Source organism: Benincasa hispida, chromosome 7, assembly GCF_027475165.1.
Source record: "Benincasa hispida cultivar pf3 chromosome 7, pf3_genome.v1.1, whole genome shotgun sequence".
NCBI lineage: Eukaryota > Viridiplantae > Streptophyta > Magnoliopsida > Cucurbitales > Cucurbitaceae > Benincasa > Benincasa hispida.
The window spans coordinates 61,200,253-61,271,763 of NC_143484.1; the positions used below are offsets into that span (position 1 = coordinate 61,200,253).

Below are 71,511 nucleotides of genomic sequence, written 5' to 3' on the forward strand. Positions count from 1 at the left end.
GGTCTTACCTTTAATAGGAAAAACGATTCATGATAATAACTTGTTGTGAATTTGAGGAGCAAAAGAGGAAAACAAATACCAATAAAATATAATATTAAAATAAATATAATAGGATATAATAATAAAATAAATATTAAAATAAATTAAACAGAATATATAAATTAATTAATTAAATTAAATTAGTAAAATATAAAATAAGGAATTTCTATAAAATCTTCAATTTTCATGGATTTTGTCCATCTTTCAAAATCAACAATTCGAGGACATTTATTATCATAATATTTATAATAAATATTTTTTTCTCTCTTTACGAATTTGTCATAAGTATAAAACAAACTAACATGAACAAAATAGTAATTTAAGAGATGATTTGGGTGATAAAAGGAATTTTAATGAGATTTTAAAAACTTTTATAGGGCCGGGCAAAGGCCCACTTATAGTGCACCGTATAAAGAAACGAGCGAACTTGGGCAGCCCACTCGCGCTCATTCACGCTACGAAACGGCGTTCGTGCCCCCTTTTACCCGACGAGCATCGCCGTTCCCAACTGAAGAAAAGATCCACGCAGCTATTCCGAGTCCAAGAACAAGATCTCTCCGTCATCGTCTTTCTCATAAGTCGCAACATGTCTCAGGTCCGTTCCCTCACTTAATTGTTTTGTTAATTGTTTATTGCTTTGTTTTCTGTAAGATTCGAGGTCTTGCTTCCTTAAACCCTAAAAAATCCCTGGTTAATTATTTGTTGTCGTTGAATGGATGCATAATTGCACCCTGTTATTCCTCAAGGTATTGAATTAGAATGATATTGGCCAGTTATTCTTAGTCTGGATGATACTTAGACTCAGTTCGATCTACTTGCGCATCTTTGTTTGTATTTGTTCTCTCTCTATCTCCCCGTACGATTTCTATGTTTCGCATTCAGGCTGAAATTGCTAGATACTTCCGGAGAATTTTGAGTTAGAGTTCTACGGGTTTTGAATTAATGGATCCATTAGTTATGAAAAATAATTTCTTAATCTTCTCCTTCTTTTATTTTCTGTGTCTTTTACAGGTTGATAGCAGGAATTCCTCTGCAGCCAAACGTGCTAGAACTGATGGTATGTATAGGCGCCACCGTTTCCTTTGTAATTCAGTTATACCTTCATATTTAATCAAACATTCTTTCACATCTACGTTACATTTATAAATTTATTATCAATTATTATTAGCTTTTTTTGAGTGAATGCACCAATAACGAAATCGAATCTATTGATATTTGAGTCTTCCAGTATTCGATGTTGTTTGTCTTTAGTTAGGCGCTTCTTTTTCTCCTTACGAGTCTCTATCTGTCTCTGTCTCTGTGTAGGTTTGTTTATTTGTTTATTTGTTTGTAGGTAGCCGAAGGGAAGATGATTGGACTTGTCCTAGTTGTGGAAACGTCAATTTTTCATTTAGAACAACTTGCAATATGCGCAATTGCACTCAGCCACGTCCTGCTGATCATAATTCTGTAAGACATGACTGATGCCCCTAAGGAGACTTGAATTATTTCTTGTATCGATTTGCAGAACCTGATTATGTTGGGTGTTAATAATCTAGATAAGACTTTAGTATGTAGCGCAGTGTTTTATATTTATATCTAACTGCATACACAGCAGAAGAGTTGTTGTTGTTGTTGCTTTTTTCTTTTTTTCTTTTCTTTTTTTTTTTTAAAAAAAAATTTAAATCTGTAACTAAAAAGTGCACACAACTTTTTCATTTTAGTCGTCTTTGGAGAAGGAACATTTTATTTCAAGTGTTCTTGTCATCTCTCATATACTTTTCATTTTTCGTAGCTTATTCTGGAGTTTGATTGTTTGTGTTTTTTCATTCTTAGGTGGTAATTATGTTTTGCATTTTAGATTTTTTTTGTAATTACGGTATAAGATGTGCATTTTCTCACAACTGACAACTGATTAGGTTTAGGTTCTTATGGTAGTCTCACCAAGAACTCTAGTAGTTATGATTTTTGGTTCACTTTTTTTTAGTTACTTGTAACATTCCTTGGCCAGTCTCTCTACACCTCTTATGCTTTTCTTTCATAAAAGAAAAGTTGGTTTTTAACCCTCCACATCATCACCAAACACACGGTTGAACTCCATATTTTCTTGATAAACAAATAATCTTACTTGAGCTTTCTCTCTCTCTCCAGAAATCTGCTGCCAAGCCCATTCAAGCACCGCAGGGTTACTCCTATTCTGCTCCTTACATGGGTTCAGGTGCACCCTCTTCAATGTATCCTGGTGTACCACCATATGGTTCTTCCATATTCAACGGTTCATCTATACCTCCCTATGATGTGCCATTTTCTGGGGGATCAGCATATCATTACAACTACAGCAGCCGGTTTTCTGCAGGCAGCCCCTACAGGCCCTTGCACTTATCTGGGCCTGCACCTTATTCAAGTGGATCTATGATGGGAAACAGTATGTTTCATTTCTTTTGTGCTTACATTTCTCTGTGATTTTTTTTAAAATAAGAAACTGATTTTTTATTGAGAAACATGAAAATATACAAGGGCATACAAAAAGATTCTCCCAAACCTACAAATATGGTCTTTAATCCAAAAGAATAAGTACCCATTAGATATCATACATGATTCTTATTTATTACATCATATTGTTCTGTCTATCAAAATTATGACTTGAACTTCATTGATCTGTTTTCCACAAACATTTTATGGGAAGTGGGTGCTGTGTTGATCGATCTTCTATTTATCTATTTATTTTGTTTCCTTACTGTTTTCGTAGGTGCAGTGTATGGTATGCCACCCATAATGGATCGCTATGGCATGGCTTTGCCAATGGGCCCTGGCGCCATGGTAGGTCTTTTGATACTAATTTTTTACCTGGCGGTTCATCAAATATATATATTTTGTTTTTGTCCTTGAAGTTTCAAATTTGGTGTATTTTTAGCCCTAATCTTCCCCTCAAGTGATGATATTTGATATCTATAGACAGATTAACGATGATAGGTTTCTACGCAAATCTTGAGAAAGTGAACATCAAATCTTTTGGTTTTCTGAGGATAAGAAATTTAAAAAAGAAACGCATCATTTCACGTTACAATATTTACGTTAGTTTTGAAAATATGTTCTAATAATACACTAACAAACGAACTACAGAGAATTGTATTGATTTTTTAAAAGAAAGAATTTCAATGCTTGAATATTGAAGGGAAATGTCTTTCCTATTGGAATGGATGTTCAAATGGGATTAACAAAACGTTTTTGTGGATAAAAACTTACCCCTGCAATTCTTTATCGCAGGTGTCAACTATGTAGTAGGTTTTTGATAAATCTATCTGAAGGCATTTCTATTGCATTTTTTATGTAGTGGTGTTTCTTGATTGAGTTCCAAATTTCTGCCCTGTCTATCTCACCGTTTATGTAAAATTTATGAGCAATCATATTTTCCAGGGTCCGAGGCCAGGTTTTTTTCCAGATGATATATCTCAGAAGAAGGGTGCAGGTTGTCATTCTTTACTTGCTTGTTGTCTGCTACCTTTGACTAATGGTGATGGAAACTTCTAACATCTAATTTATTACTTATGCTCACCCAGACACTACTCGCGACAATGATTGGGCATGCCCAAAATGTGGAAATATCAACTTCTCCTTTAGAACTGTTTGTAACATGAGGAAATGCAATACACCAAAGCCCGGGTCACAGGTCTGTCAAACTATTTTCTTAGGAGTACGCTTGGCATATTTCTGTTATGCATAACTCATGAAATTTGAGTTCACTTAACTTTATTTGCAAGTCTAACCTTTTCATTTTATTTTGTTCATGTATCTCTGAAATGCAGGGTATCAAAAATGACAAAAGTTCTAGTAAGTTGAACATATTGGCCTGTTCCATCAGAAGCCATTTCCTTCCCGAATTTCTTGAAACTTTCATGATTTGTTGATTTCTAATGTACTTGTTGATGCCTTCCAGAACAAAAGACGCCAGAGGGTAGCTGGAAGTGTGAGAAATGTAACAACATAAATTATCCATTCCGAACCAAGTGCAATAGACAAAATTGTGGAGCAGACAAGCCAGCGGATTCAGAGAAATCCCCATCACCAGCACAGGAAGAAAATGATCAGGTCTGTTGTTTGAGTTTCTGTATCTCTGTGTGTTGTTTGCAATTGCTTGTGCTTTTGTTCAGATATGTATGCATTATGAAGTGGATTCCATTCAATTTAATTAACAAGATAATTTATGAACCACATGAAAAGGGGAACCCTTTCAGTATATTTTCGGTGGTAGTGCTAGTACTTTCGTTGTGTATACCCAATTTTTTTTTCTTAATTTTGTTTTCCCATTCATGCATTAATTTGTCATTGTGTACTGTTCCAGTGAGTTCTAGAACATGTTTGAGGGTTGAGAAGGTCCAGATTTATCTTCCAGCGTTGCTCAATATGGGTGTCTGAAAGTCAGTCTTGTCGTCCTCTCATGTTGCAGCAGTTGTCAAGTCAGTCTACCTCTCTTGATCCGTGTCAAGTTGTATTAACTCAATTTTAGTGATGGTCTTTTCACTCATTTAATTCACTATATCATATGATCTGGCAAAAGATTTAATGGTTGGTTTCTGTTATTAGGGACATTTACATTTGGAATCCACTTTTTTAGTCTAGTGGGCCTGTTAATTTGTGCACTAAAATATGTTGCGAGTAGACTAGACTCTACCCTTTTGGGTTTTCGGTTTTGAAATCTTCATTGTCTTTGTGCTGTTGGGTGTGCTGAACTGATATTTTTCTAGGACAGGGTCCCAAAGTTCAGAGGATGCATTGGATTAGATAGGATTTACTTTCTTTACTTATTACCCTTATTTGGTGGGGTCACGTCATCATTCATTATGGTCAATAAATTATGTTAGCATGGTGCATGGTCGTCAAAAGTAATGGTTGCTTCCCAAATGGAGTTTGAAATTCAGGCAATGACTTAGGTTATATTTACTAGATTGAATTTTTAGGTAGATTGCTATCTGTTTTTGGCTCGCCAAGGGCCGTTTTCGTCATCATTATTCTTATATCTCATTTATTATTTGTCATTCCCATGTGGCCATGTTCACTCACTGTCATGAGATGTTCCTGTAGTCATTACAGGAATATTTCATTACCCAACTATTTGGAGTAAGTTTATCTTTTACACTTGGTAGTTTCCTATGAGTTTGATGAAGTATTTAAATCAGCCAGAAAAAAAGTGGTGTTTGTGGTCTCGTGGCAATCGAAAGCAAGATAGACATGTACTTACCATTTTCTGTAAGTGGGCTAAAATTACCATTCTATTTTAGGGCTGTTTTCAAATATAGAAAAATGATCAAATTTATTTACAAATATAACAAAATGTAACTGTATGTCAGTGATTGATGTCAATAGATGTCTATCAATGTTTCACTAATAGATTGACATTTTGTTACATTTGAAAATATTTTTAGCAGTTTTGTCATTTAAAACAATTATCTTTTATTTATTTTTTCATAACCATTAATTTCAGAACAAATGTGGTCTGAATTTTTTATTTTTTGGAAAAAGAATTAAGGTTTGAAATTTTGGTAGCATTATTTTTTAGACAATTTTTTTAGAAATAAATAGTTCCTAAAATAAAGCCCTGAGGATGCAATGTAGATGAAGGTAAGCTTCAGAAACGCATTGAATGGGTATTATGAGATTACATACGGGTAACATTAGATGAAGTAGGTGTCCTGGTAATTTATATCTTATTGTTTTACTTATTATGTTTTCGGAAGGATTTCAATTCTCTTTTGTCGCTTCAATCTTGTTTCAATTATTTTATTTTTATTTTTGTACTTTTTGGTGTAGCTTTGTTGTCTTTCTTATTTAAACTACATAATATTCATTCCATTAACTTTAAAGGTATAACCTACTTTTGCTTTTGGGTTTAAATATGTACAAGGTTTTATTTTGGTATTTGTCATTTTGTTGACAATTTAAAAATATTACATCATTTAAAGTCTTTCATACATTTTGATTTTGTGAAGCCGTGTACATATTTCGAACATTTTGTTATCTAAAATAATTTTTTGAAAGCAAATTTAAGATTAGTGTACAGATAGTAAGATCACATTATTTTCCAACTATTTTATTAAATCGTTGAACAAAGTCTCCCTACTTTGGAGAAAAATGATTTTTAAAAGGCAAAATAAAGAATAAATAATCTTTTTATATGTTGACGATGGACGGTTTAGATTAGATCAAATTTATTTTACAAGTCAAAGTTTATGCATTATTACTGTATGTGAAAAAGGAGAAAGGCCGCCTTCATTAGTGAAACACGAAGTCTCCTCCGCTCCAAGTTCCAATTTCAACGTTGGACGCTCTTTTGGAGTTTAGGAAACAATCCTTGAGTTATGGGTGGGGGCCATCGGTGGCTCTTTTCGAAGCTGGACAGGTCAGCAACATCCGTAGTCGAGGCCTTCTTTAATTTGACAAACGTAGTCCGCTTTTTCCTTGCTTGTGTTATGTTATTAGTTTGGTGTTCTGTTTAAATTTTATTAACTAAAATTTTTCATTAAATTGTACCCTCAACTCTTTTTTCATTTTTCACTACCAAACTCTTAGAGTATGTCATTGGTAGGAGTCTATCTATGCAGCCTAATAGATTTTGCTATATTTTCAATTCTTTAGAAATATTATACATTTAATTATTATTCCTAAAAGTGTTACAATATGCTTGATGCAAAATCTACATCGAGCTAGAATATTGAAGATAACTCCCAAATGTTTTTTTTTTAATAAAAAAAATTGCTTATCTATTTGATCTCAACTTTTAATTTTGTGTTTAATAAGTTACAAGTAAAAAAAGGATAAATTATCTTTAATCTGTAACTTATAATCACATATGTTTTTAATGTTTCCATAAATACTATGAAAAAAAAAAAAGAAGCTATTTGTTCATGTGTGATGTAAGTATTTGAAATCAAATCTCTTTTAAATATCAGTTCAGGTTAAATCAAAGGCGTACTTATAGTTTTAAAAATCAATGGACAATCTTAAAACTATATTTGGGAAAAAGAAAACAAACTAGATGATATTGACTACAAACACACATTTACAAAAATAGAAGTTGAAATAAAATCATTGTGCCCATTTGCATCTTTTCGAAAGTAGGCCTTTTGTTTATCAAAGCCTCTCGTTATTATCCCTATTATTGAAGATCAACTTGGAAATCTTGTGCCCATTTGCAACAAGATAAGTTTCGAGGCTAACTAGAGAACCATGTGGAGTTTCACTAGCCATTGCCAATAGGAGATACAATCAAAATATTGATATGACAGGAGTTTACTCAAAGATCTCTCAGGCTAATACTGTGCTTAATCAGACAGATCTAAGAGGCAGATTCAGCTCGAATCTTTTCGATCATCTTCTCTTTGACCAACCTTCTCATAACTTTCCCAGAAGGCGACTTCGGGATAGCATCCACAAAATGAACTAGCCTGACTTTCTTGTAATTGGCGACATTTGAGGCAACATGTTTAATTATTTCCTCTTCAGTTTCTTTCGAATTCGGAGCCATCACGACGCTTGCTGCTGGAATCTCACCTGCTTCTTCGTCTGGCAGTCTGAAATACAGACGCAGCATAACATTGTTTTTACCTAATTTATCTTTAAATTGAACAACATGAAGTGAAATGAATGTGAGACGAGGAATCTTACGGCACCACAGCTGCATCTTCAATGGAGGGATGAGTGAGGAGGATCGCCTCTAACTCAGCTGGAGCAACCTGCAGAGAAATCAATGACATCCATCACCTTATTTAATGTCACATGCAAAAAACACCAAAAAAAAAAAAAAAAAAAAAAAAGAAAGTTTGATCTGCAAACTTCCATTTTTCACATCTTCAGCTTCCCTTTTATCAACCAATGGATCAACTTGAAATAGGTTATGTTACGTTATGTCTTTACTTGAAAGCCTTTGTACTTGATCAATTCCTTGATACGATCCACAATAAACACGTCACCATCGTCATCAATGTATCCAATATCCCCAGTGTGCATCCAGCCTTTGTTATCGATAGTCCTTGAAGTCTCCTCTTCATTTTTGTAGTAACCTGAAACAAGGGAAGTTTCAACTCACATTTAGTGTATGTTTGAGAGTGATCTTGAAACTGTTAAAATCATTTTTATCGTATTTAGAATCACTCCGAAATAAACTTTTAATGATTCAATATCAGTTCAATGTTTAAATTTATCTTTTTAAATGTAATTCTCATGCTATTAAATTGATTTGGCATGATTAAAAGTATTTTTTAAGTAATATTAATAATCTTAGAATCACTCTCAAACGTGCCATTAATTTGAGATCCTGAGGCAGATTTTCTGCATCAAATGTTCTGTACCTTGCATCACACACTGGCTTCTTACACAGATTTCACCTGGGGTGTTCTTCGGCAGAGACCTTCCACTGTCCGGGTCGATGAATTTGACTTCTAGATTAGGGAGAATGCGGCCAACTGTGTTTTTCTTTGCAGCGAGATTCTCTTTGCCTATACTTCCATAGTTGAGAGTGATGCAGCTGTGCTCAGTTAGTCCATATGCCTGTCCGTGATCAACAACAATTAGTTAGCCTATTTTACAAGTCAGGAGTCAGGACCCCATGGATTAACTCTGCAATGCGACGGTGGAGCTCGGTTCACTTCTGATATGCCGAAAACAGGAAGTTTGAAGACAAGTCATAGCTAAAAAATTGAAGGAATCAACAAAAGATGAGCGCTGTCAAAATCTATATAACTAAATTACCTCTTGAACATCCACGCCCGGGAACTTTCTCTCGAAGGCAGATTGGAGTTCAGGTGCGAGCGGAGCAGCTGCAGTCATGATAGCCTGAAGTTTGAGACCGCTAAGATCGAATTCTTCGACAATAGGATTCTTAACCAAAGCCAGGATGATAGGAGGAACAATTGGAGCAAATGTGACTTCCTGTGTTATGAGGGCATTAATGAAGGTCCGGAGATCAAATCTTCCCATCACCACAACTTTTCCCTTGTTTCTAAGTGTGGCACAGCATATTCCAGTGATCCCATAAATATGGAAGAATGGAATGAGACCTAACGTGGTGACCTTGCCCTCCATTTCTTGCGGGACACCCGAGAGAGTCGAACACAAATTAGCTATGAGATTTCGGTGAGTTAACATAACACCTTTGGAAACCCCTGTGGTTCCTGATGAGAAAGGAAGAGCACATAAATCATTCTGTTTAATATCTTCTTTAACACAATTGTTGCCTGCACGGTCTGCAGCTTCAAGCAGTTTGTGCCAATTCATGGAACCTTCAATTAGTTCCTCCCCCAACAAGATAACAGGTAGCTTTAATTCCTTCACCTGTTCTCAACAACATAGATAGTAAGTGAGACAAGTTGAATTTGAAAGAAATACGATCAATATCAACAACAGTTTCTATCTTACCTTTTCAAAGTTTGCGCTGTTTGTGATGACGAGTTTGGCTTCTGCTACCTCCACCTGCTTTTTGATTTCTGATATGTGAGCTGCTGGATTTACACCAGAAAACACACCTCCAGCAGCCATTATCCCTAAAGCAACAATGGCATATTCTGCAACATTGGGTAGAACAACAATAACCACCTGCCCTTTCTTCAACCTCAGAGACCACAAGGCCTTGGAAAATCTATTTGTGTCCCTCACGACTTCGCGGTAAGTGTATGCCTTTCCGCTCACAGCTTCCACAAATGCTACATTTTCAGCATATGATTCGGCATTCTGAAGTACAAACTCTGGCAGTGTGATATCATCAGGCACTTGGACCTCAGGAAGTTGGCTGCGGAAAATGTGTTCCTCGTCTTCTACCAAATCTCGATTGCAAGTAGCCATGGCGGAGTTGTAGTTTTCTGCAGGTGTCGATAAGGGTCGACTTCCCTCTTCTTGAATGAAGAGTTTTGAAAGGTTGTATCATGCTTTGTGAATGAGAAATTTGTAGAGTTCTTAAGGGTGAGATTGGCATGAGCCTTTTTTTGGTGGGATGTTGTTGATTCATGCCATTCATTCAGGCAGGCTTATTAGCTCTCTTTCTAAACAGAAGCTAGCTTGCTCTAAAATTAATTGAACCAAATAAAATTTCATTGGACAGGAATTCCATTAAATATAACATTTTTTTAAAATCTATTTTATTGATTATATTTAGAAGCAGCACCATGTCATTTTTTTAATGAGAACAACTCTAATTGAGTAATTACAAAAAAAAAAAAAAAAAAAAAAAAAAAAAAAAAAAAAACCTTGAAATTGAAGCTCACGGAAAACATGAAAAACAGACGAGGACCATAATTCCCAAGGATCCCCTCAATCCCCTAAACACCCTACTATTCCATGCACTTCACAAAACCCAGACTTGAACATACTAGCAAGCCAAAGAAAATGGTCTTTCTCCCCAAATGGCAAATTGTGGAGGAACTCTTCGATCATAGGCTTGACATCTTTAGACCGAGCACATATCAAACCAAAAGTATGGAGTGAATATTACTCACATGCTTCAAGTTAAACACACTTGATTTTGAAGTATCTATAATTGAGCTACAAAAAAGGAATGTGCATTTTTATGGTATAGGTAGTAGTAGCTTCAATTTTTTGAAGCCTCTTTTAATCATACTTCCACATCTTCAGAATCTATCTCATTCGAATGTGATATTGGTTTATTCATATACCTTTTCTGAATCAAGCATTGCACAATGGAGTAACTCTTGTTTTCCTGGGAAACTTCCACGTATACTTCCCAATTCCTTTCTTTCCTTTTCTTTCCCTAACCTGTGATTGTTCATTCATGGAAGCTTGACGTAATATTTTAACATCATGTCAAAATGGGTAGTATAATTTAACGTAAAAGGAAAATCGTTAGAAATTGACTCTCTTTCTAGAAAAAGAAAATTGAATTTAAATTTAAATTTCCACCGAATGAACCCATCTTCGTCACAAATTGCGGCGAAGCTGGTCAAAGCTTCGTTCTTCTGCTATACCTTCTTCGTATGGCTTTAACCTGAAAAAGTCCACTTGCTAAGGAAATTACCGGTGAAAATGAAACAACCCATCTTTCTTTAAATATTTATTAATAATGCACAGATCATCCAGGCAGAAGCAAAGAACGGTGGTTTATTTATCCTCGAGAGTCAACGGTTCTGCAACTCCCATATTTTGCTCTGTTTTCGCAACGTATTTTCCATGGCGGAGATGCTGAGTTTCTTCAACCTCCACCGTGCGGCGGATTCTGAAAATGGGAATGTCTTAGTCTTTACATCAGAGGACTTGAAATCAATTACCAACAATTTCAACGGCAACAATCTGATCGGAATAACTCAATCCAGCAGATTTTACAGAGGGCAGCTCCGACCACCGTGGTCCGCTGCAACTACAACAGAAACTCGAAACGTGACAGTAAAAATATGGGATCAAAAGCCAGAATTCGACAAACCAACAGCCAACCAATGCTTGGTTCAAGTGAGTAGTCAAATTTTAAGTTTATAATTACCTCCATTTTCAAAACTTCAAATTCTGTCTTTTCAGGAAGAAGTAACGTTGTCAACACATCAATCTCTAAAAAACCATCCCAGTTTGGCAAAACTGATTGGTTATTGCTGTGAAGATGGAGTCAAGGGTTTTGTTTATGATCTCAATCCATTGGGTTCCTTGCAAAATCTTATGGCAAGAGGTAATTTTTACTCTTTGATTGCCATAGAACCAATGTCTTTGATGTAATCTGAGATATTAATATTCTATTTGTAGACGATCTTCTTAATTGGCTCCAGAGAGTTGATGTAATTCTCGAACTTGCTCGGCTGTTGGACTTCATTCACAGTCAAGAAAAGCAAAGTCTTGCCTTCCATTTTAGAGCATCAAATATACTGCTTGATTGGGTCAGAATAGTTTCCATGTTATCTTTGAACTATGAAGAGTTCAAAGCTACTGCTATCTCATGAATCTTCAAGATTGCTAATCTGTTTATTTCAACAGAAATGCAAGCCGAAGCTATGCGGATTCAAGCTGATTAACAACAACAGGACGAACCTTGACCACGATAAACTTTACAAGTTTGTACAAATTCCTTCTGGCTATTTTCATCCATCTATAGGAGGTATGGAGTTTGGTGTGAATACAAGAGTCAATGGGCTCGTTACATAGGCTCAAAACTTCATTTTGGTCCTTGAGGTTTGAAGTTTTATTCCTTGAGGCATTGCAGGTGGGAGTGAAGGGGAAATGAGCTCTGATGTATATTCCTTGGGGGAAATTCTGCTGGGACTTATAGCCAAAAGAGATGTTGAACCTCAGAATCTAGAAAAACAAAATCATCACAAGGTTGTAAACAGCTCAGTGAGCATTTGGGCAAAGAATGAATACAGACCAAATGTCTCACTTGTCCATGAAACCTTGCAGAAAGACTGGGGTTACAGCGCAGAAGAGGGGATCAAACTCACTGAGCTGGCAATGCACAGTATAGAATTCTTTCCAAGAAATCGTCCGAGCATAAAGCAAATACTCCAGCATCTCGAAGGTCTGCAAGTTACTCAACGTCTTTCTGATGTCAGACCCAGAAAAAAAGGAAAGAAAACTCCCTAACAGTGCCATGGGGATGTGAAATCATCATCTTAACTAGTCAGGTTCCACAGATAGTTATGTAGTTAAATAGCAGTTAGCATTCTCTAGTTCTCAGCTTTCTGTTATGAATCATGAGAGTTGCAAATACAGATCCCTCATGATTCATGACCAATATTATAGTTGTACCTGTTTCAATATAGCTTAAGGGCGAGAAATAGAAAATCAGTTGCAGTTTGTCTTCAATCTTGAGCTAAAGACAGAGCTTTCCACACTAGCTAGACCATCAACCAACCCGAGTGAAAATAACCATTCTTCGCTGTAAGGATTTGTTTCATTTTCATCAGCTGCACATCCCTTCCCACCTTTTCGCCAAAATGTCAAATACCTCTTATCGATATTCAAGCATAATTTAATTGATAATGGACCAATTACCATCTCAAAGGCTGATGGTTCGGTCCCAACTCACAGTTGTTGAATAAAAAAACGACAATATATATTCATTGAAACATACAGATGAGGCATAACTACAGAAGCCAAAGCAGAGGGTATCTATAAAGCTTCTATGTTAGATTTGCTGAGTCTATCAATGGAGCTCAAGATTATTGATGGTTTTATGGTACACATTTGTGCAGAAGATCTCACACCAATTTCCAGAGAGTTATGAACTGCAATGATAGCTCTAGAACTTGAAGCAACATTTCATGACTCTTATACAAGTTCAAATCCTTGATTCATTTCCTTCGTTTTCTAGTTAAGATGGAAAAGGAGTTGTATATGGGGCTATTTTGAAAGCATATTGAAAGAGAAAATTTGACTCGAATAATTTTTCTGAACATTCTTCAAGGCAAAGACAATCGTGATAAATTATATTAAAATCCTATTGTAGCTAACCTTCTAAGTTCTAATCTTCGTTTATGCGGACAAAACTATATGGTCTAAAGAACACCAAAATAGAATATTTCTACTCTTCTTCTAACCAGGACTACTCGTTTTCAAGAATTTTCAAAAAAGAACATACATCAGATCAAGACAAAGTTATAATACAAAATGGGGAGCCAATAATCCAACACAAAGGCCACATTAGAAGCTTATAACAACATATTTTATTTCAATTGAATCATATGTACCAATGAGTGATTAATAACTATGTGAAGACAATAGAGCCCACCAAATAATCTAACATACCCAGAATCAATTCTTGCCAATGCTAAGCCTTAACCTCCACTTGTTTTTGTCCATGTTCATGAAGCAACAGCCCGAGCCCATCCTTGGTATCAACATTTAGAGAGTTCATAGACTGCTTCATATAAGGATTTGATGTCAATATACGCGGCGGAGAGTTCCCAATGAACTCCAAAACTTCAGGAAAGCCATCAGCGCAGCCCTTCGACATGCCAACATCAATTCGAATTGCTTGATTATTACAGACGCCATTAATTCCGGCCATCTGAATTGTGTGACCCATTATCATCCTCTTTGCTCCCGGAATCGTATCCAGAACATGCTTTAGCAAAGAACAATCGCAATTCGTCGCCGATTCATCGGAAAATTTCCTCAACCAAACAATGGCGTTGCTACGACGACAATAGTCCGGTGCGAATTTGCCTGACAACCCTTTAATCCAATCTCTCACCTCCTCGTTAATCCGTTGCAACCCATATGACACGTGTCCCGGCAAAAGGCCACCGTGAACAAACACTGACTCTCCGACGACGAGTACGGTCGTGTTCTGCGACAGGAATCGACCTGAAATCGGACCGTTAGGGTGGAGAGCGGCGATTCTAGCACGAAATCCAGGATGAAACTCTTCCTTAACACCACGAAAAGCCGTAGGAATTCCTTCAAATGGATCTTTGGGCGTTTCTAAACCAACGCAATGAGCCTTCATCTTGTTGCCAACGGAGAACCAGTCTCCCCAAGCCCTAAATTCTTCCAACCCTTCCTTGGTCACGTACCTAAAATCACCTTCGACGTTCATGATTTCGTGGTTTCCATTCATGGTGATGATCATTCCGCCATCCTTGGCTGCTTCTCGCTTAAGCTTCTCGAGGAAATACAAAATCTTAAGCTCATCGCCGCCGCGGTCAAGCACATCACCGATCTGGACCACGGTGGCGGACCCTCCAATCCATCTTCCAGATCCATCGATCAATCCAGCAAGTCTCAGCGCTTCCTTCGACTTCGAAAGATCACCATGGAGGTCTCCAACAGCAATTAGACGGTCCGGAGAAGGTAACCAGGTATGCAGCTGCGAGGACGATGGGTTCGCCGGTGCGTCTTGTGGAGCGGGAACAGGGCTCGCCGGCGGCAAGAAGAGACCGCCACTGACGGAGAAGTCGACAAAGGAGTCAACGAAAGAGGAAACAAGATTGGGAACGTCTGTACAAATTGGGTCTTCAAAATACTCCATTGGGATTGGTTGCTTCTCGGAAGGGGATCGTTCATTCATCGTTGTCTATTTAGCGCGAAAGAGATATCGAAAATATATGGGCTGGGCTCAAATGGGCCGGGCCCAAAGTATAAAAACCGGCATGTTAAACGAGAATTCAAAGCAAAAACCCTAAACCCTTTGCTCCACCCTGCGATTTCAGCGGATTCTTCTCTGTGTTTGGGGAATTTGGAAGGAAGAAGATGAATCACATAGCAGCAATGGAAGAGCAAGTAGTTTCTGAGAGAATGAGGCAAAAGCTTAACGAAGTGAACATGGCTGCGCAATCCCATCTGGGTCCTATTCAAGACCATGTCAATTTTTCCCTTCAGGTTTTCCTTTCTTTCCATTCGAACTTCTTTTTCCTTCTCTTTATGATCTTCATTTTCAATTGTTTCTTGTTTCCTTTTGCTTGATTTTTTTTTTTTTTTTTTAAAATTGTTTTTCATGATTCTTGAGTGCAGCAAGCGTATTTCAAATGTGCATATGAGTGTTTCGACAGAAGAAGAAGGCAGGAAGAGATTAGTAACTGCGTTGAGAATTGTAGTGTTCCAGTTGTTAAAGCTCAGCAACATGTTGAGAATGAAATGGCTAAGTTTCAAGTACGTGTTATTATCCATCTCCTTTTCGTCCACCTCTGTTTTGATTTCTCGAGCCATTTAACTTCGTATCTTATGGTTAAAAGAACCGAACTCTTGTGAAAATAATAGTTTAATTCTTTGGAACGAACTTAATCATTTGTTGGTATAAAAATTGACACTTAATTATAATGAGATTTTTCATAATAGGAACTAAATCAAATAGTAAAGTATAGTTACTAAATTGTTATAAATTTGATAGTACAAGGACTATCAAATTTGATTTTGGATAACTTTATCCTCGATACAAGGAATAAATTTCATTAAATCATATTAACATTTTTACTAAATCATTACAAGTTGTATAGTATAGAGTCTAAATCGTTACTTGTTAAAGTTCAAAGATTAAATTGTTACTTTTATGAAAGTTTACAATAAGTGTTTTTTAACCTATGTTTATGTGTTTGGGGCATTGAGTTGAGTTCTAAAGTTTGAAATTAATATGTTGGAGTTAAGAAGTATGTGTTTGGGTGCAATTTAGTCCGAAGTTAGGAGTAAAGGTGTTCGTGGATTGAGTTGAAGGACTTTTTAGACCCAACCAGTTCAAGTTGTAAATTTCTTCAACCCATATAACCTTTATTAAAAAAATAAACTCAATCCAACCCAAAATTTTAATACGTAAAAGTTTGATTCAATTATTTTCATATATTGAATTAAAAATAAAACTCAATTTCAATTTATTTAATGAAAAATTTCTTTCCAAAGTTCTAAAAAAACTATTTTTAGGATTTGTTGGAGAATAAATTGTCCAAAAAATAATGAGATTAAATAAAACTAAAATAAGTATATGTATATATACTTGTATTAATAAGTTAAAAAATATACATTTTAAAGCTAATGTGATAGGTTCGGAGTGGTTTGTGTTACTTTAGATGACCCATGAATCAATCCAACCCATAAAATTTTTATTTTATTTGAACCCAACTCAACTCAAATGAGTTGATGACCCAACTCAAACTGCACGAGTTAGGTTGGATTGATTGTTTTTTTGGGTTATCGGGTTTTTTAACACACTAGTTAGGAGACATTAGAAAAAGAGAAGGGAGAAAGATAAAGTTTCTTGATAAATGTACAAAGTTCAACATTGAACACTATTGAAGTTGGTGGAATTGAGTTATTTATCCCAATATATAAAGTCGATGGACAAAACACTCCTAAATGACATAAACATATGCTCTAAATTCTTCAATTCTAACTCAAACTAGCTTTGACTTGGTTTTGAAATTGGATTTGCTGCCACATTACTCTGAAGATATATAGTTTTGGCCTTAAGAGGATGACCTAGGCCATGATTATCTTTCAAGGCTTCCATGGAAAAGCTCATCCACAACATTACCTCATCACCGACACATATAATGATTTTCAGAGATGAGCTATCCAGCATTACACAGTCATGATCTAAAGCTTGAATTCACATCGAATAATGAATTTACAACATGTGAGAATTGATAAAATTTTACAAGTAGTCCATATGGTTTATAAAACCTTTATAAATAATCTTTGCAATAGGGATTATTTTTTAGAATTTTATTAAATTGTAGGGACTAAATTCTAATTATAAACCATAGAGACTAAATTTTAACATTCTCCAAATCAATTTTGTAATTTAACCAAACACTTTTTAAAGCATTTTTTTAATAATAGAAACAACCGATTTCGATTAAAAAGAATACAAGGGCATACAAAAAGTCAAGCACACGAAAATTCTGTTGAGTACTTTAGCACCTTGGAGAACCACACTCCAAAAGTTATTGGGGTGGGAGAGCCAAGCCATTAAGTATCACATTGATCATCTCATTCTAACCAATGTGGGACAAAAACATCTCATTTTACCTTGGTTCCTAACAATACCCCATCCCTGTAAGGCATCCTCGTATACCCCATCCTCTTTTTAATTAAGATGTTACCCATAGAAAAACATGGAATGTCACGAGGACTAAACATCACTAACTAAAATTGATCTTCTTTTTTGAATGACGAATGGAGGAGGAACTCTCTGATCACCAAAGACTAATTAGAACATTTGAAGGGGTTCATTCTCATGATGGTGTTATTATGTGAATGCAGGAAAGATTGAACAGATCACTAATGGTGTGCCAAGACAAGTTCGAAGCAGCCAGGCTTCAGCAGAAAACTGGGAGTGTCTATGATTTGGAGTCGTGTGTGGATGCATCAATACAAGAAAGCTTGAATACGCTGCCACATTTGGCTAATAAATTAAAAGCTTCCTTCAATATCAGCAATTAATCAAGTGAAATAGAGATCTGGGCTTCATTTTGCTCCTTTCAAGAGGCAGTGGAGTATAAAAATCATTGCTTTTTTTTTGCTACTAGTCATTTTCCAATTTTGCGTTTATTTATTTGTCATTTTAATTCTTTGACTATTATGTATTTAACAGGGAATATGGGTTCTTGTTGAAGTTCATCCCTGACACTTGAGTTGCATAATATTCTGACCCATTTCCTGATATCATAGGATAAGAGAATGACTTTGAGATATAATACACTTGTTTAGATGTCTGCTTCTGTTTTTTTATAAAAAATTATGAGTGACTCCAAATATCATGGTTGTAATGTAATGGAACAAATTTATAGTATTAGTAAGAGTATCAAACTTATATTCATCGTTTGCTTTAAAATAAATAATAGACTACATCTATAATATAAAATATAGAAAAAAAAAATTCTTTTTTAGTCTACAAATTTTAAAGAAAAATAAGTGCATTTGATTTTGAAGTTTTCAAGATGAACCTAATCCTCTAGGTTTAAAAATTATTTCCTCTCTAAAATTATTTTTTAGTTTTAAATATCATATAATTATGGGATATTTTTAAATATAAAAAATATTTAAAAATATTTAAATTTTATAATAAAAGGTTATGTATTTTTTGAACTTTTTGTTATAAATTATAAATATTTTTGGTATTTTTCTATTTATAAAAATTTCTTTATAATTATTTTAATTTTTTTTAATAAATTAGTTGGACCATTTAAGTCTATTCTTAAAAGTTTAGGACTAAAGGATTTTTAAGGAGATTTTTAGAAATGGAAAAATAAGGAAAATTGGTCTGGATTGATATAAAAAAAGTGTTTTTTTAAAAAACTTATTTTTTATTTAAATAATTTTGATAAAAATGAATTAAAATACATTTCAAAAAGCTATCGCGAGTGGTTATCAAATATTTCAATTTCTTTTTTGGACTTGTTTTTTAAATTAAAATATCAGTTTTTTTTTTTTTTTTTTTTTTTTTTTGCTATTTTTTACATTTTTTCTAAATGCACTTGATTTTAGAAACTTCGAGAAATAAAAGGATATGTTTTTTAAACTAAAAAATCAAATACACTTGAAGATTAAAAAGAAATAATATATATATATAATAGAAAAAAGTACTACGATAACAATGATTTTTTTTCCTTTGGTGTGCCCATTGATCTCGTCTCCCCTTATCCTATTATTCTTTTAGCTACTTTATCCTATTATTCTTTTGGCTTATTAAGTAACATTATATTTTGATTATTAGCCTCTTTTCATTTTATCAATAAAATTTTTTGTTTCTATTTAAAAAAAACGGTGGAAAAAAGTACTACTAACATTAGAAATCTTTTCAGTGAGCAAGTGCCAAGTTACATTTAATATCTCAAAGTGTAATGTACAGAAAAATTAGTGGCAGCCTTCTATCCCTGATAACCAATTTTTAACCAGTGCGTGAATCACTTTTCATACCATGCGTTCTGAATAAATCATTTCTGTTCATCCATTGAAATCACTAGAAGTAATAGAATTGTCAAAGTACATAACATTTGAACTCCCAAAATGGAAAAACTAGCTGAGCAACCCCACATAATATTTCTACTTAGAGTTCATGGAAAACACATTATTGTTGTTTATGAAGGCCCAGGAATTCGTTATTTTCCCAGATTTATAAGGGCGGTAAAAAAGAGTCAAAACTCAGTGGTCATTTTCCTCCTCTTTCAATGGCTTCCTCATTGTTGTAGTCTCAAGAATATCCATGGAAAAAAAAGCTCATTTCAAGGTTACGCATTTGAATCCTTGTCGCTTTTCTGTGCTTCAAATTGGTCTATGGCTACTTGAAGTTCATCTGAACCTCCAACAGCTCTCATTGTGTAGAAATATACCCCGAAAACGAAGGCAGTTAAACCTCCAGCAACAACAATATTCTTTGTCTTGGGTCCAAGGCCCCTATATCCCAAAAGTCCAGCCATTTAGCAAGCAAAGACACCGCTGTAATGCTGCAAACTTAACAATATTAAACCAGTTATAATACTATCCAATGGCCTATAATGGTTTTCACCCAAGGAACAAGTCTTGCAAAGATCAATAATGGATTGATAGAAATGAAAATCGAGGGCTTGTTAGAAGAAGCTAAACGAAAAAATTCGATCCACACTTAATCAAGTTATACAAAAGGAGAAAATGAGACATCTCCAAGAACGCCACTGAAATATAAATGACTTTAGATGGTTTTGTTTGGAATATCTGTTCATCTGGTTCTGTTTAGTTGTAGTAGACACAATTAGCTGGTTATATTTCATTAAGTTCTAATTTGTTAGACCATTAGGCAATACTTGGGTCTATCATGTAAAGCCCAATAAATTACGAGTATACAAAAAACAAAATGGTTACGAGTGATCTTTCCATCAATATATCTGCTTTCTTAAGATGGTAGCAGAGGATTAAATGTACGAGTGAAGGAAAGAGTAGGCATGGGTACCTCAAGAAACAGAATGGTTATAAATCGTCGGGAAGCACAAAACCCTGGGAGACTAAATGGATTCCACAGCGAATGGTATATCTATGGATATAGGTAACTTCCTGAGAAATTTGTTGCCGTCCAAGTTATTGCCAACCAAGCTTCTCATCTAAGGTTGCAAGGTGTAAACGGATATTTAAAATGAAGAGATATCCAGATGGGGCAGAAGCTCATTAAAAGGTCAAGTTAATAGATAAGATTTTTAATCACTGGATGTTGATCATTGTCAGACCTTCAATATCGTACTCCAAGCTAGTACCACTAGGATGGTTCTTACTGTTGCTCTTGCCAACTGGTTGGCACTAAAAATTGGATACTGCATAGTCCATATGAACCAGGCACCAGGATTGGGTTCGACAAATGATCAAACTCTTGTGCAAAAACTTCATGGGGAAGCATCTAAGACTTTGTTTGATATGGCATGTATTTTGCTTCTAACTATGGGTATCTTAGAGCTCTAGGGAACCAATATGCAACCCACCTATTTCTATCGATACTGTTCAAATAAGGTGGTTCTTACAAAGGGTTTCTTGCATTAAAACGTTGACCACCCACAGTTATACTGGGTATCAGATTCACAGATTACAATTGTTGCTTCATTGTGTGATATTAAATATTAATACATTATTGTAACAGCAAATTTCTTAAGGCTCATTTGGTAACTATTTGATTTTTTGTTCTTAGTTTATCATCTACTTTTTACCAATGTTTCAAAAAAAAGAAAAAAAAAAAAAGCCAGTAAAGAAAACCAAAAAAAGTAGTTTTAAAAACTTGTTTTTGCTTCTTTAAATTAAGAAAGATGCAAACATGGTAAGAAATTCAGAGGAAATTGGCTTAATTTTTCATGAACCAAAAGTCAAAAACTAAATGGTTATCACACTGGTCTTAAAATACAAGTGCAAACGACAAGCGCCAAGTAGGTTGGTTCAACTCGGCATAAAACTAGCTAGCGTTTACATTTCCTGAGTTTTCTTTACCATCAATAATAAATAATAAAAATTCAGACATTGATGAAAGAAACTAAACTCTACGCCATGATCAGACAAGTTAGCAAACCATAAAGAAAAAATCGAAGTTCTGATCGACCCCGTGCTTAGAAGAACATAGTAATCTTTTCGTCGAGAAATTACAAAGCAGAAAAGAATTTACAAATATCTTAACGCATCATTTAACAGGTTATCATGAATCAATCCGGACAAAGTAATCTTCAAACCTCGAGGATTAGGATGAAAGGCAAAACCCTAATGGCGTCGCTTCTACTGGATTTGCTCGACTGTCGCCTGAGAGTCCTGACGTGCAGATTCGGATGACCACAATCGGTCTGAGCTGGAAGGTTTTGAAATTTGCAGCTTGAAGCTATTGGGCCGCCTTTAATATGGGTCTGCCATTGCCCAAATATGCCCTTGGGCCTTTGTTTGACTGTCAATCTCACCAATGCTTAGGTTACACACAATTTTTCTTTTATTAATAATGTTTTGTAAAACCTATTATAATTATATAATAGATATTAATCTTATTACACAATTTTTATTTTTATTTTTATTTTATATATATTTTTGCATATCCTCGTCTTTTCCAAGAATATCTTCCATTTTTCTTCTGTGCTTTTGTGTTTGTTTGTTTGTTTGTTTTATTTTGTTTTTTTCTTTTTTCTTTTTCCTTTTTTTTCTTTTTTTACATTTTCAATGGGTTGTTTTAAAGTCAATTTAATAATATAATGTTTCAATTTTTTAAGAAAATATATTATGCTACAATTTATTTCATTGGTTAAATTACAGATTTAGTCAGTAAATTTTCAATTTTTTGGTTTTTACCCTTTTTCTATTTTTTTACCTTGTTTTTTATTTGTTGTTTTTTCGGTTTTTCTTTTACTTCTTCTATTTATTTTTTTAACCTTTTGAAATAAGATAATTGCAATTGTTTTTAGCTAATTGAATATTATAATATTTCAATCTTTAAAAAGAATATTGTATATTGCAACTTCTTTTATTTAAAAATAATTTAATTTTAGTCGAGTATTTATTCGGATTAAATTGCAAATTTGATCTCTAAATTTATCTTGATTTGGGACCAAATATACATAAATTTAAGGGTGTTTGGTGTGTAGATTTGGAATGCTAAACCTTGGAATGTTGAGCTGAAGGTTAGACTGAAAGGTTTCGATAGCCTAGATTTAAGAAAATTATGTTTGAAATGTAAGTTTTGAAAGTTTGAATTTAAGAATCTTGTGTTTGGACAAGCTTAAGAAGTTTCTGAATGGAGTGTAGATTTATAAATATTGAGATTGTGAAATATTTTCTTAAATTTAATTAGTGGTTGGATTTTAGATTAGTTTAAATTTTTCATCTTAATTATTAATATGGTTAAATTAAAAATAATCTAAAAAATTTAGAAGAATATTTGTTTTTTAAAAAAAAAAAATTGAAATAGAGTTTTACTAAAATTATAATTTTATTTCATTTATTGTTTTAATATTTTGATATTTTGATTTTACTAGATTTTGAAATAAAATGCTATATATACTTTTGCGACTTTAACTAATTTAAATGATGGTTTTCTAAACATGCAACTTAAATAAATATTAGCAATTGCAATCTAATGGGTTATACTTTACACAAAAATCTAGTCCAACTTACTTCCTAGCCCTACTTACTATTTGATTTTTTTTATTAAAAATGTGTCTATAATAATAATAACACAAAAAGAAGCATATAAGGATGTTTATTATAATGGTCAATTTACAAATAGGAGAAATAGAAGAATATAAATGAAATATTCTAAAATTAAGGAAACATATGAATAAAGAAGGAAAGAGAGAACTAAAAAAAATTATCTAATAATAATAATTAAAATTAAAAAACTCCAAATGAAAAAAATAATTAGAAGAAAGGGAAAATGTATTTTAAAAAGATATTATTGTAATTAAACCAATGGCTTCTTTGGAATGACTTAGAAAAAAATAATTTAAAAAAATTTGTTTTATTTAAACACTTTTGATTAAAAGATTTCCATAAAATAAAAACATACATGTGTTTGGCAACTCTTTCTTAGAAGTTATATATATATATATGTTTGTTTGATTTGTTATACACTAAAAATGTTTTTATTAATATTTTCCAAAGTTGGTCAGTGATGGCAGAAATTTGGCCAAAGTCGGTGGCTGAAAATTCGCTGGTATGGTCATCAGAAGTGGCGACTGGAGGTGGCCGACGCAATCGCCAAAGGTTGCAGTTGAAGTTGGTCGGCAGTGGTTGAAATTTGGCTAGAATAGGTGGCCGGTTTGCCGGCAGGATTGCCAAGAGTGGTGATCAAAGATGGTCGACAACGATCACCAGAGGTGTTCGAAAGTTGGCCGATAAACTTTTTAAATTAAATTAGAAAAAAAAATATAATGTTCAAACCAATGGGAAATAGTGTAGAAAGTCTTGGCTTCCTAAATTCTTGTCCCAAATAAAAGTTGGACTTAGGATGGAAACAAACACCATATATTTATGAACTAAGAGTGTGTTTGAATTGACTTTCTAAATGCTTAAATAAGTATCTATAAATGAAAAAATATATAATATATATATAAATGGACCCTAAATTGATAATCTAACTATTCCATTAATTATTTAAACATAGAATAAAAAAATTGGTAGGAAAAAAAAACCAAAAGCTCAAAATTAAAGTTGATGAACTAAATACAAACAAACATGGATGTTGAGTGACTCATTTTATAATTTAACCATAATTAATCGTTAATTAAATTTAAACTTTCTTTGGAAATGAAATAGTTGCAATATAATATATTTTGAAAAGAATTAAAATATTATATTATAAAATTAGCTTAAAAAATAAAAACAAAAACGATCAAAAGTAAAACAGAAAACAACAAATAAAAGAGAAAACTTTGAAAAATGGAAGATCTATACTATATATATATATAAAGGGGTTTATTTGGAGGCAATATTAACATCCCAATTTTACCCTTACATATTTTAATCATTCCTATATTATATTTCATTACAATTATTTGGATCAAGGTAATTGATAGCACCATAAAAGTGTTATTTTTCTTAACTTAATTTAGGTTTGTTTGTGGATTTTTATACATTTATTATTCTATTTTGTAGGTATTGAACAATTAAAAGGTAGAACAATCATTTGGAGCTACAACGGGATCAAAAAGAGTAAAAACAGGAGCTTTGGAGCATCAATCGTCAAAAAGAAGAAGAAATTACAAAAATGCCCCTTGGTGGGAGCATAGTTGTGCTAGCTGTGCTAGCTATGCGCTACACTCGGCACTCAAAGGCATAATGCAATAGTTATGGAAGCATAGTGGCGCTACCTTGAACCACAATGACATTGCGTAAGTTGATGGAAGAATAGCGTGCACGTCTAAACGAATGATGACGAGCGTTGCAATGAGCGCCCTTACACTCGAGGGAGGCGCTATGGAAAAAAAGGCAGAGCACAGCTACGCTCTTCCCAAGTATAGCAGCGCTCTTATAAATAGTTTTCAATTCGCAATAGGTTAAGGGAAGAGTATTTTAGGCCGATTTTGAGAGCTATTAGCTTGATTTTGGCCATTTTAGGCCAAAACTCATGTGATTACCTTGTATTTTGATCTTAACTCATAAATATTGGCATGATGATTCGAATTCGATTAAAGTTTGAAGGCCAAATTGTCGGGTTTTTAGGCTTGTAGGATTTTTTTTTTTGAATTCTATGAGATTTTTAAGAACTCCTTGGATCTTTCTGTTTCTTATTTGATTTCCTCTTTCTGTTTTAAGTTCAAGAATGAGCGTATAAGTAGATTAAATTGCTGACTTAATTGCATGTATGTTCGTTCTCTCTAGCTATGTATGATTTTGATGTCTGTTATTGCATCAAATTCTTAATTTCAACAGCAATAGGTTTTAGCTAGAATTATGGCTTGATTGCTAGACTTCTAGGATCACCTAATTGATAACGAAACCTAAAGATTAGAAATACATTAGATTAGAATTAACCATTCTTGTTTAATGTTCTAATTAATCCAAGAACTTAATGAAATTAACTAAGTAGCCTCAGTTATAAGCTTGGTTAATTTAAGAATCAATGGCATGTTGATTTTCCACTGGGAGTTTATCGGGATTATCCCTACATTCGATTAGGCGTGAGAATTAGTTAGTCTTTGAATGTTTGCATGATTAATCGATGATTAGATTCATAAAAAGCCAAACGGTCTCCAAATCGGCGAAGGTAATCTTGTATTTGTCCTTACTCTTTCTCAATCTATCTTACTTTTCCACATTTTAAATTATGCATTTAGTTTTTTCTGTCAAACCAAATACAAAACTCCCTATTTTTACTGCTTTTCAAAGACAAATTTAGCTTAGAAGAGATTTTATCTTAGGCTCTTTATGCTTCGACCTAAGACTTACCGCTTGTGCTACCTAGTAGTCTAAGTTGTTGGTTATGTTAATTATAAATATTATTTGATTAGTAGAGATTGCAAGTGATAGTAAATCTCTTTGTCAGTAATTATACCTGAAGTTGTGTGTTCTTTTCTATACGGGTGTGATGCAGACCATAGACATGAAATTTCATGATCTAATGATAGACATATATTTGAACAAACAATCACATCTTTTCTCTCGTTACAATTATTTTGGGTAGAAGTGGTTACATGAAAATGTGGTATATCCTTTTGCGTGCGTCTATAACCTAAACTGTATATATGGAATATGGAACATCACAATCTAACTGCAAAGATGTATTTGAACAGACAATGCCTATTCTAACTATTCAGGTTGAAATGTTTGAAGGATCTTTAATTACAGAGGACCTATGAGCGGAAATGGATCGTCCAAACTCCATTATGAAAGAACTCATACATTTACAGTCATACTAAACAGATTATGCATTAAATCATAAATTACAGCATGCTTTGAATTAAATACAAAGGATGAGAGACTTTACCTTTGAAGAACTTTTCTTCAAGTGTATCTTGAATCTGTTCCATTATGCGGGCAATTCCTTACCAATTTCTTGAATCCCCACGCGTTACTGAGAGTTTCTCGATCTCTTTGCTCAAAATTTTTAATGTCCCTTTGCCACTTAGCGTTCTTCCTGGGAGGAAAATACTTTTTCATAAACTTCTCCACTATCTGTTCTCACGTGGTTATTTCACCAGGTTCCAGAGAGTAGACCCATTGTCTAGCTTCTTCTTTTAGGGAGAAGGGCAAGAGTGACAATTTCAATTCCTCAAGAGTGATGTTTGGGATGATGAATATATTAAAAATCTCTAAAAGATCTTCAGATGTGCATGAGCATCTTCCCCTTGAAATCCTTCAAACTGACCAATAGTCTGGATCATTTGAAGCATTATTGGTTTCATTTTGAATCTGGCTCTATTAAAAGTCGGCCACATAATTCCTGTAGAGAAGTCGCAAAGATTTGGTGAAGCATACTCCCTTATGGTTTTGTTATGATTATGGGTGTTGGGATTGGTGTCCTAATTCTTCTGGTAGTCTCATAGTTTGTAAACACTTAACATATTGTTATTAATAAAATAAATGTTATTTTATAAGCATTTACTAAAATCTAATAAACTAAGATCCGTGGTTATTTCATGTAACTTAAACATGTATGTGGAGACATGCAAATGGATCATGTCTTAAGTAATAACCTAAATGGTCTATAGTAGATGGATAAATGAGGGATACCTTATCCTAATGACACTAGGGACAACCCGCTTTGTAGATGTTACAATTGTTGTAAAGTGCTACAAATGGTCTGATCCTTACCATTCATGTGGAGACATGCGAGCAGAGGTATCCTATACAAAGAGTTTGTATAAGACCGGACCATGAAATGATTAGTCTCTTTATATAACACTGTTGATAATTGAAACTTACATTTCACTAGAATGACCATAGGTGATATGACCTTAATCTTGAGTGAGTTGGGAACTCCTGCTCATGAGGGCGGTCATTTGATTTGTATGGGTGAGAATGGCTAGATTGCCAATTCAACAAGCCTACCATTTTGGGGATTCGTTTAATTGAGGGGCTGGAAACTTAGCTACACAAGATGGAATTCACTCTTTCCCCAAAGTAGGGATAAGTAGATAAATTGCTCCCTTAAGGGCTGATTCCGGGTCTTGAACATAGTGACCACACCCTCTCCTGGCCCGAGAGGACTTAGTCATAGTAGGACTATGACTTATTATTCATTAGATGAATCAGTGGTACTTAAGAAGTTAGATGTAACTACATAGGGCAAAATGGTGAATAGGCCCAGTTGTACTTATGAGCGATTTGTGAAGGGTCATATGAACATAAAAATACATCTGTAGTGCGAAGATGCAGCTGTTGGTCTTTAGTGGAGTGACCAACAGTTAATGGATGGTGGATCTCGTGATTAGAAAGTTTAATAAGTTATTCACGTACTGTTGGATCTTCAAGGTATAGGTCCATGAGGTCCCCTTGGCACCTCAATGGGTTCAAGTTGAGAATCAGATTTTGGGTTAATTTAAAGTGTTCAAATTAACAAGAGAAAATTCAATTATATGTGATATAATTGATATGATGTATTATATACATTAACTGGAGTAATTAATATAAATATGATTTATATTAAATACCATAAAATAGAAAAAGAACTATAGTTTATATGTTTCATATAATGAAATATTAAAACTATAAGTTATAAATATAAATATGATTTATATGATAATTAATTATTCTTTTTCTCTAATAATCGAATTGAGTGGGAGGTTACTTGAAGTTTTATGGTAACTGTGAGATAGAAGAAAAATTATTTTCCAAAATTAAGATGATGATTCATTCAGAATAATATCACAAAAAGTTTATCAAGTAAAAGTATTTTACTAAACGATATCATAGAGAGCATACACAATCGAGTTACGAGTTTACTATGCGATAGTTACTTGTTTACTCGTTGCTACACGATCGAGTACTAAAGTCTATACAATATGTTTCATCTTTCTAAACGATCGAGTAGTAAAGTCTATACAATAGATCATTCCAAATTACAATCATGAATGAACTTTACAAATTATAGTCGTAAACAGAACATACAGTTATCAATCAATATAGAAATTACAGCATGAACAATACAAATGAACAAGGATAAACACTAGAACATTTGTCGACTCGTTTCTACGCTCCTTGTTCACGAACGCTCGAACATAACAACTTCGAACAATCGAACAACACAACCACAACACTGCACAAATACCTTGCGCTCGTCCTCAGTGATCGCCTCGTTCACAAACTCCCCAGCAACACGAACGGCCTCCATAAAATCTCGACGGTATCGAGTTGAGTATGACACCACCAAGAAGGTTACCTTGGTATTCTCGGTGTGAGAATCCAAAGGGGGGGCTCTGTTTGGACTTGGTATGAGGTAGACGAAGGAGGAATGAACAATTGTGTACACGATTGAGCAAGTGGGAGAAGACAAAAACCTATCGCATAGGTCGATGCCCAATTAACTTAGTGTATGTCGCCTACAAAACACTACACGATCGTTTACTTCACTCAAGCTGTCCCTTAGTAAATCTGTATTTACTTGACAAGCTTCCGTGAGTTTCCTTTTGCAAGAGAGATCTCAAAAACAATTTTTGCCAAAAAACTTACTAAAATTAGGAAAAAAGATTTCCTTTTATCTCACGGTTACCATGAACCACCAATAACCTCCTACTCAGTTGGTTATTAGAGAAAAAGAATTAATTATCCAATAATTAATATTATTATAAATAAATGATAACCAACTCATCATACTATATTTATAACCTATAGTTTTAATATTTCATCTCATGAAACATATAAACCATAGTTCTTTTTTTATTCCATGGTACTTAATGTAAATATCATTTACATCAATCCTCCACTAGATATATCTCATACATCATACCGATTATATCATATATAATTAAAATACCTCTTGTCAATTTGAACATTTCAAATCAACACCAAGAACTGATCCTCAACTGAATTCATTGAGCTACCAAGGGGACCTTATAGACCTGTAGCTCGAAGCTCCAACAGTACGTGAATAACTGACTAAACTCTTTAGTCATGAGATCCACCATCCATTAACTGTCAGGCACTCCACTAAAGACTGAAAGCTGAACTCTCCTTACCACAGATATATTATGTGTCTATCTTAACCAATCAGCAGTACGACAACCCTTCACAGATCGCTCGTAAGTACAGCTCGACCAATAACCGTTATGTCCCTATAGTTACATCTAACTTCTTAAGTACCACTGATCCCTCTAATGAACATAAGTCATAGTTCTACGATGACTGAGTCCTCTCTTCCAAAGAGAAGTTGTGGCCACTATGTTCAAGCCCCGGAATCAACCCTTAAGGGAGCAATCTCTCTACTTATCCCTGCTTCAGGAAAGAAGTGAATTCCATTTTGTGGATTGAGTTTCCAACTCCTAGATTAGACAAGTCCCCAAAAAGATTGGCATGTTGAGTTGGCAATCTGGCCACTCTCACCTATACTAATCAAAGGACCACTCTCAAAGGCAGGAGTTCCCAAAACACTCAAGATTGTGGTAAAGTCATCTATGGTCGTTTAGGTGAGATGTAAGTCTCTAGTATCAATGGCGTCATATATAGAGTCTAGTCATCTCGTGGTCCAAGTCTTATACAAACTCTTTGTATAGGACACCCCCGCTCGCACGTCTCCACATGAATGGTCAGAATCTATCATCTGTAGTAGTTTACAACACTTGCAAACCTCTACAAAGCGGGCCGTATCCGTAGTGTCACCAGGATCAGGTATCCCACCTTAATCCTTATACTACAGACCTATTTAGGTTACCACTTAAGGCATGATTCACTTGTATATCACATATACATGCTTAAGTTCACATAAGATAACCAAGGAGCTTTGTTTATTGGATATGAGTAAAGGCCATAATTAAATAACACTTATTTTATTCATTAAACAATGTGTATCTTTACAAAACAACGAAACTCCAGGAGAATTAGGACACCAATCCCAACAGTATTTGTAATAATATTAATTATTGAGTAATTGTCTTTTTTTCTTTAATAACCAATTGAGTGGAAGGTTATTGGTGGTTTCATGATAACTGTGAGATAAAAGGAAAAATGTTTTTTTTCCTAAATTTAGTAGATTTGATAAAGTTGCTATTCTCGACAAGTTACTTATGGAAAGACTATTAAGTGAATTAGATTCATTAAACGATAACTGAAGAGAGACTAAACGATCGTGGAGTGACACTACATGATAGTTCACTTAGCTGGCCGATAGCTAAACGATCGCAAAGCTTTTGCTAAATAATCGCATAGCTTTTGTTAAACGATTGGGCATCGCCTATACAATAGACTTTGTCATCTCCCACTTGCTCAATCGTTTACACGATTGTTCCTCCAATCTCTTCCTCTAACCAAGTCCATACAGAGCCTACACTTATGGATTCTCACATCGAGAATACCAAGGTAGCCATTGTGGTGGTGTCGTACTTAACTCGACATAGTTTGAGGTTTTTGGAGGTCGTTCGCTGTGTTCGTAGTCTTGGAGTTCGTTGTATTCATGATTGCTGTGATCATGTTGTGTTAAGTTCGTAGTGTTCGAGCGTTTGGATTTGTAGTTGTGCTAATTGTTCGAGCGTTCATGATCGAGGATGTTTGAAGATGAGTCTTCAAAGGTATGTCTTGTTATCCCTTATGTAAAGCACCATGCTGTAATTTCATTTTATGCATGACCAGTATGTTTCTGTTTCTTGATTGTAATTGTGTATGTTCAAATACAATTAGAATTTGGAACGATCATTCCACTGCTCATGGAAATCCTCATGTCCGATTTCCTTCATGTCAAACCTCAAGCTTGAACGTATCCATTTATTGCTATCCCTATACACACAGTAGACAGTTAGTCATACTTCCCTATGTGCACATTGCTCTCGTATGGGCTCAGAAACTAGACCCGTCATCCCACCCGAGGTGCTTCTCATAGGCTCAGAAACTAGGTCTTTACGACCCCCTAACCATACCACGCAAATCTGCCACAGGCTCAAGAACTAAGCCCTGAGACCCCCTAACCATCCCGTGCGATTTATTATTTATCACCCTACAAACTTCACATACATGTATGGAAATTAGCAACATTTAAGGAAATACCACTCACAGTTTCCTAGTAGAGAGTTTTCTTTTCCACAAGCTCCCTGGCTTCCTTGTTTCTTCTTGGGTTCCGAGCTTGTAATAGCCTAAAATTAACTTAGAATCTCATGTTTAGAGCTAGAATAACCTTAGAATACCTTCTTGTCCCTAAACTTAACTTACCAACCCAACAGACATGAAACCAGGCCTTGGATCAATCCAGGATAACTATGGACGCAGGATAGGTCTTCCTTAGGTCAATTGGACGTAGGGTTGCCTTTCATAGCCATGTTGGACGCCTAGTTTATACTTTCTAACGCCTGGACATCAAATTGGACGTATGGTGGTCCACTCCCAACGCATGGCTACTCTATTTCAATGCATATGCCTTCCCTCCAAACCTTAATTCTCTCCAACATACCCCTTTTAAGTTTGAGTTTTGAGGTGATATGAGACTTCCTTGGAGTATTTATATGTCATAGGAAACCATCCTCAACATCCCCTCAAGCCCCCAACGCATGACACTTACCCTTCATGCAAGACTCCAGTTGTTATCACCATGTAAGGTCCAACACGAGGCTTCTTGACACCTTCTACTTGCATGCAAGGCTTAAGTGTCTACACCATGCATAGTCCCAACGCATGGCTCTTCTTGAAGTGGTCCTTCAACATTTTGCATGCTCTCCTAGGCCTCTACCTTTTTGACTTTATTTGGTTGAGTCTTGTACCTCACCTTGCTGTCAACTTGATCCTTAATGCCCAAGAATTCAAGTCAATGTATGGTATCTTCACCAACATCCCTATTCGCGTCAAAACCTTCCATCTATGCGTCCATAAGGGTGTCCAATGCATATTACCCTTGGTTTGTGTTTCCAAGGCCATTCTCTTGAGGTTTTACTCTCAAAGTGACTTTTCCAAGTGGCCTAACAATGACCTATGCATCCTAGCATGCTCTTCCTCAAGGTATACGTTCCTCAACCATTTCGTAGGGTTGCTTGGTGCAACTTCTTCCTCAATGGTTTCCCATGTTTTATCTTGCTCTTCATGTGCCCAAAATGGACCCACCTAGCTCTCTATGCGTCCATTCCACCTTCTATGCATCCTTCTCTAATTTTTTCACTTAGTTGTGCATAGTTCGACGCATGGTTGTCCAACACTTAACTAATTATTTCCCTATGCATTCATCTAACCCTAGACATCCCCAGATGGGTTCATTTATGTGCCCAAGATGGTCCATCTTGTCCTAATATTCATCCAAGTGAACCTTATTTTGTCAAAGCATGCGTTCAAGGCTCCTATAGTTCCCATTATGCTTTTAACCTTAGGTAACTCATTCAAGCTAATTCCTATTTCTTACCTACTTAGTACTTAGTTCAAATTCCTTCTTCTATCTTGGACCATGCATTCATCTTATCTCCCAAAACTTAGCCAAAAATTTTACTTCCAAAACTTCAAGTATGAGTTCATCCTCCAACTCATGTACTCTCGTGAAAGTCTGGATGTTACACTGGCAGCGGTCCAATAGATATTTCTATGCCTGATATCTAAAGATGAAGTTTGGAAGCTAGTTTTGTTTTCAGTTTTGCAAAATGTTGGTGTATTTGCAATTCTATAATTATTTTGCAGAGAAGTGGAGAGAGAGGAGTTGGATGGACCTAAAGCATTTTTCAAGAAGTACACATGTGGAATCCAATTTAAGGTAACACCCAACATTTTATGTTTCTCCAGTGTCTTTTTGGATCTCTTTCTAATTGCATCTTTGCACCATTTGTAGGGATGGACTCACGTAAAGGTTATCAACGTTCCTTCTGTTGACAGGGTTCGTATTTTGTTGGTGTTGGATTATGACCCCTCTGCTCACGGGGAACAAGGTCCAAACACTATTAAATTTGGACTGTTGAAGTGGAATACTTAGTGAAATTTAGTTATGCTATGTAATTGGGTTTAGATGAACGTTATGTTGGGTCCTTACAAATTTGTTGGTTATCTCTCCAGTTTTCTATTTACCTGATTATATCTTCTAGTGGAGTCATTATTGAAGGAAGCAATATGTTGAAATAGATTATTAAACACGTCTATTAAATCTCTTAGACTTTTAAAATTGTCTAATAGATCTTTAAATTTTTAATCTTAGCTAAACCTTTTGGAACTTTTATTTGTTTTATGTGACGATTGAGTTGTGGGGAAGTGTGGTAGTTTCTGTTTTGTTCTAAAGATTTACCGATCTGGTAAATTTTCAAAAACTTTATCAATCGATTCTATTTCAAGAATATAAATGTTGTTATTTATGATGTGGTTGACTACTTATGATTTTACTTCTGCTGGTTCCAATGGAATACGTTTCGAGCGTATGAGCGTATGTTGCATTTGTGTTTTGTGGTACATATAGGTTTTCTCTCCTGAAGTTGCATATACCAATCATTGGATTGCTTTAAGTCTCCTGATATTTATTTAGTTCTTAAGCTAATGTTCTAATTGTGTATGGTTAGGTTTAATTGGATATATTTGTGGCCAAAATAACCATCAACAATGTTTAGCAATTGGAGCTTGAGAGGATTTCCTCATTAATTCTTTTCTTCGATTGCCTTTTTTTCTGTGTTTTCACATTTAAAAAATTGGGTAAATTATTTACAAATATAGCAAAATATTACTATCTATCACGGTCTATCGTCTGATGATAGATGTCTATCGTGATCTATCATTGTCTATCACTGATAGATAGTAACATTTTGTTATACTTGAAAATATTTTCAATATTTTATCATTTAAATCAATTACTTTTTTTCCCTCCAGATTACCACTATTGATTAGGCCAAAAAGTTCTATCCCCTATTTGAACTTGGTGCAAATGTTATCCTCATTTTCAAGGGTAGAAGAATGAAGTATTTCTCAAATTTAAGGAAACACTTGAGTTTTAGAGTTGATGGTTGTGCAATATCTCTAGAAGCAATGATGAGTATTGTGGTTGGGTATGGGGATTGTTAGTTGGTTTTGTAACCGGTGGTTCGGGATAATTCAAAAATTTTGTTAGTTTTGTGAAGTTGACATTTGTTAGTTCTTTGTAAAATACAAGTTGGAAACTATTAATTATATTTTGATTGTAATAATACAAATTTCAAGTTCAAAGCATGTTTGGGGTCGATTATAGATTGCATATAAAGGGTCCTAATGACTCATATCTTTCTTTTTTATTATTATTTTCAAATTGATATAGTTGATGGATAAAAAAACGTCAATAAAATTGTATAATTGACACTTAAAACCCGTCAATATAAACATGTATTGATGGACAATAAAATAGTTTTTTTGACAAGCAAAAAAAGTCAATAAAAAGAGTTTTCTGGACGTTTCTAAAAAAATAGTTGATGGATAAAAAATGTTAATATTACCTTCGACGTTTGAAAAGTATAAACAAAATGATTTTCTTCTTGTTTTTTTCCATATAGTTGATGGGCAAAAAACATCAACGTACCTTTTTTCTTATGGTTGAAAACGTCAACATAAGGTTTTTTGGTGACTTTTTGGTCGTCAACAAAATCAGTGTTCTTGATGGTCAAGCTTTCTTGATGTTGGTTTTCTTAACGTTTTCTGTTCATCAGCATAGACAATTCTTTTACATTTTTTACGTATCAACAAAGATCAAATTTGTAGTAGTGCAAATCCTAAGACCTATATTTTGAGGATTAAATGATTTAGGATGAATTGAGTGAAAATTAAGATTATAAGCTAAATTATTTAGAAAAGAAAAAGTGTTAAGTATGGAATAAAGTGATCTATGATGGATTTAATTAAAGGGGATTTTAAAAAATAGAAAAATAAGAGAAACTATTTACACAAAATAGTAAAATTTAATTATTTTAGATTTTTATCAATTTCTATCAGTTTCAATCGTTGATAGATGCAGATAGAAATCTATCCGACGCTATCAGTGTTTGTTAGTGTTTTCTTCTTTTTTTTTTTTTTTTTTTTTTTTACTATTTTTTGTAAATAGTTTAAAATTTTCCTTCAATTAAATTAAGTTTAATAATGGAGAGAAAATTTGAGTTGTTGGTTAAAATCAATTTTAAAACATTAATTAAATTAAATTCTGTTATTAAAGGGACAAATTAAGTTAGAAAAAATATGTATGCGAAGTGTTGGTGAGAGGAGGAATTGGAAAGGAAAAGGAAAATTGTTAAAAAATTATGAGGAGGTTGAGGGTGTAGCCGAGAGAGAGAGGAAAAACTTGGATTAGAATTCAAGGGGAAGTTAAATTTAGTTTTCAACTAAATTCTTTTAAAATTACTTTAATTTAGTTTTCAACTGAAGTAAGTGAAGAAAAGGGAGCTGAAGCCACGTTCAAATGAAGAAAGCAGGAGCTGGAAGAAAATAATTTGTTGAAGAAACGGTGTTGTCGGTTTGTACTCGTGCAAACCCTGTAAATTTGCAAAAAGGAATGAGGGAAGAAGTGTTATTGAGGCTGCTGAAGAGATTGGAAGTCCGAAAGTTGAACAAATTTAAGAAGAATTAAGGCTAATCGAAAAATTGATGGAAACAGAGCAGTGCGAAAATCTGAGCTGATCGTGAGTTATAGAGGAGTTTTCGTGGCCTCAAATCTTAAGGTTAGTAAATTTAAAGGTTGTTTGAAGTTATATGTAAGTTATTTGGGTTGAATTTGGTCGGAATGGAAGAAATTAGAACGGAAGATGCTGAAAAATAGAGGTGAAGCAGAGTGCTGGTTGGCAGGAGGTTGAAGAAGAACCAGCCCTGTGCGCCCACCGCCCAACCACGCATCTCTGCCTCCGCACGTCTCGCCTAGAGTGCATTTGCCCGCACGCCAGCAACGCTCTACGCATTCCTTGCGTTTGATGGCCAGCGCCTTGCGTCCTGCTAGCATGTGTCTCACAGCACTCAACGCCTAGCCCCAGTGCGCGCCTCCTACCGCCCATCAACGCACGCCAACGTGCCGCTGCAACCCTTGTGTGTGCGCCCAAGACCCACCTGTGCACCAGTGTCGCCATCAGCGCCCCCATACGCGCCCAATGCCTAGTGTCCAATTGAGATTGAAGTAGCTGAGGATCCACAAGGAGCTGGAATAAAACTGTGAGTGGTTTATTTTGACGTATTTTGATATATATATATATATATGGTACTATTGTATGTATGTTTTATGATTGAAACTCTGGCGATTTGTTTAATGAAACCATGTTTAGAAATGGGATAAGTTGTATGGTTAATAATGTATGAGATGAGTTATTAGAAAAAGCATGTACAGTTCGCAAGGATTAATAATGTATGAGATGAGTTGGAAAAAGCATCTACAGTTCGATAGTAGATTTGACTTCACACCTTTACTTTTTATCCCTATTTTAAAAAACTGAAGTCAAATTTTAAAAATTTAAAAAAAAAAAATTTAAAAACTTGTTGTTGTTTTTGGAATTTAGCTAAGAATTCAATCATGATACACAAGAAAGATGTAAATCATTATAAGAAATTTGAGACTTAATTTTCAAAAACAAAAAACGAAATTGTTATCAAATGGATCTTGAATCGAGAAGAAATAATCGTAATTTTCAAAAACAAAAAATTATTATTAAATGAGTTTAAACTTTCAATTTTGTATTGAATATATCTCGCATATAAAATATAATAAAATCTCATAATTTTAACAAGTTATTAGATAACATGAGGTTTAATCTCAAAATCAATTGGTAATAAGAAAAATAATTTATCTATCTTATAAAGAATATAAAGTCCTTCGATTTTTTTAAAGTGGGATCTTAACACTAATTGTGAAGTCAATTTAATGTTTAACAAATTTATGAATTTTAAAAATTATAAAATAATTTAGAGACTTATAAAATGTTAAAATAAAATGTTAGGAACATCTAGATATAATTTTTTAAAACTCAATAGACTAAACTTATAAATTAAATTCTTTTGCCATGTGAATATACATTTTAAAGAAAGATGATGATTGGATCTCTCAGTAAGATCAGTATAGCAACTAGAAATGGTTTAATCAAACTAATTAAAACTCTCTATTAATTAAAATTTTCTTTAAGTGGATCCAATTAAAAAGCTAACAAGTAATCAAAAAATTCAATCCAAAATAATCAAGAAGTTAATAATGTTACTCTAAAGTACTCTATTGGATTCTAGTAACAAGATTCATAATGAATGTAGAAATTTAAGAAATAACAATCAAAATATACAACCATGAGCAATTAATTTTAAGAATAAATATTGCAATTAATTTTATGTAATAAATTATAATAACACATTAATTGTAAAATTAAAGTAGTATAAGGGTAAAGAAATGAACATAAAATTTTTTTATAGTGGTTCGGTCAAACTTGACTTACATCTACTTTTCCAAGTACCTCTTAGGATTTTGAATAAGGATCTCATCGACTCTTTCTACGGATTAGAGTCTAACTGTTACACCGCTCTTTTTGCGAATTCAAGAGCAAATTCAATCCTTTTCATGGATCAGGATCAAATCGTTACGATGGCTCTTTTTCATGATCAAGAGTAACCTTTATAAAATGTTTGTAAATGTTAAAGATCACTCTTACAACTCTCTTAATAGAGTGATTTTACAAATGTTAAACTCACAACAAATCATTCCTCACAATACATGAATCTCTCTCAAGAATAAGATGAAAAGAATAAAATTGAAGCTTGGAGAGAACAACAATGGGAGCTTTGTATTTTTTGAGATGATTGAAAATTATGAAAAGTTGGAGAATAAGTTGAGTTTAAAAAGAGAGTGAAAAGGTAAAAACTAAATTCAATTGGAGCCTTTAGATCTTGAAAAAGAAAAATCAATGGTGGAGGTTTTTCCTTTTTAAATAAACTAATCCTTGGACACAAATAAAAAAATAATATTAAATTCCTTATCTTTTTAAAAACTCAATAAAAAGCAAAAGCTCATGTGCCCAACTAGCCATTCGATACAAATATAAAATAATATAATAATATATATTTTAAGAAAATCATTTCTTTTAAAATTCAACAAAAAGTAAAAGACTATCATGTATTTCTCCTTCATTGCTCCACATATCACCTTACAATTGGGTCTACTTTAATGAATAAGCCGCCATGTTATCATCTCGGGTATTTTTCTGTTAAGCTTGTTTGGTCATATCTTTTTCATTTGAACTCCGATTTGAGTAATTCAAATTAAGTTGGGATTGTTGTTCTAAACTCTACACAATAAATAATTCAAAATACTCAAATCATTAATAAATAAAAGTAGGTTTATTATCCTCATAATAATAATAAATTAATTATTTAAATTTAATTAATTTGAGATTAAGGTAAAAAAAATCAACACTATTTATTAATATCTCAAACATTGAGGTAGGTAATTTGGTTGAAAAACCGTTGAAATCCTATTTTATATCTATCCTATATGACATTTATTAAAAACTAGTTTGAATTTTATCTTTCTTTATATGCATCTTAAATCACGCGTTCCATTATACATTTCAATCATGTCATGTAGGTCATTCTCATGTTGTCATATAAAAATCAAAATAAAATCAATGGAATAACGAAAAAAACAAAATAATTTTTTTAATGGTGAAAAAGAATAAATAGTTAATTAAAAACAAAATAAGTCAGGCTCACGTTGATATTCATGATCATTATTGAACTTTATTAATTTTATAGTTTAACCACAAATTAATGGTGCTTTGTGTTTGATTTATGTTGGTGGCAATGTTTGATGTTATTTCACGCTTGAAAAAAAAAAATGAAATGAAGCTATACATTTGAGATGCATATTTATTAACAGTTAAAATAAGCTCAAAAGATGTCCCATTTTACATATTATTGATCACCTCTTGTTCCTAATTATAAGAGTTACAAGTTACATAAGGAATGAAAAAGTAAAATAGATCATCAAGGATGCCATACAAATAATACAGTGGAAAGAATAACAGTTTGGTGCATCTATTTCGAGATATACTCATTTTTATTTATACATCACATTCTCATCATACAGACAAAAAATAATTAAAATATTTCAAGGAAGAAGTAAGAAAAATTTGTCATTTAACAAATTATGATTGGACAATTTGATAGGACAATGCACAAAGATATGTACTACAAAAAATGCACTATGTATATTTCATGTATAGATATTTCTTATTCTTTTCCTTGCTTTGGATGGGCCAAACAAAATAATAGAGGAAAAGATGTAAACTAAAAATTCGAAAACAATAATACACACAAGGTCATACGAGAGCAGAAGATTGATTATTTTTAATAAATAATATATATACACTTGAACCTTTTCCTTTACTTCTTTAAAAAAGTACTACCGTTGAACTTTTGTAAACATTTTGAAATTATGTTTCAAGTAAAAATTCTTCAAAATTTCATACAAAAATTGAAACATGGGATGGTGTGAACGTGTGATTTAAAACGGAAATTTAAATAATGATAATTGAAGTTGTTGATCACTTCCGGTCCTAATTTTCATTGGATAAAGGATTTGTACTCTTAAGAGTGAAACATTTATGAAGAGGAATAATATTGCAACTTAGCCAACTAGAAAAGGATGAAAGAGGAGTTGGAAGTGTATGGAGAGGTTTAGCTATAATTTGGAGTTTCTGGGTACACATCATAATTAGGCCCTAGAAGAAGAATTGGGCAGTTGGTAAAGGGTGAGGCGGCAACAAGGCGAGTCTAGCTTCGACAAGTGCGGCGGCGTCGGTGGTGTGTGTTCCTTTCCCACATGTCATTGGACAAAAGTTATTCACACTTACACTCCCATACTCACTGTATCGCTTTGCCAAAACTCTTGTGTAAGTGTTCAGTGCCAGTTTCGACACGGTATAATCCATCCGTAGCACCGACCAGCCTGCCTTCTTCCATGTCCCTCTCTTCACGTCTTCCAGAAATGCATTCACTACGCCCTCGATGTCCTCCTCCCCCACATCCAGAATCTCTTTCACTTTAATGTTCCTTACTTTCTGCATATTTTCTTTCACAAATCAATATCTACATTATAACCCTCTCCATGTTAAATAAAATAAAAGACACGAGTTGTTTTGAATACATCTACAGTTCCCAGTGTTGAGGTGGTTTTTAGAATCCGGATTTTGGAAGCAAAAGAGCAAAAGTAGGGCAATAGAGCTTCAGCCAGTAATTTTGCACTGTAAAAGTTTGTTTTCTTTACTGTTTTTGCATTTTCTACTGAGTTTTCATATATGTAGCCTACATGTGTAAATAAAGAACTAAATATTCCTTGAACTGCACTCATCTTTTTTTGCAGTATGTCTCAACCACACAACACAAAAAAGGAAAAGAAACTTCAAAATATTTTTAAAAACATGGACGCAACCAACCACAATTCCTTAACCTACCGAACTGTTCGTTGACCGGAACATTATTGAGTGGAATATTATATTATTGTAGCATGTCTTTTAAAATATTGACCACGTGAGGGGGAAGTGCATGACCTTTTTTGTTGTCGTTATGAAGACTAGACTGAGCCCACTTCAAGTGGAAATACAGGAAAAAGAAGACTCATAAAACGACCAAATTAATTGGGAACGTCCAACCAAACCACTTTATTCTTTCTTTCCTCGGAAAGAAAATTAGGACAGTTTTTTTTTCCTTTCACAATATGTCGTCTTTGTTGACTTTCTTTCACAATATAATGTTTTTTTTATAAGTTCTTCGAAAATATCTTTTTCGTTTAACCTTTAGTTTATATTTGATTCATTCATTTCAAAATATTATACACTTAGTCATTACGTTTTGAGTTTGGTTTCAATCTAGTCTATAAATTTCAAAATGTGACAATTTTACTATTGATATTTGCATTTCATTTCATTTTAGTCCTATGGTTGAAGATTTACATTTTTAACCTTGATTTTTTCACAAAATACTCATGTTCCATCTTGAGTGTTAATTTATATTAATAAATTAAAAAGAATTAAAAATATATAATTAATTAAGTTTCACTATTTTTTTTATCACTTTTAAAATTTATATTTAAAATTTCACTTCATAATTGTTTTTAATTAATTAATAGAAATTGATGGGCCATGATAAAAGAAATTGAGTATTTAATGAAAAATTGAGGTTAAAAATGTAAAATCTTGAATTCTAACCACCAACTTGAAACAAAACTCAAGTCTCAAAAGTTAAATTATAATATTTTGAAATCTATAAACTAAATTAAAACTAAACTCAAAACTTAAAGATTAAATGTGTAACATCTTAAAAGTGAAATTTTCAAAAATAGAAAAAACAAACGAAACTATTTATACAAAATAGCAAAATTTTAATATTGTTTGATAAAAACTAATAGAAGTCTATTATTGATAGAGACTGATAGAAGTCTATCAGTGTCTATTAATATTATTATTATTTTTTAAATAGTTTGACATTTTTTCTATATATGAAAATTTCTCATTTTAAAATATAATGAAGAAATAGAAATTAAACCCAAAATTGAGGGATACAGCATTCATAAACACATAGTCGGCGGAGGTGGTAAGTATTGCGAGAAGCATCTAACGACATTGAATTGAAATTAAACGAAAGAAATTGCTTAACTAATCAATAGAGTTGAAATAATTAAACAAAGCTATATTGAAGTCCTACGCATGTATGAGCATGACGACAGAATTTTTCCTTTTTATCTTTTTACTCTAAAACGTGAGATCGTTTCGTTTCCCCATAATTATTTGACTTTGTTTACTACTTTTTCAAATCTTGGTAGATATATACACACACACAGCATAATTTACAAGTTGAATCATTTTGGTGTTAGTGTCTAACAACTCTTTCTATTTCAACATATTTAGATGTTACTAGATTCTTAATCATTTTATTTTGTTAAATCTAAACTTATACATTAAACATACTGATTTTACAACTTTATTTATTTTGTTATCAACTTTATATCTATGTTTTAAGAAAATTAAGTCAAGTTTTGAAAAGTAAGAAAAGTAGTTTTTAAAAACCTATTCTTGTTTGTTTTTGGAACCTTACTACAAATTTAGGTTCCGTTTGGTAACTATTTAGACTTCGTTTGGTAATCATTTTATTTTTTTTGTTAGTATTTTTTAAAATTAAGTCTATGTACACTACTTCCACCTCCAAATTTCTTTCTTTGTTATCTATTTTTCACCAATGGTTTAAAAAACCAAGTCAAATTTTGAGAACTAAAAAAAAGTAGCTTTCAAAAAGTTGTTTTTTGAATTTAGAATTTGGCTAAGAATTCAACCATTGTACTTAAAAGATATGCAAATCATTGTAAGAAAAATTAATGTAATAGGTTTAATTTTCAAAAATAAAAAACCAAATAATTACCAAACAAGACCTTAGTTTTTATTTTTTATTTTTTGTTTTTGAAAATTAAGTCTACAAACTCTACTTCCACCTCTAAATTTCTTCCTTTGTTATCTAATTTTTACAAATAGTTTAACAAAACAAACCAAAATTTGAAAGCTAAAAAGGTCGCTTTTATTTTTTTTATTTTTAATTTGGTTAAAAATGCAACTATCATACTCAAGAAAAATGCAAATTATTGTAAGAAATTTGGAAAGAAAATAGACTTAATTTCAAAAACTAAAAATAAAAAACGAAATGGCTACCAAATGAGACCTTAAATATTTCTTTAAGAAAGATGAAAACTAGAAAATAGAGAAGAAATAACTATAACTTTCAAAAACATAAAATTATTATCAAATGAGTCTAAACTTCTAATTTTGTATTGAATATATCTCCTGCGAATGAAAATGTACTAAATCACATAGTTTTCAACTGGGAAAATTAAAAGGATATTGTCCTTTTAGAAACTATTTAGGAAAATATTGTTGTTTTCAAACTATTTGTAAAAATATTGTTTTTTTTTTAATAAATAAGTCAAGGGTTGAAAATTCGACCTAGATGGGTCGAATTTAGAACCCTCGATCTTCCCCTTTCCCTTTACATTTGTATGTCGAACTTTGAACCCTCGACTTTGTCCTAACATTATTATTGAGTCTATTTAATTATCATTCCGGAGACCTTCCTCATAATTATTTGATGTGGAGAGAACGAAAAACCTTCCTCATAACACTCATAATTATTTGATATGTTAAAAATAATTTTGTATTAGGAGAGAACGAAAGAAGGAAGAGTAAGAGAGAGAGTGAGGTTATGAGAGAGAGCGAGATTTTGAGAGAGCGAGATTTTGAGAGAGTGAGAGTTTGAGAGCGAGAGCGAGATCAAGATTTTGAGCGAGAGCGAGATATCCGTACAAATTTTTCTTTTTTCCTTTTTTTAATTATTACACATTCCACCTTCTTCTTTCTTTCTTCCTTTCTTTTTTTTTTTTTTTTTTTAATTTTCCATTTTATAAAAACAATTTCTCAAAATATTTTATTATTATTTATAATTTTTTTTAAAAAAAAAAGAAGAAAAAAACTCCATCAAAATCTTGGTACCAAATGTACAAAAAGAATCCAGGATCATTATTGTAAAATCTTTTAAACTATTGATACTGTGATTAAAATTTCTGTTCTTTATATCAATAATACAGTCTTATTTATAGACTTGCATGTGAAGGTTTTGAGTGTTGATTTGATTTATTATGTCCCCAAATTATTATCTAAAATATGTAAATTTGAATATTGAAGTTTTTTTTACCTAACTTTTTAGATTTAGACTATCTAATGCTGTTATTTATGTAAATGACATTTAAAAGCTTCTATATCAAAATAATTGCTATTCATAATATATAAAAAGAATAAATTAAAAAAAATAATAACTCATAAAAAATATAAATTAAATATTTCATTTATATAAAAATAATTACAAAAATCAATGTGTCCTACAAGGCGGACGTCATCGTCGAGCTGGTTGTCGTCGTCGATTTCGAACTTGAGGTTGCTCAGGTTCTTCTTGATGTAGCTCTGGTACCTCTGTAGGCGCTTCATAATATAAATATTCATTATGCTCTCCACGACCCCGACCATGTCCATGTACGTATGAAGACGAAGGACTAGCCTCTAGTCATAATGTCCTAAACCAAATGCTGGCATTATCATCATCGGACTAACATAATCAGTTTGACTCTGCGTCTGCATCATAGGGGACAACTCTTCCACATTATGTGAAATCTCATCAAACTCATCCTCTTTCCGAACAGGTCCTCTACGTCTAGGAGCTGGTGGAGGAACAATAGGTATATTGTACATATAATGAATTTCCCCCATATAGCTTTGGTTGTCACTACATATAACAAGAACCTGGTTCGGATCATTCGCAACCTCACGGAGTCTACTGTTGTTCGATCTCTGTAAATTATAAAACAATTAGACAATATTTAAAATAAATTTAAATTAAAAATAATTAGATAATATTCATTCATTTACCAGATGACCCACACCTGCTTCGGACGAGTGACGTAGCGCCTTGTGATATTATTATACCAATGAATATATTCTGGAGTGACATCTATGTCAAACTGTTCAAGAGAAACCCCCACTACAATAAACCTTGCACGATAGTGCCATCGCATTACCAAATGTGCAACTTTTTCGGACCAATCTCCAGTCTTTAGGTCAATATCATGCAGTACGGATTCAGTATTACAAGGCGATGGGACATCCTGCTGAAAATCGAATTGTCTCATCACCCTATCAGGAAGATGCCACTCACCAATGTGAAAACATATGAGAGGACTCATCTTCTGCCATATGTTTTGACCATTCGTACAAAAATTAGGCAAAGTATGCATGATAATTTTGTACGGCTCCAAAATAACCTAAAACACAAGATATTATATTAAAGAATATTAAGACAAATACAATCAAAATGTGAATAAAATAATCAATTAGGTTTAGTGTAATATACCTGTTCAGGTTGAAGCAGATCAAACATGTATCTATACTGGTTGACTACATGTGTGGTTATCTTAGTCACACAAAATTTGTCTCTCCACCTAAATTTTTAAATCGATAATTTAGAATTTAAATTAACTAGATCAGTGATATAAAAATTAAATTGAATTAAAACAACATACCAAGAACCACTCGTCCAACTAACTGAGCATCATTAACATGAGGTAGTTGTGGAGCCATTGTTGGAAATCACTCCCAAGCCCATAGTTGCAAAAGTATGAGAGGCCCAACTATCTCTCGAACCTCAGGTCTTGTTGCTTTGCATAGTTGTCTATACAACCATGCCAAGCATGCTCCACCCCACGAATACCGCCTCATCATGGAGGTTAGCTAACAGTGGCAGGAACATCAAGTGAACAAAATGCCTCTTAACGCCTGCAAGATATTTCTCCAGTAGTACGATCTCTCCATATAACATATGATCGATGAATGGACTGGTTGTACAAAACATTGGGATCAACAGGTCCTGGGTTTAAAGCCATGATCTAAAAAATATATATATTAAAATTGACTATAATTGAATAGTAGAGAAAAGTATGAGGGTAAAGAATAATGTAAAACTTTATTGATTACAATAAAAAAAAATTGAATATACAATAGATTATTATAAAAAATTGAATATACAATAAATTATAATAAAAAAAATTTAATATACAATAAATTATAATAAAAAAATTGAATATACACTAAAATGAGTATATAATAACAAAATTATTTATTTTTCAATCCCTAACTATCTGAAACTCGTCTTAGTAACGAAGGACACTTCCTTCGATTATGTCCTAACTGGTTACAAAATCCACATTGTTGTCGAATGGCTGGTTCTGTCCAATCCATCTGGTTGTGAACGTGAACTTTTCAGTTTATCAGGTTTTCTCAACAACGATGGATCAGGATGTAAGATGGGTATGTTAGGATGCGTGATTCAGTAATCTTCATGCGGTTCAGGTGGAAATTGAGGAGAGTAACATTTAGCATAGTTGACAATTTGTAGTAGTCCTCAATAAAATCTTCATAGTTCATGTTAAAATGTGAGCAAACAACCATAAAATACGAGCATGGAATGCCGAATGCTTGCCACTTGTTACATGAACAATACCGCTCGGACCTGTTTAGCTTCAATATTTGAACATTTCCTCCTTAATCAAATAGACATAAGAAAAAATCCAAAACTTATTACTAGATAACATGAGGTTGAATCTCAAAACCAATTGATAATAAAAAGAATTATAAAGAGTATAAAGTCCCTTGATTTTTTTCAAACTAGAATACTCACACTTACAAGTCAATTTAATATTTAATAGATGTATGAATTTTAAAAATTTATAATATAATTTAGAGGCTTATAAAACACTACAATAAAATGGTTAGAAAATTTAAGATATAATTTTTAATACCCATTAACTAAATTTATAAATGAAATTCTTTTGCCTTGTGAATATACATTTCAAAGAAAGATGAGGGCTGGATCTATCAACCCAATGGAAAATTTATTAATATCTCAAGCATTGAGGTAGGTAATTTGCGTTGAAAAACAGTTCAAATCCTATTTTATATCTATCCTATGACATTTATTTCATTTTGACTTTAATTAAAAATTATTTTGAATTTTTATCTTTCTTTTATATGGATCTTAAATCACACATTTCAATGGTATTGTAGGCTAAACCTTATTTGAAGTCTTGATGTGAAAAGATAAAAAAAGTCAAGTTAAGTTGGATCGAATGAATAAATGGATATGACACTATACTCCAATTATAAAGAAATAAACAGTAACGGACTTATGTTCTTAATTCGAAGATCTAATTAAACGTTAAAATTATATTAATGCTTGATGCGGAAAGGACCTTTTGTCATGAGTGAGTTAAGTTATCCATTTTTTTCTAGATCCTAACTATTAGTTACTCTATGTTATGGGGTAGGGAGAATGTGCAGAAGAAGCAGTATATTGATAAAAGAGTTTTTTCCAAAATCAAGAGAGCAATTGGGTTGAAAAATAAAAGATCTCTAACCATCTTTTTTATCCTAAAATATAAACCAATTAGATGACTAAAAAAAAGAAAGGATAGAGAGTCCATCGATAAGTCTTACCTATTTACAAGATATTTATTATTATCCTTTTTTTAAGAAAAGAAGCTATACCTTTGAGATGCATATTATTATTAATAGTTAAAATAAGTTGAAAGGACGTTCCTTTTTACATGTTACTAATCACCCCTTATTCCTAGTTATAAGAGTCACAAGAATGAAAAAGTAAAACAGATCATCAAGGATGGGATACAAATAATATATGTATAAAGAGTAATAGTTGGGTGCATTCTGTTTCGGGATACACCTATTTTTATTTATGCATCACACCCTCACACAGACAAAAAAATAATTAAAATATTTCAAGAAAGAAGTATGAAGAATTTGCCATTTAACAAATTATGATTAGACAATTTGATAAGACGATGCACAAAGATAGATGCTACAAAAAATGCACTATGTATATTTCATATATAGATATTTGTTATTATTTTCCTTGCTTTGTTTGGCCAAACAAAATATTAGAGGAAGAGATGTAAACTAAAAATTCGAAAACAATAATACATACAAGGCCACATGAGAAAAGAAGATTGATTACTTTTAATAAACAATATATATACACTTCAACTTTCAACTTTTTTTGAAATTATCTTTCGAGTAAAAATTCTTTAAAATTTCATTCAGAAATTGAAACATGAGATGGTGTGAACTTGATTTAGAATAGAAATTTGGATAATCATAATTAAGGTTATTTATCACTACCACAATGTTTTAAGTCATTATTTCATTTGAAATTATAAAGAATTTCTACTTCAAAAGTGTAATGTTTAATGTTTAATGTTTATGAAAATCGAAGAGTAATTAAATTGCAACTTTGGAAAGAAAATACAAAGTTGAAGGATATGTTTTAGCATTTAAGCTAAATAGAAGAGGATAGAAAAAGAGTTGGGAGTGCATGGAGAGGTTGTTTAGCTATAATTTGGAGTTTCTAGGTATATCATAATTAGGCCCCCAGAAGAAGAATTGGCCAGTTGGTAAACGATGAGGCGGCAACAAGGCGAGTCTAGCTCCGACGAGTGCGGCGGCATCGGCGGTGTGTGTTCCTTTCCCACGTGTCATTGACGTTTGTGTGAAGCCAGGACAAAAGCTATTCACACTCACACTCCCATACTCACCGTATCGCTTTGCCAAAACTCTCGTATAAGTGTTCAGCGCTAGTTTTGACACAGCATAATCCGTCCACAGTGTCGGCCAGCCTGCCTTCTTCCACGTCCCTCTCTTCACGTCCTTTAGAAATGCATTCACTACACCCTCGATGTCCTCTTCCCCCACATCTTCACTCTCCAGAATCTCTTTCACTTTCATGTTCCTTACTTTCTGCATATATTTTTTTTTTTTTCTCACAAATCAATATCTACAATAAATCATCTCAAAGTTAAATAAATAATAAAGGCATGAGTTTTTTTAAATTACATCTACAGTTCCCAGCCTTGAGGTGATATTTAGAATCCGACTTTTGGAAGCAGAAGAGCGAAAGTAAGGCAATAGAGCTTCGGTCAATAATTTCGCACCGTAAAAGTTTGTTTTCATTACTGTTTCTGCATTTTCTACTGAGTTTTCGTGTATGTCATTGAACGACACCGCTGCATTGTTAACCTGCATAAGTAAATAAACAACCAAATATTCCTTAAACTGCACTCATCATTTTACAGTATTTCTCAAACATACAACACAAAAAAAGAACTTCAAAATATTTTTAAAAACTTGGGTGCATACTCGATTACACCTGTATCTTTAATCTTTGAAATTTAAAGTCTACCCAATTGTCCAACTACAGTTGGATAACTTACCAAACTCCTCTTGACTGGAATATTATATTATTGTAGCATGTCTTGTAAAATATTGTCCTCGTGAGGGGGCGGCGTGGAGCTAACAGTCAAAGTGCATGTTATTTATTTATTTATTATTATCATTATCATCGTCATGAAGACTGGAATGTGCCCACTTCAAGTGGAAATACAGGAAAAAGAAAAGACTCATAAAACGACCAAATTAATTGGGAACATCCAACCAACCACATGGTTCCTTCTTTCCTAGGAAAGAAAATTAAGATTGTTTTTTTTTTTTTTTTTTTCTTTCACAATATGTTATCTTTGTTGACTTCTCTCACAATATAATGTTCTTTTCTTATAAATTCTTGATTTTTAGGAAAAAAAAATATTTTTTCTCCCTTGATTATGGATTTAGTTTCTATATGATCCTTAAATTTCAAAATATTACACATTTAATCATTATGTTTTAAGTTGGATTTCAATTTAGTTTCTAGGTTTCAAAATGTTATAATTTTACCATTGACATTTGAATATTATTTCAATTTGGTCTCTAAGTTTCAAGATTTACACTTTTAATCTTGATTTTTTCACTAAATACTCATTTTCCATCTTGAGTGTTAATTTATATTGATAAATGAAAAATAATTAAAAGAATTATAATTAATTAAGTTTCAATATTTTCATCACTTTTAGAATTAAATTTAAAATTTCACTTCATAATTATTTTTAATTAGTTAATAGAAATTGACGTTCATGATAGAAAGTGAGTATTTAATGAAAATTTAAGGTTTAAAATGTAAAATCTTAAATCCTAAAGATCAATTTGAAACAAAACTCAAATTCTAGAAGTAAAATTGTAATATATTGAAATTTAGAAACTAAATTAAAATAAACTCAAATGTTAAAAACTAAAACCTCGTTTGGTAATTATTTTCTTTTTGTTTTTATTTTTGAAAATCAAGTCTATTTTTTCCCTATTCCTTATAATGACTTGCATTTCTTAAATACAATGGTTAAACTTTTAGCCAAATTCGAAAAACAAAAGCAATTATTTAAAAACATTTTTTTTAGTCTTCAAAATTTGGTTTGATTTTTTAAATTATTGGTAAAAAGAGATAACAAAAGAAGAAAATTGGAAATGAAAATAGTGTCTGTAGGCTTAATTTTTTTTAGAAAAAAAATTAAATGATTATCAAACGAGGCCTAAATGTGTGACATTCTAAAATTTATCGATCAAATAGAAACTATACCAAAAAACATAAGGACCAAAAAGATATTTACCAAAAAACATAAGGACCAAAAAGATATTTTTACCTAATTTATACCATTCATAAACACATAGACCGCCCACCTAGTAAGTATTACCACAAGCATCTAACGACATTGAATTGAAATTAAACTAAAGAAATTGCTTAGCTAATCAATAGTTGAAATAATTACACAAAGCTTTATTGAAGTTCTACGGATGCATGAGCATGACAACATAATTTTTCCTTTTTATTCTTTTTACTCTAAAAGGTGAGATCGTTTCGTTTCCCAATAATTCTTTGACCTTGTTTACTACTTTTTAAATCTTGGTACAACTATATATATATATATATATATATATATATATACACACACACACACACACAAATAGCATAACATGTGATCTTGTCTCCTATAATAAATTACAAGTTGAATCATTTTGGAGTTTGTGTCTTACAAGTCTTTCGAATTCAGCATGTTCAGGGGTTATTAGACTCTCATTTGAAAATCATATTAGTTTGTTAAATCTAAGCTTATACATTAAACACACTCTTTTTATTGCTAAGTTTATTTATTTTGTCATCAATTTCTTAGCAATGTTTTAAAAAAACCTAAGTCATGTTTTGAAAAGTAAGAAAAGTAGTTTTTAAAAGTCTACTTTTGTTTTTTAAACTTGATTAAAAATTTAAGCCCTGTATTTTGTTTTTCAAAATTAAGCCAATGGTTTATTATCTAACATTACTTCTACTTCTAAATTTCTTCATTTATTATCTAACTTTTACCAATGGTTTAAAAAACCCAAATCAAATTTTGAGAACTAGAAAAAGTAGCTTTTCAAAAATTTGTTTTTGTTTTTGGAATTTGGTTAAAAATTCAACTATTGTATTTAAGAAAGATGTAAATCATTGTAAAAAATGTGAATAAAAAAGACTTAATTTTCAAAAACAAAAAACTAAATGGTTATCAAATGGGGCCTTAGTTTTTTAATCTTTGTTTTTGAAAATTAAGCCTTATAGATTCTACTTCCACCTTCAAATTCATTTTTTTGTTATATACTCTTTACCAATAGTTTAAAAAAAAAGTCAAAATTTGAAAATTAAAAGAGAAAATAGATTTTTTTTTTTTTTTTAATTTGGCTAAGAATCTAACCATTATATTAAAAAAGATACAAATCATTGTAAAACTCGGAGAAGAAATAAACTTAATTTTCAAAAACCAAAAACAAAAAATGAAATGATTACCCAACGAGATCTTAAATGTTTCTTTAAGAAAGATAAAAACGACAGTAAAAAAACTGGGAAGAAATAACTATAACTTTCAAAAATAGAAAATTATTATCAAATGAATCTAAATTTTCAATTTTTTATTGAATATATCTCTAGCATATAAAAATGTAATAAATATCATAGCTTTCAACTTTGTGTAGAATAGATCTTTAATCATTTAGACAAAAAAAATAAAATTCAAAAACTTATTATTAGATAACATTAGGTTGAATCTCAAAACCAATTGGTAATACGAAGAATAACTCATCTATCATATAAAAATTGTAAGATCACTTGATTTTTTCAAAATGGAATCCTAAAGTCAATTTAGTACCTAACATACCTATAAATTTTAAAAAATTATAAAATAATTTAGAAACTTATAGAATGCTAAAATAAAATATCAGAGACATTTAGATATAATTTTTAAAACTCACGAACTAAACTTATAAATGAAATTGTCCTTATGAATATACATTTCAAGGAAAGATGAGGACTGGATCTATCAACCCATTGGAAAACTTATTAATATCTCAAGCATTGAGGTAGGTAATTTGGGTTGAAAACCAGTTCAAATCCTATTTTATATCTATCCTATGACATTTATTTCATTTTGACTTTAATTTAAAACTATTATGAATTTTATCTTTCCTTATATGGATCTTAAATCACGTGTTCCATTACACATTCCAATAGTATACACGTAACAAAATTTAATGTTACATACCTCAATATTTTAAAGTTACTATCTTTTATATATATATATATATAGGTGGAGATGCAACCTCATATTTTAAAGTTATTGGTACAAGTCCAGGCCATGCTCCGTATAAAATAAAAATAAAACCAAGGGAATAAAAGAAAACAAAAAACAAAATAATTTTTTTAATGATAAAAAAGAATAAGTAGATAATTAAAAAATAATAGATTGTTGTCAAATATAGAAAAATGAATAAAAATATTTACTAATGTAACAAAATATCACGGTTTATCAATAGACTACTATCATCTATTACTTATATGTTTATCGGTGTCTATTTATGATAGATCCTATATTTAAAAATATTTTCAACAATTTTACCAATTAAAATAATTTTGTATAAATAAAATGGTTATGGGAATTAACAAGGGCTTAATTGTCTTTTAAAAAAAAAAGGAAAAAAGAAGCTTAATAATTTTATTTACTTAAAAAAAGAGCTTAATAATTAAAAACCTTATTTACACCGTGCTATTAAATTTCCGTGGATATTTTGACATTTCCACATTTTCATAATTACGTAAGAAGATGAATCTATTTAATTATATAGTAAAAAAAGTTCATAAAACATAAAATAAAATAAAAAAATATTAATAATATATTTAAAAAGGTTAATTTGCTTAAAAATCACAAAACATTTATTTATTAATTTAAATATATATATATATTTAAAAAATCTGGGCATTTTCGTTCGCCATCACATTTTAAACCAGGTTTAGATGCAATGAGAACAGAGTAGGCTGCAACATCAGCTGAAGTGTTTATCGTGACGTGACGTGTGAGAAGAATCCTAATTTCATGTAAGTTGAGGGATGAAATTGCAAATTCAGAAAAAAAAATGGAAAAAGTAGTTGCGTTCTGTAAGCAACAGAAGGCGTGAGACTGAAAATAAGTGATGCACAGCAGAGAGAGAAGTTACGCACTACGCAGATTAATTCACATATTAATTTTTTAAAAAAAAAAGAAAAAAAAGAAAAGAAAACTCACAAGAATGTCGAGGGCTTGAAAATTGGAAGCGAACCAGGCGGCGAAGGCGTTAATGGAAACGGGATCGGAAACATCGAGACGGCGGAAGAGAACATGGAGTCCTTCATTTCGTAGCGTTTCAACAGCCTTCAGTCCTCTTCCTTCATCTCTCGCCGTCAATATCACAGTGAGATCCGATTGCGCTAATTTTCTAACTAGGGCAAATCCGATGCCCTTATTGGCTCCGGTGACGATCGCCACCGAGTTTTTGGACCACCATCTGCAGGAGAACGACGGCGGAAGAAATTAGTGAAGAATTAAAAAGGAGATATCGAGAGAGAGGAGGATGAATCTGAGATCGGAGATAATGGAGGTTGTAATGAAATTGAATTTACCTTTCGGAGAAGGGAGAAGAAGAGAGGTCGAATTCTTTGGAAGCCATGGAAGAAAGGGATGGAGGTTTGAGGAGGTGAAGAAATTAAAGGGGGAATAATATAAATAGAGATGGGAAACGAGGAGAAGCCAAGTGGGAAACTGAAGAAGATTAGATAAATTATGAGAAGGAATAAAAAAAGAAAAAAAGGAAAATAAAAGTGGGAGCTGAGAGGAAGGTGGGGCTAATCTCTAGTCTCTCCTTAATTACTAAACCCCTTTGAGAGGGACACAATTTTGTACGGTGAAATTAATCATCACACTTTTTTTCTACCGAATTTAAATAATTAACTTTGGATCTATTTATTGTTTAGTGAAAATTTAACTTTCAAAACAACATATAACCAAATCTTTTGATTGGAAGATTCAACGTTGAAAAATTTGATATTGAAAGTTTCTCTTATGTACTCTAATCTTGAGTTTTAGGTTTGGACCCAAGGGATATCCATGTTTTGGAGGGAGTGAGGAGATACACTAATGTGGATTCGGTGGACGTCTTACACGTGTCATCGTCCGATCGGTCGGATGTGACGCGTGTGTGATTATTAATTTAACAAAAATATTATTATTTTTATTTATTTTTAATAAAAAGCATGACCTTCAACTGTTCGAGAAACACAACTCATTTTTCACTTCATTTCATTTTTCCTCTCTTCACTCTTCCATTTTAGTTTTTCGAGTAGTGGGTTTAGAAAGGGTGTGTTCCGGTGGATAGTGCATTTTCGGGTTTCTTTTGACTGTTTTATCCTAGGGACGACGTGGCAATTTCTAGACCTGCTTGCACACTTGGGCAGAGTCGCGAAATATCTTAAGGACAGTTCCGCGACTCAACCTATAACGAGTTTCTATTTTGCAGGTTTTCCTCTTTGCTTGACCGTCATGTCTTGACCGTTTACTATCCCTCATTCTGAGGGTCCTGCCATTTTCAACAATTATTTAATTAAACAGAATCAACATATTGATCAACAAAAAGAAAAGAAAATGAATCATGCACCCAAATACATTCAAATCGATGCATGAGGGCATTTGAGGCCAACAAGTGAGCAACTAATAATATATAAATTGGGTTATTAATATTAATTTAATATTAAAAAATAGTTAAATATCTTTTATATATTAATATTTTACTCTTAAAAAAAAAATTAAATAAATGATTGAGTTATCTAAAAACAACTCAACTGGATTCATTATTTTATAGGAATTGTTTAAGTTGTAGAAATTTACAATATGAACCATTGGATTGAGTCTTTAAAATATTTTAATCCAAATTAATTCAACTTAAGAAGGCGGTAGCTGTAACATTTGTTATTTGTTATTTACTTTTTTATATAATATTTTTAAAATCAAGTCAAACTTTAGAAAATTGAAAAATTAGTCCTTGATTGTTTTGTGACTTAATTTTCTCTTCTTAGTTTTCGGAAGTATGCTCAATTGGCACCATCTTTTTAACTTGCTTTTCAAAATATTTTTAAAATTCTAAAAAATATAGTTTCCGAAAATTATTTTTCAAATTTATATAAAAATTATAATTGTTTTCTAATACAACAATTACGAAGGTGGCGATGGAATCTGAAACCTCTAAACTTTAAAGAAATGTCATGTAAATTACCATTAAGAAAATGGATGGTAAATAAAGCTATTTAAAAAAAAAAAAAAAAAAAAAAACAAGAATACATAGGCATGTCTTTAAAAAAAATTGTTAAAAAGTATTAAAAATAAGGGAAAAAAACAAAAGCAAAACAAAACAGATAAAATTTGAATTAAGATAAAGGAATTGAAGTTCTACAAATAGAAACTGAGAAAATTAAGAAACAAAATTATCATCGAACCCAACCTAGGATTTTATTTAAAATTTTTAATTATAATTATTATTTTTAGGAACCCAACCTTAGATTTTAATACTATTATAACATTGTCAAAATTGCAATAACTTAAGTGATTAAAGCATATATTCATGTATGACCCCCACAAAAAAAAATTAAAAGAAATTAGAATTTCGAATAAACATCTCAACATATATTTTCGATTTTAGAAATAAGGCCTACTTTCCCATAATATCTATATTGTGTTTGTATTAGGTATAATAAACACCTCAACATACTTTAAACATATGCGTTCACACTTTTGTTTATGAGTTTTATTCAAAAGATTTCATATCAACTGAGTTATATCTCTTATTTTGTATATTTATGAATTTCCTTTATCTAGTTGTTGAGTAATTTTTTTTGTCACATTTTTTACAACATTCTTCTCAAATAATCGTTCATCTGTCCAACGACGTTTTAACTTTCGATCTTATAAATAATAGATCTTTTAACTTACTTATCTTACATCTTTTAAAATTCACAAACATAGTAACTAAACACAAATTAAAAGTTCATGGTCTCATCAGATTAGTCTACTTTTTTTTTTATATATATATTAAAAGTTGACTTAATTAATTTTTACAAAAAAATATCAATTTATACCACTAAACTTTAGGGGTTGTATCGATTTAAACCCCGAACTAATAAATTATATCAACTTAAAATTTGGAACTTTTGTAAGCATATATTAATTCAAATCTTGATGTTTTGTAGGTGTATCAATTCATACGTTTGGAAAAACTTCATGTGAATTCAACTTATTAGTGTATCAATTAAACTCCTAAACTTATATTCTTAAACAAAATTTCCTTTGAAAAAGCATCAATGCATTTTACTCTAATAGTCCATTTTGTAAAACCAATATTTGAAGAAGTCTATACACGTTTGAGAATTAATGTATGGATGATTTTCAAAAGTGATGGTAGGAAAGTGTCTAAAATTATTGGTTTATGAAAATTTAGGAATTTAGTTGACTATAAATTGAATTGATACATTTATGAAAGTTTAAGGTCTTAATTATTGATACAACCTCAAAGTTTAGGGATTTGTATTGATATTTATCCAATTTTTTTGGGGAAAAATATCAATTTATACCGCTAAACTTTAGGTGTTGTATCAAACTAAACTCTAAACTAATAATTGTATCAGAACTTTGGGAGTTATATCAATTTAAACTCCAAATTAATAGTTATATCAATTTAAACCCTGAACTATTATAAGTATATTAATTTAAAAATTTATTTGGTTCAAGGTTTAAATTGACATATTTATGAAAGTCTAGGATTTAAATTGATACAGCTATAAAAGTTTAAAGTTTAGATTGATACAATTATTGGTTTGGGTTTAAATTGATACCACTTAAAAAATTTAAACTAACTCTTAAAATAAAAATTGATATATGTCATTTTTTTAAAGCAAAAAGTAAATCCTGGCTTTTCTGAAAAAAAATATAAATTGAAATCCGAAAAAGAAATGGCAGAGAAAAGATATAGAAGGTAAATGTGGAGGGAGAATTAGAGGGGCATAAAATGGTATAGTAAAGCGAAACTTCCTCCGCCATTCACGACGGTGGGTAAGGCAATTTCAATAAGCCTAAACGTATCGCCGATTTCCACCCATCACCACTCATAAGTCATACGTTGACTTTCCAAAACTTATATATATATATATATATAGTTTTGCATATGATTTGTTTAAGCGAGCTTATTCTTTTCGTTCCCACTTAAATTTTGATTTTTTTTCCTTCTATTTCAATGGTTGATGATATACGTCTAAATTTGTTTAGGACTATGTTTAGGCCTCATTTGAGATCGTATTTATCAAAGCAATTGGAGTTTTCTTTTACAGATGATCCATTCCCAAAATCTTTTATGATTAATGATCTGTATCTCACAAATGTATGAGTTTTAATCTTCTACTTATGTCATAACCTACTAGCACATTTTAAGATGTATCATCGAGTTAGGAATAGTTAAATCTATTGTAGTTCTAACGTGATGGTCATCTCTATCGCGATAAAAAAAATTCACAATAAACTGTGACCAAAATGTGACAAAAATGGAGAAAATACAACAAACTTACACATTTTATAATGTATCGCATTAGGGATGGTCTTGTGTAGCACTAAGATGATGATCATCTCTATTACAACACAACAGAAAGATTTGGGATGACATCGTTGCGATAGATTTGATAGAGAAAAATGAGGAAAACACAATAGAAAGATTTGGGATAACATCGTTAATGCAGTAGTATGTTATGATATAAGCATAAGGTTGGAATAATTTATACATTTGTGATAGTGTGCTATGACGTATGCAAAAAGTTAGAATAATTCATACATGTTTGAGGCCAATCATCAATAATAAATGTGCTTGTGAATGGGTTAATCGTACGAAAAACTCAAATAATTGTAGAAAAGTCTTTTAATGATGGTTAAAATACTATTTCAGTCCCATCTTGTTCAATTTTCCTATACTTTCAATAGTCTAATTTTAATCTACTACTTTCAGTGAATCTTAAATTTAGTCACTCAAAATTAAATTTTACTGAAATTGATTAAATAATAATAATAATTTTCATGTAAGAAAATAAAAAATTTAAATATGTTTTCAAAATTTATCGTAAAAAGCCTATAAATAACAACAAAAATTTTAAAGCATATAGACCAAAATGATGTTTTAATTTTTAATAATCAATTCAATAATCACTTCTTAAATTATTCTAACATTCAAAAGTTGAACCAACTTTTATATTTAGCTATTCTAAAAATTTGTCTCCTTCCCTTATCATTTATTCATTTCAAATTTATGATTCTATATTAATATATTTTGTTATTTTAAAAGTTACAACATTCTCATAATTTGACATGTCTAAAATTGACAATGTAAAATATTGCTCATGATTTCTGTCTTAAAATTCTGGTTGCGTTTTAAAGGATATTTAGTATGTTGGAAACTTAAAATGATATAAATAAAATGCGAAAACAAAATTATATTTAAAATTTTCACTTCTACAAGATAGAGCCAAAATTTAACAACCAGAACGACGCCGAAAATTATACTAGTTTGCCCCAAATTCGGGACTACGTCCAGTCTTTTGCATCTGCAAGTTCTACTATGATAAAGATTGTAAAAATACTCAAAACTCGCACTACAAATTTCTCCCCAAATAGCCCAACACAAAATATTTGAATCCAAATACCACAACTCGGTAATTAGAATAAACAATAAAAGAAACACACTAAAACCTAAAAATACACACTGTATTTTCAATAATCTCTGTCACGATCAGACTGCACTAGAAAAATTGTGCTTTTGTCGCACAACACTACAAATTGTCTGTCGTCAGTCTCCAAAAAAAAAAAAGAAGAAGAAGAAGAAGAATTCCATCTACTGCTTTCCTTTGTTTTTTTTTTTTCCAGCCTCACATCTCTATTCAATATATATACATATATATGTATATGTTACTTAGGGTACAAATGGGCCAAGCCCAAAAATTTCACTCCACGAACCATAAATTTTCTTCTCTTGATTTTTGACTTTTGGTAAAAAAAATAAAAATAAAAAATCATATAAATATTATATATAATTCTTTCATCATGTGTACGAATTTCTTCAATTTTGCCTTTTTGTTCAAAACTATGTATATATATATATATATATATATATACACACATACATACATACATATATTCCATCAATATGTGTGCGCTTCTTCGTGGAGTTTTGTCTCCACAATCCCAACATTTTTCCACTTGGAGACAAAACGACGATCTTGCCTCTCACCGTAACAAAACTTATCATCTTGGCAAATTCTAAGATTCAACTCCCACTATAATTGTTATCTCTTATCTTCTTGGCAAACTCTAAGGTTTAACATAAAACTTGTAAGCTCAACAAAGTAACAAAACAAGAAACCATAAGAAAAATAATTGTAACTCATTTGTGCTTGCCTCAAGGTATAGACAAGCTATGTGAAATTATCCCCCAGACATAAAGGACAACCACATACTCCCACTTCAGCGAAGTGGTATCAATTGACATCTTCTTCACTCCTGAACACCTGTTCTTGAAGAAGATACATCCTGCAAATGGTTTGACTACTTCCTTCAAACCTATTGTCAAGCTGGAGACTTTATCCTTGACCTTAGCAATTGCTCTGGCCTTCCACTTTGATGCCCTTATTCGCTTTTGCGACTTCATCAATTCATTCAATCGTCTAATAATTTGGGGTTCATAATAGCCATCAACTTTCTCTCTCGGACTTTCCAATTGCTTTTGAACTAATGGACCTTGATCTGATTGATCAACACTTGTTATCATTGTTGTTGGCTCAGTTGTACCTTTACACCTGACATCTACAATTTTAACTGGCATCCACTGTCTCTTTGATCTTTTGATAACACTAAACCGACATCTGTACAGTGTGAAATTTTTGTGGCCTACTGCCACTATCTAGGATCCCAACATGCATTTACACTGGCGACTACCAAACTTACACCTGTAACCCTCATCATCCAATTTGTCAATAGAGATTAGATTTATTTTCATCCTAGGCATAAACCTGACATCTCGTAGTACTAACTTTTCGCCAAACCCTGTCTTCAGATTAATGTTCCTAATCCTAGGGATCTTGAAAACTCTACCATTCCCCATTCTCACTAGACTACGATGTTCTGATGTGAAAAATGTGAATAGACTCTTATCTGAAGCTATGTGTACTGAAGCTATACTATCAATTGTCCATTCAGATGAATGGCTACTATTTTGTATGTAACTCTCAATACAGACATAAACATCACTAATTATTTCTTTATCAGTTTCGGCCAAATTTATTGTTACTTCTTCACTTTCAACCAAATTTACCTCTTGTTTTTTTTTTCTGATCCTCTTCTAATTTCCTACACTGATTTTTGAAGTGATCTTTCTTGTGATAGTAAAAACACTCTATCTCCTTATTTCTATTCTTCCATGATAGATGATGATGATGATGATGATGATAATAATAATAGTAATAGTAATATTAATATTAATAAAAAACTGTATATATATGTGTGTGTTTCTTTTTAAGTACAACAAGTCATTTTTATGTGTTTCTATATGAACAATTGAAAACATTGAAAATAAGGAAAAAAAATATCAAATTAATTCGATAACAATATGTATAAAATAATGAAAAAATATTTAGATACAATTAAATTTGTAATAAACATTTAAACACATTGAAAGTTAGTTAGATAAAATCAAATTTGATAATACAAAAATAAATTGGGAAAAAAATAAAGAAGTTTTTGTTCATTGTGATTAATTCGATAAGTAGTTTGATAAAATATAATTTGATAATAAAATATAAATTCAAATATAATTCGGGGAGAAAAATCAGGGAGCTCGTTAATTTACAATTACACTATATTCATAATTCCATTTTCATTTAAGCTTCAACGATTGCACTGTATTTATAACTTCATCAACCACAAAACCTACGAAAGAAACTTAACTGTTGTAGAGACATAGAAGCAACAAGATTGCAAAAGTGAACACTTTTTTGTTTGTTTAAAAAAAAATAATGGTATAATAATATAATAAGATGATAATGAATAAAAAGGGATTGAAAAAAATACAAAAAACGATAAATTTAAATGAAATATACAATTTGTTAGATGATAATATGTATAAAATATTAAGTAAAATCCTAATCAGGATAAAATAATTTTTAATCTGAATTTAAAATAATAAAAAATCAGTAACATAATGTAAAATCTAAAGCTATATAACAAATTAAAATCAAAATGGTGATAAACAAATTAAGGATGGATTAATTCTCAATATTTTTAAAAAGTGGTTAAATCAAATTAAAACAGATATGAAACCGTTAATTCAAATTTTAAAATGGAAAATAATTTGACACATTTATCTCTTGAATTCGTTCGGTTGAAATCTCATAGCCGTCGATTCCATTTACATTATATTTCAATTGAGAATTGATACACAATCTCATAATAGACGATTTCATTTACACTATATTTGTATTGAGAATTTATACATGATATAACAATTACATAGTACTCAAAAAAATTGTTAATCGACCATACCAAGAACAATTTGGAGATTAAAAAAATATATATCATGTATGCTGCTTTTACTAAAAATCTTATTATTTTAATTTTTTTTTTGATAAAAATCAAAAGACACCTCCCGATTTTGCTATTTCCTGTAATTCCCCTTATATTTCTTTCATCAATGAGGGTTTCTTCAATTTTGACTTTTTATATGTTACAAAGAATAGTTTGAAAAGGTTAATTCCATGTTTTAATCCCACGTTAGCCACCTTCTTTCACTTAAATACCAATGTATGACCAAAGCCTTAGAATTGGGTTTTAGGTCCAACCTAAAACTGAAATCTTTTGTTTATTCTCTTGGATTTTGTCTGCTTTATGCGAAATTTTATCTCAAAACTAATTATTTATTCGATTTTTGTAAGTGGGTGTCTCTTTTTTATTCACACCATTCTATTAGATTTTACCTTATTTTATTTTTTATTGAATTGCATACTATGATGAAAAGGATGATAACCGAATAGAGTAAAATTGCAGCTAAATTAGATTGAGAATAATAATGATGAAGAACGATAATAAAAAAATTAATACACATTGATTTTACGTGGAAAATTCTATACAAATTAAGGTAAAAATCACATGCAAAAATAGAAGAATTTCACTATATAAAATAAGAGTTACGAAATTTCTTTCTTACAGAGGAATAACAAAATTTCTCGCTATTTTTATTACATTTTGCTCACTTGAGAGATATTCAGGTTGTATGGCTACCATGAGTCTCCACCTATTTGTCAAAGAAACTTGGATATCGAGCAAACCCAATGGCTCCAAATTCACCCCGGTCAATGTGAGGGATCTAATGGTCACAAATTGGCCTTGGACAATATGGAAGATCTAACGGCCATAAATTGATAGACAAAGTATAAGATCTAATAGCCCAAAATTGTCTTCCAAGAAATTTCGTGAATAATAAGAAATTTTCTTAAAGAATCTTGAAGATGATTTAAAACATATATTTAGGGTTTATAGAGTCTGATACATATCAAGGTTGAATCTCAAAACTAATTAACAATGGAATGAATAACTCATAAGATTTTTCAAAATTTTTAATGGGAGATGTTCAACAACTAGACGCAGAGTAATAGTGACTTTTGATGATGCCTATAAAGCATGGCCTCACATTATTTAAAGAAAAAGAAACGAGTGTTTCACAACTTTGCTTAGTTAAATAGTTGTTTGAACTTTGTTATTGCCCTTACCATCAATTGTAATGTAGGTTCCATGTGCTTTACATTTGAGAGCCTAAAAAAAAGGCTAGCGTTAGGCAAGTGATAGCTATATCTATCTTTAGACTCCCAACTAATTCTTTTGTATAAAATTAGTTTCCCTCCCTTCATATCTCTTCAATCTTCACCTCTTTTACTATCATATTATTTTTCTATAGGACTATGCTACAGTGCCCACCCCACTAATTATATAACTTAAATATATGTCTTCATACCTATTTTTAAAACATTGTTTAATTCACGTGCAAAATTATGAAGGTAACCTTTTTGAATTTTTTTTCGGTCTTTGGTACATAGATATGTCAGTTGAACTGAGCTCTTATTGGCAAGATAAACATTTGTTTTAACATGTATATAGATTTCTTTTGTTTTTGAACTGCAAATTGATTACATACTTTTTGAAACTCATCTCTTGGACTACTTGTCTCTTCGTATCTTCACTTTTCTTTACATTAAAATTCACAAACACATATTTATGCTTTGTTCATATGGGAAACTTGCTGTGTTCATTGTCGTCACAGGACTTTTGTGGACTACATGATTAAGCCCACTTCTTTTAGTCTAGTCTTGCTTTTCAATCGAACTGACCTACATAAATAAAAATCCCTTGCATCGGTGTGGTGTTGAGCCTACCACACTCTAATGTCTAAGTTAATACACAGAGTATATAATTTTAGCTAAGCACACTTGGGAGATGTTATATGATGTGATATTAAATTTACCTTCACCTAGCTTAAGCTTTTAGGTCAATCGATGTAGATTTAACATAAAATTATTATTCTTCTCCTTTGGGATCATCGGATGTGGCTATTTATAATGTCCTCTCTATGATATTCGACTGTGGTTATATGTAACTCCGACAAAGTCAGGATAGTTTGTGCCGCTCGAGGTTGCAGGGTACCAGACCGAGCATGACTTAATTATTTTTTAATTGGTATATAATTCATCGACTCAAAACCCAAGATTCTAACTTTTCCCTTTTAGAACGTGTATTTTTCTATCTCTCCAATTTTCCTTAAATTTGAATTTGAGCATAGACGATAACCTTTAACAAGATACCTCATTTCTTTATACAGACGTGGACTTGTTTACCCACTAACCAACCAAATTTCCCTACTCAATGGTATACCAACCAACAAGATACCAACATTCTTTTAGTAAATCTTTTTATAAGAGAAGATTGAACCAAGGACCTGAATTTAGTACCACCAACAACAATGAGACTACCCCTACGTGGCTCTCTTAGTGGAATATACCCAAACTTCGCTTTATGCTTAAGAGAATAGTTGTTTGGAATTACATAAAAGTTCCCAAAGAAAAAAAAAAAAAAAAAGGATCGACAAAAACTCACTAGCATTATTTTGGTCAATTATGCATTTGAGCCATAATACTTGGATGCACAATCTTTTTTTCATCTCACTCTACTCATTCCCAACAACACAATTCAAAGTAATTATAAAAAGGTTATAAGAAAGAGAAAAAACCCATTTCCACTCATCTAATGTGGCACTTTGTTTGTTTGTTTTTTTTCAAAAAAAAATATTAGGAAGTTATTTTTTACGTGGATAGAAAGAGAGCGTACGGACTTAGGTGTAGTTTAAACTGTACCTAAGAAGAATATGCACGTGACAAACTATGATTAGAGAATTATTTGGAATGCGCATAGATAAATATAGCCTAGAATGAAGTATTTTTCTTATGCATATTATATCAACCTCCAACTTTCCTAAGGACGGTTGTTGAGCTACACAGAGAGGAGAATAAATATAAGGGTAAATATCAATTTACATCCCTAAACTTTGGAGGTTATATCTATTAAAACTCCAAACTAATGCTTGTATCAATTTAAACCACAAACTTTTCTAGATTTCGTTCAACTAATATCATGTGAAACTTATAATCTGATTCAATTAAACTCCTAAATTTTCATAAGTCAATCAATTTTAACTCTATTCATTACGATTACCTTTGACATACATTAATTCAACTTCTTAAAAATATCGGTTTTACAATATAAACTATTAGATCAGTAAATTCTCATGAATAATTTTTAAAGAAAATTTTGTCTAAAAATCTAAATCGAAATTCGTAAGGTTCAACTTACTAAAAATTGCATTTAGAGTGCATCAATTTGAGAGGACTGTTCTATCGAACAAGAATAACACATTATTCAAGTTGCACCAAAATAAAGCCTACCTTTTAAACAAGAGTTCACAACATAAACACCAAATAACTATGCCCATGACCATAAAAACAGTAATTATAAATTAACAAAGCCAGCCAACAATAACTTAATCACTTGGCCCAGCTTCGTCTTCCATCCCACCTCTATTCTTTCGTGCATAGGTGTGATGAATTGGAGGTCCAATAAAATGTAGTTCATGGTTCATGTTGCATGTTTTCACATTCTTCTCGGAGTGATTGGAAAAGGACCGAGGAAAGGTATCGTTCTCCAAAGCCGGCAAATACGACCCGAAAAAAGTTATATTGGAAGTGATTAGATGTCCGGTAAGATTTTTTTAGTACAACAATTACGAAGATGGGGTGCATACACAATAAGCTTTCCAGCATTCTCAGGTCTTTTTGCCACTTTCAATGCAGCAGCTGCTGTTGCTCCAGAAGAAATGCCCACCTAATATCAAGTCAATGAGATAATGTCAGGAAATATACGTAAATGGACCTAAAAAGAACAATAATTATGTGCAGCGACCTAAGTCCATACTCCTTTTTCTATACACGTAAAAAAATAATTTTTTAATATATTTTTTTAAAGAAAGCAAACCATCAAATTTTCAATTGGATGCAGTAGAGAGCTGACCCAGTTATTATACTTGAGATAGCTGAAAAAGCACTTGCTCTCTGGTTAGCTGATATTTTTTTGATAAAAAAGATAACTGAATACACTAACCAGTAAGGCTTCCTGCAGTGCCAATTGTTTTGCCGTCTGAATAGCTTCTTCATCGGATATCTGCATCAGTAAGTTTTGGTCAGAATTTCAAATGGAAACCTAAATATGAGTGTTTATGCGTTTTATATCTGCTAACAATATAAATAAAGGTTAGAAACAGACCTCGATGACTTCATCAACTACACTTTGGTCCAAATTATTGGATATAAAACCAGCTCCAATTCCTTGAATTTGATGATTTCCTGTGTTTCAATAATAATAATAATAATAATAAATAAATAAAATGCATAAATAATAATCAGTAGAAGTTGAATGGTTTACTTACCTGGCTTTCCTCCATTGATTACGTTACTTGCACTAGGTTCAACACCAATAATCTGTAGAATTGAGACACAACATTATTCTCTCAATTTTAAATGAAATAAATACAATGCTACTTAATTAAAAGTAGCTAAATGTCTTGTTACCTTAATATTTGGATTTTTCTCTTTCAGAAATCGGCCAACGCCAGAAATTGTGCCACCTGTTCCAATTTCTGCAACTAAAATATCCACCTTGCCTTTAGTATCTTCCCATATCTCTGGACCGGTTGTCTCATAGTGTACCTGAAGACTTCAAATTCATATTTCATCAAACCTTTCCTTTACAAAAACCAGGAACCCATATCAGACTCTAGAAAAAAAAATAAATAAAAAAGTAATTTTTAAATACTTGTTTTTGTTTTTTAAATTTAGCTAAGAATTAAATTATTGTACTCAAATGGTGCAAATCGTGGTAATAAATGAGGAGGAAGTAGGCTTAATTTTTAAAAAACAAAAAACAAAATGGTTACGAAACAGGGCCAAAATGATTACCAAACAAAGCCTAAATTTTTTAATTTTACTTGGTCTTAAATTAAAATAACCAGGTGATCAAGATCTATTCACATAAGATCTTAAACTTCGTACCTTAGGGTTAGTAGGATTGTCATATTGATTAAGCATATATGCTTTAGGTGTCTTTTTTAAAATCTCTTCAGCTTTCTCAACTGCTCCCCTCATGCCTTTCGCTGGATTTGTTAATACAACTTCGGCTCCAAATGCTCTTATAACAATTCTCCTCTCCATACTCATGGAAGCTGGCATTGCAATTATTAGTTTGTATCCCTTTGAAGCAGCAATAAATGCAAGACCAACTCCTGTGTTTCCACCTGTAGGTTCAACCAAAGTACTCTGAAAGAATACACGAGAGTGTTATGTTATTAAGTAGGGTGTTCGTGTGTTGGCAAAATACACGACAACGAATTCAAGTTAAGTTTCAACCTACGGATAAACTGTCTTAAGCTATGCAGGCCGCATTAGATCGACATTAACCAATTTTCCTATGAACTGGGAACAACTTCTATCCAGCCTTGTTTTTAAGTACTCTTATAAACCTAAATAATTAGTCCTATATATCTTTAGCTAATTAGAACTTAGATAGTTTCATGCAATCTCTTAGTTCTACGATGTACCTTATCTCTATAGTTACATAAGTCTTATCTCTAGACTCTTAGTCTCGTATTCTTTGGTGAGATTCGTTTATATCTTAACCTTCTCAACATTATGACTCAATTAAAAGCTACTTTAAGTGATCAGTTCAAACTAATAAGATAAAATAAGTTTCAACAAAAGAAATAAAAAATGAGCGCAATGCAGTAGATCGAATTGTTAATAAATATAGCAACACTAACTAGTCTAGAAGGTTCTTGGAGTATCTACCATGTGACATAAATATGTAAATGAGTTTTTTTTTTTTTTTTTTTTTTTTTTTTTCTAGAACTATGTTGTAGTGTGAATAAATATCTCAAAAAAAAAAAAAAAAATTTAAAAATATCCTAGAACAACTTTAGATAGAATAAACCAAGAAATATCTAGACATTTAGAATCCAAGAATATCCTAGAAAAATCTTTTTACTTGGGCTCCAAGGATCTCATGCCTATAAATAAGAGGTGTGACTCCATATGTGAACAAAGAAAAGATAGAAGGCTAGTGTAGAAAAGTGACTGAGTGTCTTGAGAGTGAAAAAGTAATTTTTAAGTGTTCATCCTTATATATTTTTAAATAAAAGTTTCTTTCTTCAAAATAGATTGTTTCTCTTCCTTTTGTGACAATTTTTTCAATAAGTGGTATCAGAGCCAAGCTAGCATAGCTTGCAGTGGTGGGGCTTCTAAAGATCGAGTATAGTCTGGGACTGTGAGGTTTGTTGTCTGGGATACAGCTACTCATGGAGTGCATTCATCACTATAAAATGATGGGAGACCTTTAAGTTGTTGGAAGAATCAAGAAGCTCAATACTCAGAACTATAAAACATGGTCTACATGCATGAAGTCATATCTTCAAGACCAAGACTATTGGGATGTTGTGGGAGGCACTGAAGTCAGTTCATCTGAGGATGTTGTTGCTTTGAAGAAATGGAATATCAAGGCAGGGAAGGCCATGTTTGCAATTAAAACCACAGTTGATGAAGAAATATTGGAGCAATCAATACAGCAGAGACATCAAAAGTAGCATGGGACACGTTTACCTCACTTTTCTCGAAGAAAAATGATGCAAGATCGTAGTTTCTAGAGAATGAGCTCCTGTCAGTTGCTCAAAGGGAGATGGCTATCTACCAATACTTCACCAAGATAAAAACTCTATGCCGTGAAATCTGAATTTGATCCTACTTCCCCTATTTCAAAATCAAGGATGAGAATGATTATTATTCATGAACTTAAACTTGAATATAGAAGCTTTATTGCTGCTATTCAAGGTTGGCCAGTCCAACCTTCTCTAATTGACCTAGAAAATATGCTTGCTAGTCAAGAAGCATTGGCTAAGAAAATGTCGGAGGTCACAATAAAGAGCAATAACAAAAAAGTGCTCTTTATTGGCCAAATAAAAGGTTAATCAAAATATCAAAAGCAAGTAGGATCAAAAGGAGATGAAGAAACTCCAAAATGCTCTCAAGTTGGGGGGAACTAATAAAACTAATTAAAATCATGAGCATAGAAAAAAAGGGCGAATGTTATAACTGTGCAAAGATAGGCCACTATGCTAGAAATTATCGTTGAAAGAAAAATACAACTGAAAACAACGCAGTCACCTCCTAGGCTGAGAGTATTGGTGAAGAAAAATGGGATGCAAATGCATGTTTTACAACAACAGATTCTAAAACCTAGTCAATATCCAATGCAGTGGAGAACAAAGTGTTGGCTCTCCATGTAGAAGAGGTAAATTATGAAAATGATTGGATTGCGATTCAGACTGTTCTAACCACATGACAAAAGATAAGAGGAAGCTATAAAACACATCTAAGTACAAAGGAAGTCAAGTTGTTGTAACTGCATACAACTCAAAGTTGTCAATAGCCCACGTTGGCAAAACTATGATAATGCCTCGCTCCAATTCCAATCAAGTGGAACTGAAAAACGTATTTTATGTGTTTGGAATGAAGAAGAATTTGGTGTCATTATCTTAATTATCATTAGGAAACTTCATCGTGTTTGGACCTAACGATGTCAAGGTGTACCATAATCTCAAAGTCAGTGGTATGTCGTTCATGGAAGGGCAAAGAATGGACTCCATCTACGTCATGTTAGCAGAGTCCACCTATGTGAATAAAACACGAAAGAATGAAACAGCTGATTTGTGGCATGCAAGACTTGGTCATATTAGCTATAGCAAACTGAAGACAATGATAAACAAGTCTATGCTTAAAAGGCTGTCTCAACTTGATATCAAAGAAGACATGGTCTGTGCTAGTTGCCAATATGGGAAGGCACATCAACTACCATTCAAGAAGTCCAAATTCAGAGTAAAGCAGCCATTGGAGCTGGTGCATTTTGACATATTTGGTCTTGTCAAGCAATCTTCAATTATCGGTATGTGCTACATGAGCTTTATTGATGACTTCTCCAGGTATGTTTGAGTTTTCTTTATGAAAGAGAAATATGAAACAATTATAAAGTTTAAAGAATTCAAAGAACAAGTTGAAGATGAATTAGGAAAGAGAATTTAATGCCTACATATAGATAACGAGGGAGAATATACGTCTAATTAATTCTCTCAATACTTGCAAAAGCATAAGATACATTATCAATTGACATGTCCAAACATTCCACAACAAAATGGAGTGAAAAAAACACAAAAATAGACATCTTGCAGAAGTATGTCGCAACATGTTACATGAAAATAGAGCGACATGAAGATTTCGAGCTGAATGTGTGAGAATAACAGCCCATGTGGTTAACAAACTTCCCCAACAAAGGCTTAGGCTCATGTCGCCTTATGAAAGGTTGCTAAATATCAAGCCAATAATTGGACACTTTCGAGCCTTTAGTTATGTGTGATATGTGTTTGTACTATATCACCTGAGAAAGAAGTTTGATAAGAAAGCAATTAGATGCATCTTTGTTGGATATGACAACCAAAGAAAATGGTGGAGGTGTGTTAATCCTATCAGTGGATGATGCTATACATCAAGGAATGTGATATTTGATGAAGCATCATCATGGTGGGCACCCAAATTAGAAAAGGCACTCAAAGATGAGAAATCTTTCAAAGAAGGACCAGAAGAAATAAGTCAAGTACAACAAGCTCCAATAGAAAGAGAAGAAGAAAACAACGAAGACGAAGAAGAGCAATTGAGGATATAAAGTCCTTGGTAAAGTGGAGTGCATAATTAAGAGCCACAATTATGGAGATCAACAAAACTAAGAAAACCTAATTCCATGTATGTGAATGCAACATTAGCAACAGTTGAGAAGCCAACAACACACAAAGAAGCGTCAAAGAATATTCGATGGAGAAACCATGGAAGAAGAAGTTGATGCATTAAGAAAGAATCAAACGTGGGACTTGGTGCCAAAGCCTAAAGATGTTAAACCTATATCTTTTAAATGGGTTTATAAAATTAAAACTCGAGCACATGGGATGGTAGAGAGATACAAAGCTCGACTGGTGGCTCGAGGGTTTTCTCAACAGTATGACTTGGACTATGATGAGATGTTCGGTTATGTAGAAAAGCTCATCACCATTCGAGTCTTATTAGCACTTGCTGCTGGTAAGGATTGGAAGTTATGACAAGTGGATGTTAAGAACGCTTTCTTAAATGGAAAGCTAGATCGAGAAATATATATAAAGAAACCAAAAGGATTTGAGGATGAAGCTCATCATGACTACGTCTGTAAATTGAGAAAGGCTTTATATGGTTTTGAAGAAGTTGTGACTCAAATACCTCAGCTTATTATTTGTTTATGACTAACTTTATGTTATAGCAGTCAGTTGGTATGCATTATAAATACCTCTAATCAGAAAAATAAACACAGAGTGTGAGTTCATCATTTCCTAATTTTCTGTAAACAAACAAAAAGTTGTACGCAATCTTTTTAGTGAAAGAACTTGAATCTTCCCGTGGACGTAGGCAACCTTGCCAAACTAC

The 71,511-nt window shown here is 32.3% G+C and overlaps 7 protein-coding genes and 3 pseudogenes across 9 annotated transcripts; 4 read left to right on the forward strand and 6 right to left on the reverse strand.

Moving 5' to 3' along the window:
- Positions 1–441: 441 nt before the first annotated feature.
- LOC120081962 (Ran BP2/NZF zinc finger-like superfamily protein) lies at positions 442–4,714 on the forward strand. Its single transcript, XM_039037149.2, has 10 exons — positions 442–634; positions 1,051–1,096; positions 1,373–1,488; positions 2,170–2,443; positions 2,768–2,838; positions 3,436–3,487; positions 3,579–3,688; positions 3,825–3,849; positions 3,956–4,107; positions 4,361–4,714. Exons 1-10 carry the CDS (start codon positions 626–628, stop codon positions 4,361–4,363), a joined length of 858 nt encoding a protein of 285 aa, XP_038893077.1. The 5' UTR covers positions 442–625; the 3' UTR covers positions 4,364–4,714.
- ACOS5 (acyl-CoA synthetase 5) lies at positions 4,362–10,099 on the reverse strand. Its single transcript, XM_039037146.2, has 6 exons — positions 9,430–10,099; positions 8,764–9,345; positions 8,364–8,562; positions 7,930–8,075; positions 7,681–7,748; positions 4,362–7,586 (listed from the first exon to the last, which is right to left on the reverse strand). The coding sequence occupies exons 1-6, from the start codon at positions 9,850–9,852 to the stop codon at positions 7,352–7,354; spliced, it is 1,653 nt and encodes a 550-aa protein (XP_038893074.1). The 5' UTR covers positions 9,853–10,099; the 3' UTR covers positions 4,362–7,351.
- A 76-nt stretch (positions 10,100–10,175) lies between these two features.
- On the forward strand, positions 10,176–14,989 carry LOC120081961 (putative serine/threonine-protein kinase PBL16; annotated as a pseudogene). Its single transcript, XR_016530533.1, has 5 exons — positions 10,176–11,466; positions 11,533–11,677; positions 11,752–11,882; positions 11,980–12,100; positions 12,206–14,989. The product of XR_016530533.1 is annotated as a putative serine/threonine-protein kinase PBL16 (transcript).
- On the reverse strand, positions 13,642–15,012 carry LOC120081960 (Calcineurin-like metallo-phosphoesterase superfamily protein). The gene has a single exon (XM_039037147.2). The coding sequence runs from the start codon at positions 15,008–15,010 to the stop codon at positions 13,769–13,771; it is 1,242 nt and encodes a 413-aa protein (XP_038893075.1). The 5' UTR covers positions 15,011–15,012; the 3' UTR covers positions 13,642–13,768.
- LOC120081963 (uncharacterized) lies at positions 15,012–18,250 on the forward strand. The gene is made up of 3 exons (XM_039037150.2): positions 15,012–15,321; positions 15,454–15,591; positions 17,695–18,250. The coding sequence occupies exons 1-3, from the start codon at positions 15,193–15,195 to the stop codon at positions 17,872–17,874; spliced, it is 447 nt and encodes a 148-aa protein (XP_038893078.1). The 5' UTR covers positions 15,012–15,192; the 3' UTR covers positions 17,875–18,250.
- A 1,109-nt stretch (positions 18,251–19,359) lies between these two features.
- LOC120080790 (cytochrome oxidase assembly protein) lies at positions 19,360–21,765 on the reverse strand. 2 transcript variants are annotated; one of them, XM_039035417.2, is made up of 2 exons: positions 21,612–21,765; positions 19,360–19,877 (listed from the first exon to the last, which is right to left on the reverse strand). In XM_039035417.2, the coding sequence occupies exon 2, from the start codon at positions 19,848–19,850 to the stop codon at positions 19,662–19,664; it is 189 nt and encodes a 62-aa protein (XP_038891345.1). In that variant the 5' UTR covers positions 19,851–19,877; positions 21,612–21,765; the 3' UTR covers positions 19,360–19,661. The 2 variants fall into 2 exon arrangements, with proteins under 2 accessions (XP_038891345.1, XP_038891346.1); XM_039035418.2 differs by having other exon boundaries at positions 19,360–19,884; positions 21,612–21,761.
- An 18,265-nt stretch (positions 21,766–40,030) lies between these two features.
- On the reverse strand, positions 40,031–45,602 carry LOC120081143 (short-chain dehydrogenase/reductase 1-like). The gene is made up of 3 exons (XM_039035818.2): positions 45,545–45,602; positions 40,580–40,737; positions 40,031–40,493 (listed from the first exon to the last, which is right to left on the reverse strand). Exons 1-3 carry the CDS (start codon positions 45,600–45,602, stop codon positions 40,155–40,157), a joined length of 555 nt encoding a protein of 184 aa, XP_038891746.2. The 3' UTR covers positions 40,031–40,154.
- Positions 45,603–48,290: 2,688 nt separating this feature from the next.
- On the reverse strand, positions 48,291–54,155 carry LOC120080825 ((+)-neomenthol dehydrogenase-like). Its single transcript, XM_039035476.2, has 4 exons — positions 53,914–54,155; positions 53,540–53,798; positions 48,924–49,106; positions 48,291–48,827 (listed from the first exon to the last, which is right to left on the reverse strand). Exons 1-4 carry the CDS (start codon positions 53,958–53,960, stop codon positions 48,423–48,425), a joined length of 894 nt encoding a protein of 297 aa, XP_038891404.1. The 5' UTR covers positions 53,961–54,155; the 3' UTR covers positions 48,291–48,422.
- Positions 54,156–65,538: 11,383 nt separating this feature from the next.
- The window catches only part of LOC120081871 (cysteine synthase, chloroplastic/chromoplastic-like), a 19,562-nt pseudogene continuing 13,589 nt past the window's right edge, over positions 65,539–71,511 (reverse strand).
- LOC150035309 (uncharacterized) lies at positions 68,340–70,726 on the forward strand (annotated as a pseudogene).

Coding starts and splice junctions, on each gene's coding strand:
- LOC120081962 (XM_039037149.2), top strand. Junction 1,097..1,372: donor CAAACGTGCTAGAACTGATG/GTATGTATAGGC, acceptor ATTTGTTTGTAG/GTAGCCGAAGGGAAGATGAT. Junction 3,689..3,824: donor CACCAAAGCCCGGGTCACAG/GTCTGTCAAACT, acceptor TCTGAAATGCAG/GGTATCAAAAATGACAAAAG.
- ACOS5 (XM_039037146.2), bottom strand. CDS start 9,852: ATGGCTACTTGCAATCGAGATTTGGTAGAAGACGAGGAACACATTTTC. Junction 8,076..8,363: donor AAGCCAGTGTGTGATGCAAG/GTACAGAACATT, acceptor CCCTTGTTTCAG/GTTACTACAAAAATGAAGAG. Junction 7,587..7,680: donor GAAGATGCAGCTGTGGTGCC/GTAAGATTCCTC, acceptor TCTGTATTTCAG/ACTGCCAGACGAAGAAGCAG.
- LOC120081960 (XM_039037147.2), bottom strand. CDS start 15,010: ATGAATGAACGATCCCCTTCCGAGAAGCAACCAATCCCAATGGAGTAT.
- LOC120081963 (XM_039037150.2), top strand. CDS start 15,193: ATGAATCACATAGCAGCAATGGAAGAGCAAGTAGTTTCTGAGAGAATG. Junction 15,322..15,453: donor ATGTCAATTTTTCCCTTCAG/GTTTTCCTTTCT, acceptor TCTTGAGTGCAG/CAAGCGTATTTCAAATGTGC. Junction 15,592..17,694: donor ATGAAATGGCTAAGTTTCAA/GTACGTGTTATT, acceptor ATGTGAATGCAG/GAAAGATTGAACAGATCACT.
- LOC120080790 (XM_039035417.2), bottom strand. CDS start 19,850: ATGGCTGGACTTTTGGGATATAGGGGCCTTGGACCCAAGACAAAGAAT.
- LOC120081143 (XM_039035818.2), bottom strand. CDS start 45,602: ATGGCTCCACAACTACCTCATGTTAATGATGCTCAGTTAGTTGGACGA. Junction 40,738..45,544: donor AGTTGGACGAGTGGTTCTTG/GTATGTTGTTTT, acceptor TTACACATGTAG/GCTACATATATGAAAACTCA. Junction 40,494..40,579: donor CAACACTGGGAACTGTAGAT/GTATTCAAAACA, acceptor GAAAATATGCAG/AAAGTAAGGAACATTAAAGT.
- LOC120080825 (XM_039035476.2), bottom strand. CDS start 53,960: ATGGCTTCCAAAGAATTCGACCTCTCTTCTTCTCCCTTCTCCGAAAG. Junction 53,799..53,913: donor TCTTCTCCCTTCTCCGAAAG/GTAAATTCAATT, acceptor GTTCTCCTGCAG/ATGGTGGTCCAAAAACTCGG. Junction 48,828..48,923: donor CAAGGCTGGGAACTGTAGAT/GTAATTTAAAAA, acceptor AAATATATGCAG/AAAGTAAGGAACATGAAAGT.